Raw genomic sequence first — 72,089 nt, forward strand, 5'->3', positions numbered from 1 at the left:
TGACCTCAGATGTTCCTTTGTTTCAACTCTATGACCCTGTAAGTCTATTTATTCCTCAGGGGAAAGTTGCTGTTGGTAGGGAGAGGTGAGGGATGAAGGTAGAGGGAAGCAGGAATCAAGATGAAGAGGAGACAGTCTGGTAATCCCTGACACACACACATGATTTGCAGATAATGTAGTCACACACACAGTTGCTCTTTCTCCATTCCTTTCTTTCCTCCCTCATAAACTCCCAAAGGCCCTTCTGCTATGGTTGTGGGAGGTGCTTTGGGGGGAAAAAATCCACCACCAACTTGGTGTTTTCGGAGAACCTATAGATTTAGAAGTGGAGAAAGTGAAAAAAGATCTAAAAAGCAGGAACACCATGAAGGGACTGATTTTGGAGAGACTCTCAGCAAAGTTAATCATAATATATAACATCTTTCCTGATCAAAAATATTGTGCTTACATTTCACTTATAATTCTGCCTAGAGAGATGAATTTGAGCCAAAAGTATCTTCTTTGGAAAAGCTAAATATATTTGAGAGAGGTTTTTCTATCAGTTCTTCACACTTTAGTGTAAATTAGTGCCTACATCCTTTCCTCATAAAATCTAGCTGCACTGAAATTTTAAAAGGAAGATCTCCACCTCCCTCCCCAGAGGAGACATGGAGGAAGGGTAAGTAAAGTAAATATACTGGAGCATGGTGTACTTAAAAGAAAGCTGTTCTGAATGGAGTGCCATAGTGAGCACTTCATACAAGAAGAAGGGAAAGAGTTGAAGGTCTAAGAAAAGAAGCACTAGGATATAAGACAGGAATGCAGAAAAGGAAGTAAAAAGATGCCAAGACAAACTATGCACATTGCAAAAATTTTGCCTAGGACTGGAACAGGATCCCTCCTGCCCATAGTGCATTCCTCCTTACTCTTGTTACCAAGAACTCAAACTATTAGGACTGTGGTTCAACTATACCATGGGGTTATATAGGGTTCTAAGGTTAGCCTTGGAATTTAAATGTCATTAATTATATAGTTTTTGCAGGAATAGATGTTTTAAGTTCCAAATTATCAATGTGGAAATGAATTTTGGGAATACAACCAATTCATAAATGGATAACTTAGATAATTACTTTGTAAACATTATTTTAATGTATGGGTCAAATTCAACACCAGAAATAGTTCACAATGAGAGATTTCTAGGGCAATCATTCTTCTTTTTTTTACTTTATCCTCAATAAAAATCATAGGATCATAGTTCTAGAGTTGGAAGGACCTTGGAAAGGGAAGATATTTGGTTCAACACACTGATTTGACTGATGAGGAAACTGAGGCCTAGACAGGTTAAAGCAACTTGCTCAAGGTCACAGTGGTGATATGTGGCAGAAAAGGGATTCCCACCCAGTTCCCATGTCTCCACATTCAGCATTCCAAATTCACTGTAGACTGGGCAAGCAACGAGAAAGACAGAAATAAAGCTAGAGAAGGAAAAACGGCCAGTGAAATACTTCTTAAATATTGCTTAAATATTGACAAACATTGCTTTTATTTGTGAATGATTGGTGAAATATTGCTTTTAAAAGCATTTGAAAATCCACAGGCTTCACCAAAATAAGTCAAAATCATTAAAAATCTTGCAAACTCAAGAGTCAGTGTGGCATAAAATAACCTTGCTTTCCTTATTGTCTTTGAGATGAGAGCCTCCTTTCCTGTCAAAGGGAGGGGGAAATAATGGATAAGCTCAAAAACTCCTTCTGGTTCTAACATCCTAGGAAATGCATGTGCACTCTATCTTAACAGATCCATTACTGCAGATTGTATATTGAATAGAAAAAAAGATTGCGAAAAACTAAAATACTGATATTCCATTCCCTAGAAAAGCTTGGAATTCTGAATAGTAACCTTAACAACAACAACTAGCCTTCATATAGTGCCTTAAAGCTGGCAGAGCACTTTTCAAATATTATCTCATTTTATCCATATAGGTAGGTAACCCCCCTGACAGGTAGGTGCTATTGTAATCCCTATTTTATAGATAAGGATACTGAGGCTGACAGAGGTTAAATGATTTATTGAGGGTCACACAGCTAATAAGTATCTATGTCTGGATTTGAACTCAGGCCCCCCTGGCTCCAGGTTAGCTAGGTGGTGCAGTGAATATAATGCCCAGCTAGAGTCAGGAAGACTCATCTTCCTGAATTCAAACCTGGCCTCAAACACTTTACTAGCTGTGTGACCCTAGGCAAGTCACTTAACTGTTTGCCTCAGTTTTCCCATCTGTAAAATGAACTGGGGAAGGAAATGGCAAACCACTCCTTATCTTTGGCAAGAAAATCCCCAAATTGGAGTCAAGAAGAGTCAGATATGACTGAAATGACTGAACAACAACTATGTACAGGGGACTAGGGTTAGGGATGCAAAGAAAGGGGAAAAAAATGGGTCCTTGCTCTCAAGGAACTCACATTCCAATGGAGATAGTGAGGGAAAGGTGAGATGCTTTTGGGGAACAGTTAGTAGTCTAGTTTGCCAGAAGAAAACTAGTGTGAGAAGAGCTTAGGAAGGTAGGTTGGAATCTGATTGCAGAAGGCTTTATATGTCAGACCAAGAAGGTTCAACTTCACTTGGCAAGGTATTCATACCATGTCCCAGACGATGTGGAACTTCATAAAGACTTTTATCTCTTTATCAAGATTTCCTCACCCTGGCAGTATTTCAGCATTATGTCTCCACATCTAAGTCCTAAACGAATAATTGAAATAGGCTCTAGTATATTCAGGGAAGTGGTAAGTGTTACTGTGGAGATGTGATAATAGACCTCTCCTACACAGAAGAAAACAGGTTAAACAAGTTGCTGCTGAGAGCACACATTTATTATATCTATTATTCTTGCAATAGAATGGTAATGTTGCTATGATGCAACCACACCAGGTGACACACTAATGAGGATACCCAACCAGAGACATAGAATCTGAGCCAAATCTCTCACAAGAAAGCATCCAAAAAGCTGCATGTCCCACCCATTCAAGAGATACAGAGTATTATAGCACACAAGTGTGTCTCATTTGATCCTCACCACAACCCTGTGAGGTAGCTGCTACTATCCCCTTTTACAAATGAGGAAACTGAGACTGAGAGTGAGTAAGTGACTCACCTATGGCCACAAAACTAGTAAATTCTAAAGCAGGGTCTGAACTCAGGTTGTCCTGACTCCAAATAAGAGTAGGATAAGTCCAAGACAGCTGCATGTGGTTAACAGTCATGGGAAAACAGCATTCGCAAGCTGAATACCTGATAATGTGCAAGGAAGAAGAAGGAAATTGTGGGATGGGAGAGGAGTGGAAACCTCAGTACTACCCAGAAAACAGATCTGAGATAGTACTCTCTAATAGATCTATATGCTCAAGTAACAAGAGAGAAGACTGTGTTCCACCTGGGGGAAATTAAAAAAGATTCCTAACGGATGAGCCAATTGGCCAAATTGTTCAACAAATATTAGGAGAGATCTGACAACTACCTAGCAGTTAAGGGGATAATTTTGACTTGGACTATGCAAATAAAGCAGAGGTGAGCACAAGGCATGTGCATCAGGAATCTCACTCTCAAGCTATGCAGAGCAGAAGTCATTTGTCACTCAAAGTGACAAATGGCTAAGTCAGACAAACTACTTAAAAAACATTCAGAAGCAGCCACTTTCCAGAAGGATGGAGTCAAAAGACCCTGGATGAGCAAGTCAAAGGCTGGCACATCTTTATGAGTGGCCACAAGGGTATGCAAAGATATCCAAGGCCTTCCTTCTGCATCTTAATATGAAGGGGATGATGTGAGGAAGAAACACAAGCTTTGAAGGCTCAACAACTCTGAGAAGTCCCATGGAAATGGGAGTGAGGAATGAGGTAGGCCATTCTGTCATAGAGCAAAGATGGACAGTGATTTCCCTAAAGCAGAAGAGGAAAAATAAATAAGCATTTATGAGGTACCTACTATGTTGGACACTATGCTAAGAGCTTTACAAATAGCGCCTCCTTTGATCCTTACAACAACTCTAGGAGGGAGATGCTAAAGCACAAGTCTGATCATAACCATTTTTTGCTGTTATTTCATTGTGTCTAACTCTTCATGACCCCATTTAGGGTTTTCACGGCAAAGATACTGGAATGGTTTGCCATTTCCTTCTCCAGTTCATTTTATAGTTGAGGAAACTGAGGCACACAGGGTTAAGTGACTTGCCCAGGTTCACATAGCTGGTAAATATCCAAAGTCAGATTTGAACTGAGGAAGATAAGTCTTCCTGATTCCAGGCCCAGGGGTTCTTGTCCACCGTGCCACCCAGTGAGTGGCACCATGCCACCTACCACTCAATAAGCTCCAGTGGTTCATTGTTGCCTCTAGAATCAAACATAAACTGTTCTGTTTAGTATTTAAAGGCCTTTATAACTTGGCCTCCAACCAACTTTTCCAGGCTTGTTAAACATGATTCTCTTTCATGCAAATTAATGTCCAATCAAAATGGCATTATTACATCCTCTCTCTGCTTCTGTGCTGGCTCCACACCTGGAAATCTCTCCTTCCTTACTTCCACCTCTTAGAATTTCCAGTGTTCTTTAAGGCTCAACTCAAGCACCATTTTCTACATGAAGCCTTTCCTGATGCTACTGCCCCTCCAATGGCTACCCCCAACCTCTGCCCACCTAATTTTGTGTCTATTTTGTCTATACCTATCCACAGGCACATGTGTCTCCCCTGGATGTAGATTTTAAGTTCCTTGAGGTCAGGAACTGCTTCATTTTCGTTTTTCTATCAGCAGTACCTAGCTCAGTGTTTCACACATAGTAGGCACTTTATAAATGCTTGTTAAGTCATTGATCAATTGAGACAGTCATAACATAGCTCCCCGGATCCTTCCCTTTGTCAGCAAAGTAATGAGTGTAACTCTACTCGCACCCCAGGCGACATCTACTGTTAGGGCACTCTTTCCCCATTCCAGCATAGTGATGGGTGCTAACTTGGATCTCACAATACCAGAAAGAACACTTTGTCCAATACATTTAGCGCTTTCTTAACTATTAGAATTTCTCATGTGGCAATAGTGCATGATTTCTGCATGCTTTTCTTCCTTTCTCCAACCTTCTTTTTTTGTAAAGAATTTTTTCCTAATTTTAAGAAAGTATACATGCATAATTTTTAATGTACTGCCAAACCTGAAACTGAATTTTAAAAAATAGTCATCACTACCACTCATTTGTCATTTAAATTTTATAATGAGGTGTTTCTTTTTTATGTCATTGCTTGTCTGACTGTTAGGTCAGTTATGTCACTACAGTGAAGCATCATTTATCAAAAAGTCTGAGTACCTATGACAAAGGGGAAGGCTTCCATTGCCTCTCTGGAACACTTACTGTAACAGGATGAGTTAGAGCCGACCCCTGTCCATAGCAGGATGCCACACTGAGAGCCTGCCTAGATAACCTGGGGGCTTGTCAATAGGGTGGAACTAGATGGATTTCAGGAGGAAGGGTCTTGTCTTTGTTGGCAACGTGGCAGTTTTTTGTCCAGTTCCAGATGTCCAGTGGAGAAGACACCCATATAAGGAATAGTGTTAGGTGATAGATTCAATGTATAGGCTTAGGAATGTTCACGTAATTAAGACTATATATGCATGTGAGCTAGCTGGAATAAACGGAGCTCTCACCACCTTGTCTCCCGCCTCATTTCATTACTCACTAGATTAAGGCCTCTTGCTGGACAAGAGCCTTGGGTCGGGGTTTAGGGGTCCCCGAAATGGTCTAGGGGACCCCAACAACTTACAAAAGCATATTAAAAAGAACAGCAGGGAATAAGGAGGCATTGGATCAGTTGCACTCTACACAAGTGGAGGAAGTATATACATTAGTGAGATCCCAGATCCACCAAAATGTTGAAATATTTGTAAGTCAAACAATTTTCCAAATCAGAAATGGGATCAAAAGTTCATGTTCCTTATTAATATAAGGAACACGAGAATACATCCCATGGTTTGAACGATCTTCATCAATAGCTACAAGGTAGTCAGAAAACCACATATAGCAGCTATCATGGATCATAGTTATAGATCTGAAATGAGCTTAGGTAACATCTAGCCAAGGCCCTATCATTTTAAAAATAAGGAAAGTTAGGCTCAGAGAGGTGAACTGATTTGTCCATGGCCAGATAAGTATTGAGTGTTAGAGCTAGGATTTGAATCAAAAGTCTTCTGATTTAAAATCCAGCCTTCTTAAATCTTTATTTTTTATAAGTTTTTATCCAGAGACCTTTTGAACAGATCAAAATGTAATACTGGTCAAATGTGTTTTCCTAGCACAAGTTACAGTGTGGAAACCTTAGGTAAAACACACGGCCAAACACCATGACTTATGTAAACTATTTGTTCACAATACAAATATTTAATCCCATCAGTTGGTCTATCCTATGGACTACATAATTCATGTTTATTATACATTCAACTGTTCTTATCCTAATTGTTTTTTGACATCACTGTTTAGGTTAGAATTGATGGCACAATGTTCAAGTCAAGTTAACAAACGTACTAAGCACCTAACCATGATGCATCTTGGTCAGTAGCCAGTCAGTCAACTAACATTTATTAAGCACCTTCTGTGTACCAAGCATTATGCTAAGTAAATGAGGATAAAAAGGCAAAACAAACAAACAAAAATATAATCTTTGCTATTAGAGAGTTCACGGTCAAACAGTGGAGAGAACAAGCAAATATCATGTACAAAATAATATGCAAACAAAATATATATGTAAGGTTACATATGATAAATTGGAGGTAATCCAGAGGAAAGGCACTAGGATTAAGGAATATTGGGAAAGACTTCTTGTAGAAGGTGAAACTTCAGCTGATACCTGAAAGAAGTCAAGGAATCCAGGAAACAAAGATGAAAAAACATAGGTAGAAAAAAGAAAAAATATTATATAAAAAATTCATAATCAATTTCTTGGATGGTACATAGGATTTTCTGGAACAGATGGTATAAAACTTTGCTTCTTTTCAGCCTGACTCTCAGTTCATGACTCAGCTGTGAGTCATAATTTCTTGCATGTCTTTTTAGGTGCACTCTTTTCAAGCAGTCATCAGCATGTAATAGATGATTATAAATCAAATAATCCTGATGACATTTGCAATCTGTTCAGCCAACTTTCTCAAGAGTCCAGAAGCATAGTTTTTAAAACCTGTTTGATTATATACTTGACTGAAAGGACCTATTGCAGCCACACAGCAGCTGAAGCCAGTACCTTGGAAAGAAATCCTAAGGAACCTAAGTTCCAGAGAAAACATGCTTGACAACAGAATACTGAAAAAAGTCCAATATGTAAATCTGCTAATGTCCTCTCCAGAATCTCTAGGCATGGCCATTATACTGACTAAGTCACTGCTTGAAGCTACTCCAGCCAGCTACCCCACCTCACTTCTCCATACAGGGCTTAATTGTATTGTGAGAGGGGTGGACCGCCACTGAAATGCTATAAGCACTCATCACAGAAGAATTTTTGGAAGCCTAGCTTATGCTTAGGTTAGGAAGCAGAAGCATCAGAAGGACCCACCTACCTCTCAACACTGAGCCATGGAGCACCATTTGAAGAACAGATGTTGTAAGGCCAACTCATGGGCAAACTAGGCAGGACCTGTACTAGAGGCGATGAAACAGCTCAGTTAGAGTATACAGCATGGAGAAGGGAATACTATGAAATAAAACTGGAAAGTTAACATTGTGTCAATGCCAAACAAAGGAGTAGGCAATTGGGAACTCCTGAAGATTTCTTAGCAAAGTAACATAAGCAAATCTATGCATATATCTATTTCAGGAGCACTGAAATCACAGGAATCATAGATCATAGGTCGGGGGTTGGAAGGGACCTAAGTGGCCAACTGATCCAACCTTCTTTTACAGATAAGAGAATTGAGGTCCAGGAAGGCTAGAAGATGTATCCAAGGTCATACATGTAGAGAAAAATCAGAGTTAGGTCTGTTGTTGTTTGTCTTTCATTCTGGACAGTCAATGACATTACGAGGGTGATGTCCTATCATGCGTGTGAATTAGAATTAAGTGAGGCAGATCCTCACAGTCATCAACTTCATTCTTTCTTCCAAAGATATTGAAATCTAGTGACAAGACAAAAGTCAAGGCAACTGGTGGTGCCCAGGATGAAGTGGATGACTTTGGCCTTTCTAAATTAAAGATCCTCCCTAGGTCTCATTTTGTCTGTGGCAAGGTCCATTCAATTACTAAGGGCTAGTATTGAGACAAAAGATGGCCTAATTACCATCACAAAAATATTACTCTGGGAGGGGAATCCCCTTCAAAATTTCTGGACAAAACAAAAAATAACTGCCATTTGTTCTCATTTTAAACCATCATACCTAAACAATGAGCCTAAACTGAGGCTTGGGTTGGGGGTTATCATTGGGTATTTAGAGAAAGACAGAGTGATTTGGGTTAAAGGTTTAGTCAAGTAGCCCCATTTGAAACACAATGAGCTGGTCCATAGATTCAATAAACTGTTTTAAAACCATTATTTTTTAAAACCTATTTTTTCAGTTATATTTCAAAAAATCATAAATGAAAACTGCACAATCTTTGAACTCCAGAGCCTGTGCTTTTTTTTTCCCACAGTAACATATTACTTCCCAGTACAGAGAATAGATTAGGAAGTGAAAGAAGAAAGGAAGACCCAAAAGAAGCTCAGAGAAGAAACATATATAAAAGATTCATATAGGAAGAAAAAAGCAAGACTACACAAGAAGAGACACATGGAGGCTTCAATACCCGCTGGCACATTCATAAAATCATAGGATTGGACATCTCTAACAAGAAGTGTCCTCAGAAGTAGTCTAGTAGATTCCTCTTGATTTACAGATGATCAGTGTTCAACGTTAGTGAATAGTAAGCAAGATCCAAAGGAATAAGATAAAGGATTTCAAAAAAGTATGAACCTTGTGGGACCTATGGGAGCCTGGGACCAGTATAACAGTTCAAGATGTCTCTCCTGCCACTCTAGTACTAATTGGGAAAAGTAGCAAATTGAAGAGGAGAGGGGGCAAAAAGGAACAGGCACTAAAAATAACCTTTGCTGACCTCACCATTTTTCTTTGTACATCATGGACACGTGGCAAGCAATTTGAAAAATTGAATATTTATTTATTGAGTGTTTACTATGTGCCCAGGATGGTAGTGTGTACTCCAGAGAGACAAAGAAGTCTATGACACATTCCCTGCTCCAGAGGGGATAATAAATAGGATATAAATCAGTGAGATAAAAGCAGGAGACATAACTAGCACTTGAGAAATAATGAGGAATCAATTAAGCACTGGATGTGGGAATGATTGCATGTGCAATAAGAATTCAGAAAAAAGGAAAAATTAGGTAAGGACTGCAGTAACTGGAAAAGTTTTCATGAGGAAAGTAGGGTTTGATTTGGGCCTTGAAAGATGAGTAAAATTTGGATAAGTAAGGGAAAGTGGATAGAGCATTCCAGGCAGAAGGAACAAAACAAGTAAGTTCTCTTCTAGTACATACATCAATATTTCCTCCACACATGCAGAGCATATCCCATTCAATACATTGGCAGTCTACATGGGTTATAGTGGAGAAAAAAATCAGTAGCCGGTGTTCAGTCTTGCAATGAACATCTCAGACCTTAGAGACACAGACCTTCACTAGAGCTGTATTCAAAGCCTTTCTAGTTCACAAAGATGTGGGATAGCTGATAGATTCAGAACTCTTCGAACAACTGGATCTTAAATGTAATCCTTCATATATGATGAATACAGAGAAGCATGGGAAGACTTTCATGAACAGATGCAGAGGGAAATAAGCAAAGCCAAGAAAACAATATACACCATAGTTACAACACTGTCAATAGAAAGACTGGCCACAAAACAATTAAAATTGAATGTTGAAAAATTGCAGACAAGCATGGTTCAAAATAAGAGATATGAGAAGGCATCTCCACCTCATTTTATTGTAGAGACAAAAGTTCATGAGTGATCCATTGTACATATTTTCAGACTTTTGTTATATACTGATCTGTTTTGCTGATTTTCTTTCCTCTTCCTTTTCTTTTTCCTTTTTAAATTTTTTTGTCATTTGTATATATCTCTTGCAGGGGAGAAAAATAATAACAATAATTAAGGTGAACAGAGTGAACAATGGGATAGGGTGTGACAATGAAGCACATCCAGATGTCTGGGGTCAGTTGGCAGGTGTGGTGGGCTCAGTGGCTAATTTGCATTTGTGCAGTCACCAATCAACAGAGCTTTACATCCTTAGATCAAGATCCTTCAGAGCCTTAGATCAAGAGTTCCAAAAATGAGTGGGTTAACTTCCTTAGAGGACTAGGAGTATGGATTCTGGAAGCCCAGGGTGCAGAGATCCAGGTCTAAGATGAAAGGTACTTCTCTAGCCGGGAGAAGCAGAGCAGTGGCTGGCAGATGTTAAGAGCTTAGGTTTCACTTCTTTCAAAGGTCATTGTCTTTTGGCAATTAGACCAAATTAGACCAAAAGTTGGACATGTCAGTGGAAAGCCTTTTCTCTGGAAAGCCTGTAGTGACTGCACCTATTAAAGAATTTTGCAAATCTGGAGGTAGTCACTCCCTAAAAATCTTTCTGTTTGGTCTTTTATATTTAAGGAAAGAAACACAAAACCTAAGAAGCAGAAAGAGGCCCAGGATCCCACCTCATACTCTCCCAAAGGAACCTCTGGTCTTATCACCATTTCTGTTATAAGGGTGGAGATACCCTCCCCCAACCCTGTGGGGAATATGAAAGAGATTACATGTCATATCTTTTAAAAGGTGGAGGAAGAGAAGAAGATGACCTCCATACCCTCATGAAAAACTGAATAGAACTCTGCGGACTTCATCAACACTGCAGAAAGAGGAAGATGAGCATAACACCAAGCAAGAACAGTCCAGAATAGTAAACATCAAACCCACCTCATTGGAGGAAACTCCCACATTGGTATGCTCACAGATCTATTTGGGTATCTGAGAGATGGATGTGCTGGGCTCAAAACTGAGTAGGAATAAGACAATGACACAAAAGACACAGATCCAAATGGAGACCACAATAAAATCTTAAATAATGAATGAGTCAAAGAACAAATCATAGGAACAATTAAATGACAATGATGAAACAAAATATGGAAATGTCCAGGATGTAGCTAAAGCAGTCCTCGAGAGGAAAAAGTATATCACTAAAAACATACATTAACAAAATTGAACAAGTGAGGATAAATGAATCAAATATGCATGTTTAAAAATTGGAAGGCCTACAAGGGGAAAAAACGACAATAAGCAAAGAAGAGGATATATTGAAAACTAGAGGGGAAATAAACTAGAAACAAAAAATACCTATAGAAATGATAAGTAATACAAAAATACGGTTCTTTGAAAAAGCTAACAAAATTGATCAACCAATTAGCTAAATCACAACAGCACTGGAAGAAATACCAGAACCTGTTATGCACAGTTAAAGGTAACAGAACTAAGAATACAGATAAATAGAGCAATAACCCCCAAAATACAAAATACTCAAACTAACAGAAGACGAAATAGAGATCTCAAATAATCCATGTCAGAAAAAGAAAGAATTCCCAGTAAAGAAGCCACCAAAGAAAAATACTGGTCCTGATGGATTCATAGAATTCTATCAAACGTTTAGAGAATAATCTCATAAATTGATAAAGGACTAAGAGAGTGAACTGTACTGCATTTGGTAATTTTTATGGTGACTCTAGTTTTCTAAGCTGCTCCCTGCTGTACCTTTTTTAAGTTTTCCATCAATTACATGTTTAAAAATTTTAAATTTTGTTCTAAGTTTTGAGGTTCAAATTCTATCTTTTCCCGTCCCCCTACATGAGATGGTAAGCAATCTGACACAGGTTATTACATGTGCAATCATGTAAAACATTTCCATATTAGTCAGTTTGTACAGGAAGATAGAGAGGAAAAAAGGAAGGAAAGAAGGAAGGAAGGAAGGAAGGAAGGAAGGAAGGAAGGAAGGAAGGAAGGAAGGAAGGAAGGAAGGAAGGAAGGAAGGAAAGAAGGAAGGGAGGAGGAAGGGAGGAAGGACGGAAGGAAGGAAGGACAGGAGAAGGAAGGAAGGAAGGAAGGAAGGAAGGAAGGAAGGAAGGAAGGAAGGAAGGAAGGAAGGAAGGAAGGAAGGAAGGAAGGAAGGAATTTCTTTAAGATAGAGACCTAGCAGTGGTATTTCTGGATCAAAGGATATGAACAGTTTTATAGCCCTTTGAGCATAGTTCCAAATTGCTCTCCAGAATGATTGGATCAGTTCACAACTCCATCAAAAAATGTATTCATGTCACAGTTTTCCACATTCCCTCCAACATTTACCATCTTCCTTTTCTTTTTTGTCATATTAATCAATCTGTACATCTTTTTATTTATGTATTTTTAATACAAGTGTTTTCCTAGAAGTTCTATAAGTCTGTAAAACTTGGAGGACCACAATCTCCAAAGCTTCAGGTGTTCTAAATAGTAGCAGAAAGGCATATGGTGAGTCCAGCAAACTATAACATATTTTCCATGTTCTAGGCTGGTCAAAAAACGTATTAAAGGAAATCAAGGAAACATCTAATTGATTAAAGAGATGTCTTGAACATGTACCAAAAAAGGTGGAGGACAACAGCCTTTGTTTTTCACTAATACCCACTGTCCAAGAAATGAGCTTTGTCTGGTGCTTAGGGTCAGACCTGGAGAACTCATTATTATTTGTAAATCTGCAAGTAGTCTGCAAGGAGAGGTATAAGACATTCTAAAAACTGCCAAGATAAGCCAGCATGAAAACTGATACAAAAATCCAAATTATTCTAAGGGTTCCCTTTGGGTTAAACACCAGTATAGGAGAATTTGACAGAGTACAAAACAAAAAATTGCCAACAAGTTTCATGTGGACCAAGCAACATATAACTCACTATCACAAACTTTCTCAGGTGTGTGTGTGTGTGTGTGTGTGTGTGTGTGTGTGTGTGTGTGTAATATATATTTTAAATACAGATTTCCTCCTTAGGATTCTAGGGGCAAGGTTCACCTGTGCTCCAGATAAGGTGTGAGGGTAGGATCAAGAAGAGGATTGGTATGGGGGTAGGAGTCAGAATCCCTGTGTTACATACCTTCCTAGCTAAAAGATGTGACTAGATTGAGGGGAGCTTGGATCAGCCAAGCACACCTGTATCCTTAGGGAAACTGGCCAGACTGGCAAGCCATAGTAGGACAAGAATATGGATGGGAATGAACATTGGATCCAATCTACTCAATTAAGAATTTTAAAAAATATATCCTAAAGGATGACAACCATGATCACCCACTTATTAAATATTAAAGCCTGGATTTGTGGTGTAATGGCTACAGTGACGGCCTTGGAATCAAGATGACCTGGGTTCAAATCTCATCTCTGATACTTCTCAGGATGAAAATTGACCAATCACTTCACCTTTAAGCCTCATTTTCCTCTCTTGTTTGCTGGGATTTATATCCCTAGCACTTAGCAGTAGTAAGTACTTAATAGGTATTTTATCCATCTAAAAACAAAAAAATAAAATAAAGTCCAAAAAGCCTAAGGGAAGGCTAAGGGCCCAGCACTGTGCCCATACTCAAAGCCTACTATCACTTGGTGGTAGGTGCCAAAGTTAGTGTTCCACTGTCAGACTTTTGAGGACCCAGGATCATTTCTATGCCAAAGTCAAGCATCACAGTAGGACTTCAATAAATAACCATGTCATTGAAAGATCTGGCTTCAACCCAACTTTCTGGGCTTATCTCTTGTTACTCCCCATGATAAATTACTAGCCAGACTGGACTTCTTTCTAAACTCATTTCTTGTCCCATTTTCTGCTGTCTTCTCACGCCTGGTATCATACTATCCTTCATATTTTGAATGGAACTCTTCTCAACCCAGATCCATCTATGTCAAGAATCAGATGAGATGATGTCTCCAGATTTCCCTTACCATCCCCTCCCTTCTCCAAATGAAGGTGGTCTCTCCCCCTTCAAGTTTCTCATAGCACTTTACCTGAATGTCTCTGAACCTCTGTTTCCTCATCTGTAAAATGGTAAGAATCATATTGATATCACCTGTCATAGTGAAAATATGGATAAACTATACAGTAGTATATAAATGTGAGTTACTATTCTAATCATTATTCTATCTCATTATTCTCATATTTTAATGGAGTTCAGATGAAATAATCCTGGACAAGTTACCACCCTCCCATTTTCCCCTTCTATTCAATGTTTTATGGATTACTAAGTGAATAAAATAACTGCTGTACATTCCCCTTCCATAGGTTATCTGAAATAATCCTCAGTACAATTTCAACAGCAGGAGGACCATGAGGTTGGTACAATTCTCTTCCTATTCCTCATTATTTTTCTCTTTGACCCACTCCCTACACTTGGAAAACTTTTTGTTCCAGGGAACTTCAAGATTATGGACAATTAAGATAGCAACAATTATGAAAACCATTGTTTTTACGTATTTACAAATCACCTTCATGTCTGGCAAACCGTGGTAAGTTTGGTACATGAAAACTGTCTGTTCCCAGTACAGTTCTCCAGGATTTTGGAAGCATCCTCATGGCTGTGGCATAGGGACTTGTTATCTATTGGCCCATGAAAGAGAGCAAGCTTCTGATGTATGATGGAAGTCACCAGGTCATGACTTGCTATGTATTTAGCACAACCTAAATTTTTTCAGGCTGTAGCGATATATTATACTGTTCTTTATAATAATCATTATTTTATTACTCAAGAATTGTGTTCCATAATGTGCAAATGGCTAGGCCTACCATGACATATTAACAAGATGAAATAGTATATAATTATTAAATGACAATTATGTGGATTATGTCAAAGTTAAACACAATTTATGCATCCATACTACATGTATGCATTATATATACATAAAAAAATGTATGTCACAGTCTATAGAATAGGAAGGAACTTTTCCTATCATAATAGTATGACATAGACCAACAACTTCATTTGAAAGGTAGGGTAATTGAGGGACAGATAATATAAGTGAGTCATCCAAAGTTACATGAGTAATAAATCCAAGTCTTTTGGGAGAAATATGTATAGCCTTCCTGGACCTTCATTCGAATCTGTCTTAACAGCTATCTCTGTGTGTAATTAGCAGGACCAATCTCAATGGTAAATAATTAGTAATAATACCTATAATAAATGTAAATTAAAGTTAGTAGTTCATTTTTAAGTTGATATTTACAATATTTTAAGATGCTGAGAGGATTGAAAAACATAGAAAATTGATATAAATTACAAGACTATTATTTCCTGAGAAATAGGAAAGTAATCAAGGTATCATAGGAGAATTCTGATTAATGTAGTATTCCCCATCAGTTTTCTGGGGAAACTCTGGACACAAAAAATCACTTTAAAGCAGGTACCATTTTTGAGAAATGAGAGTGGCTCTAGGTAGGGGTATGCTGGTAAATGTTTTAACAATAGGCTCCCCAAAAACATACAACATACTTTTAAATTTATTCTGCATTATTAACATTTTCTTCATCACTTTCTTAAATGTGGACAATCAATAAAACAATAAACCAAGCTCTGATTTGTAATATTCCCCAATTTTCATGATGCAAATACTTACATTGAAAATCATGTTGAGATTCCATGAAGCAAAGCAAACAGAGGCTTGGACACAACATGCACATGGAAGAAAAAATAACAACAGAAGATTCTGTAAGTAGGGGAAGGGCTCAGTTCAGGGGACTTTAGATTAGCTAGGCTCAGTGGGCAAATAGATTCCTATGAAGTGGAAACTGGTTATCAGAAGAAATAGAATAAAAAAGCATTTAGTATTTGCCAAGCACTATCTAATTGCTGAAGATAGAAAAAGAAAGGCAGTCTCTGCTCCCACACTATAACTGGAGGAGAAAGTATATAAAAGAAAGTCCACTTAAATCAATGGAAAGGCCAAGAAATCCTAAAGATGTTGCAAAGGGAAAGATGGCAAAACACAAAGGTCGTTAGGATATATAAGAAGGTCGGATGACAGAGTCAACGGTCTGGAGGACATAAAGGCAGGGCAGGTAGATGACAAGGCTTACTGGTCCTCCTTCTCACAGGAAACCATAGAGATGGTGATTCTCATCTCATCTAGTAATGTGAGTATTCAAGAAGACCACATTAGTTGTGGGTTTTCAAGGGGGAATGGGAAAAAGGGGAGAGATAGTAAAGGCATGGAAAAGAATGAAAGAATTAGTTTATTGATAAGGGGTAAGTGAGAAAAAGGAACTTTAAGGAAAAGGAGAATATAGACATGAGACATCAAAGGCAAGTTCTTAAGAATTGGGGAACAGTAGAAGCCTATGGTAAACCAGCACTCAATAATAAGGCAGATGCTGATGTGTACAGGTCAGATTGCAATAGAAAATGACATAAATATGGAAAGGTTATAGGAGAAGTGGTAAGAGATATCCTCACCCTTCCACCCTTTCCCTACTCTACCATCACTGTTCCTCAGGTAACTTGTCAAGGGAGTAGCTACGGGTGCTCCAGAACCATGGAATTCTCCCACATTTCCTTTTCTGAGTAGTGTCTAAGTGGCTGAGGGATGAACTGAGAGCCCCTTGTTGGGACAAGGCCCTCAACTGGGATGGAGTCATGAGGTATATTTGGGGCAACATCAGATAAGAGACTAGAACTATCTATGGGGAAAGAGGGATAAGATTATATGTTTATGCTCCAACTCAAGGTCCAATGGTATAAATCATACATACTCAACCAGTAGAATGGATAGGCCATTTCCTCTTGAATCCCTCTGCCATTTTTAGGTCATCCAATTCTACTACTAGCTATTGTTGTGAACACATCATGGAGCATCACTCTCTTTAACTCACTAATGATAAAATCTGGCCTGACCACCACAATTCATTATTTTTATTTGTATCAGCAAAAGCTTAGCAGGGCAACCAACTGCTCAATCCCAACTGATGTTTGACTAAGATCTGTCAAAGTAGAGGCAGCCTCCTCCTTCCCAGTTTGCAGAGATCCACAATGAGTAACTAGAGATCCATGTATGTCCTTATAAAGTTGAATGGCTATTCTTTTCTCATGCACACATAAAGAAAAGTCATCTTCCACACAACGGAGAACCAACATACTACCTTTGTGACATCTCTTATTCATTTCCTAATTGTCAACAATTAACATACTTCTCTCCAACACTAACACAGTGCCAAGCACCCCTTCTAATTGCCTCCCTCAAACCATTTCCTGGAGAAGAAAAGATATAAAAATGATTTCAAAGTTACCATTAAATACTACCCCATAAGAGCTATTACTTCTTTTCAAAAAACCAGGTACCTCATTCCATTTCCTGTCTTCACATGTGGGTGGCCAGGTCTCCAGCATATTTCCTTTGTTCTAATTGGCTGACTTCCTACAATCTTGGCTCAGGTTATGCTGTTTTTATCAACTATTTTTTAGCCTGGCTGACCTAAACCACAGTTTTCTCTTATGGTTCAATTGGGTGTATCTGGCTCTGGTCAATCTGTACTGAATATGTCATTAAACTTTTCCTTATTATCTATTTTTTTAAAATTCTAGGAAAGTCAAGTTCTAATTCTGGTTTTTATGTAAGTGTGCAGAGCAGGGACAGGAATAAAGAAAGAAAATTAAAAAACTGATTTGGAGGAGGGGAAGAAGAATTTTCCACAGAGAGGACTGAGCTTAAGCAGGACACTCAGGGACATACCTGTTGCCATCAAGAAGAGTCACGGTACAAACCAGAGAAAACTTTGTAAGTCAGATCATCACAATCATTTTGTTTCTCCAAATAAATGACAATATGATCTCTCAACTCTAATAAGACCTTCAAGTTATTTAACCATCAGCTTAGCAAATATATGGTTCCTCCAGCTTATACTTTCTCTAGATTCGCTCAAGTCAGATTTGGTCATTTCTTCCTGTGATCTGAAGCTTTGATTATCTAGTCACCAGAATGTCTACCTTGCCCATAACCTATATACAGACTACATTTCTCCCCGCATCCCCTAGGATAAGAAGATAAGGTCACTCTTATTACCCAGCACAGTGGTAAGGAACTTGTCCATTTTTATCCTTTTTTAGGTTTTGAATAATTTTAAATTATTTCACTTGAGAACCTCTAGAGAAAGACTCTGCCCCACAGAGAACTGCTTTCAAACTAGAAGGGCGTGTCCCATAGCTTTTACCTGGGAGCAATAATGATCTTGTCAGGCATTTCAGTGAGACCAGCCCAGGATTTTGGGGTGGGGATACTGACTGGTTATACGTACCTTCAGTCCTTCCTTCTCAGGAAGGCAGAAACATCTCAAAGCCTGCATGTAAGAACATCTACCAAGATCTTTTTTTTTTTTTTAATTAGGCACCAGAAGAGGGGGGGGTGGGAAGAAAAAGAAACAGAAGTCAAAAACGTAACTACCTGAGACCTGGATGTAAGAGCTATCAGAAGCAATGGACTGGTCCCTGTACAGAACCACTGCTGTTCTGTTCATTTTAGGGGTAAGTAGATCCATTTTATAAATCGATAAAATTTGTCTGTATAGCTAATGAGACCAGTTCAGGCTACAGCCTGGACTAACAGTTCATATTAATGACTGGGAAGACTTTTATAAGTCACATTTGCAATTTTTTTTTCTTTTAAGACTACCAATGCCTCACTCAGGGGCCAGTCTTTCATTTTGCACCTCAAAATAATAACATTCCAAAGACATGTTGGATTTTGAAAATTCTTAGCACTGCCTAACATGTTAAAAGGTTAAAATTTTGAATACTGGTGTAGGTGAACCTTTTCAATTATCAAAGCACTGACTCTCTCTCTCTCTCTCTCTCTCTCTCTCTCTCTCTCTCTCTCTCTCTCTCTCTCTCACTCTTCCCTCCCCACCCCTCAACAGCCGAGGGATAATACATTGCCAAATTTTAATCAATGAAATAAAACAAGACTAATTCATTCTGTAGCCATATGTAACTACTAACTTTTGTGAAATGAAGAGGGTGGATAAGATAAACTCAGTTGTAAATCTCAAGATTCTAATTTTCCTCCTGGAACCTCAGCATGATCAGGGTATAGTCTTGATACTTGCATAAATTTTCTTGAAAGCCCAAGTGTCTCCAGAAGGAAAAAGTGATTTTGTTATATTTGATGGTTTCAATAAAAATGACAGTACAGAAAATTTATAAGTGATGAGGCATGTAAAAAAAACTGTTATAATGAAAGGGTTATTGTATAATCATCACTATGGCTTTTCTCACTAGCGGAAGGTCAGTTTGGCATAGTGGAAAGCTGTTAGACTTGGGGTCAGGAGACCTTGGTTCTAAACCTTGCTCTGTTCAGACACCCCTGTCTCTGTGACTTTCGGAAAGACACAACCTGAGTTTGCTCACCTACCTATATAAAAATAATTATAGTAATAATAATATTACTACCAGTACTACCTACCTCATAGTGTCGTTGTGAGGAAAGCACTTTGGGAACTTTAGAGCTCTCTATAAATATGACCCAATGTTATTTTATCCTGCTTCCAACACCTGTGAGCCCTGGCACAAGTCTTGGCACTTTCCTGGGCCTCAGTCTCCCCCTTCATAAAATGAAGAGGTTGAATTAGAGCCTCTGAGGTCTTTTCCAATTGTAGATTTATGATCCTCTATTCCCAAAGCCTGACATTAAAAATTGTATCCAATGGTCAGAGTATCACTTAGGACAAAAAGGCTGAATTTTTTAAAGTATATTAGGATGTGATCTAAGTTGTAGAATCATAGAATTTGAGAATTAGAAGGGACCTCAATAACCATGTAATCTAAATGTTTTCATTTATTGAAAATCAGTTTTTCTTTTTTTTTTCAAAACTTAGGATAATGGAACAGTCCTTCAAAGTTGCAAGAGAACAATAATTTTCATGGGAAGTTTTGTTTTTTAATGAAAATTCCACACTAAAAAATAAACAATACATGGTTTATCCTTTACAGAGTATTAACAATAACTTCTTGGGAATTTTGTTCATAAAGTACATAGTATTATATATACTTATTTCATATTTTGAAAAATTCATCAAAAACACTAATGTCTTTCACAGAAAGTTTAAAGTAATCCCAAAAGGCAGGTGCCAGCTAAATTATCCTTGAACTTGGCAGGAGACGGTGTCTTGGTTCATATTTGTTTCTACTTGCTTAACTTAGGTCTGGAATGCTGGTTCTGTTTAATAACAAGTTAGGTCTTTGATTCAGTGAATGGTGGTTAGCTAAAATGGAGCTGATGGATTAAACTGAACTGAAACTTGAACAAATTTAATTATGAAAGAACTTCATGAGTTGGTAGTACGTCTACTTTAAATGGATATTGTTCTAAACATTAGTCCCATTTCATTACTCTCTCACAGAACTTTTGGATTTGTTCATGGGGAAGGGGAAGGGAAATCCCTCAATCCCTCAACATCCCTCAAATTATGACAGCATTGGGGCAGCTGGTGTTACAGTGGGTTGAGTCTGGAGTCAGGAAGATCTGAGTTCAAATCTGACCTCAGACACTTACTAGCTGTGTGACCCTAGGCAACCTCTGTTTGCCTTAGTTTCCTCAAATATAAAAACGGGTAATAATAGCACCTGCCTTTCAAGGTTGTTGTGAGGATCAAATGGAAGGATCAAAATTGTAAAAAGTGCTTAGCACAATACCTGGCACATAGTAGGCTTTATATAAATGCTTATTCTTTTCCCCTTAAAGTATGCCATAGGAATGGGAAAAAATATTGGTATCAGAAATTAGCATAAAATTGTTCCTTTTCAAATGACCACGGTTCCCCCTCCAGCTCCATGTATATTCAGTTCAGTCAGTTAATTCTTATCATGGATGCAGCAAATTAAAATTTATTTTCAGTCCTTTCCACAATGAACTTTATAACTCAACTGGTAGTTTATTTTTTATTTATGCAATTTTTCTACTCAGTTGTATAATATTTTCATTCTATATGATAAAATTTCTACTCCATAATAAAATCCCCCTGCTAATTTAGTAAATCCTTCAATTTCCCCTCCCTTCCCAAAAAATCAGTTTCCCAGAATCACATGCTCTCTGCATTATTCTTATATGGAAATAGACTTTCAGGGTGTTTGTTATGTCTCAGTGAATCTGACCAGTTTTTATCTTCCATTTATGTTCAACCCAATAAAAATCAATTAAGCAGGTTGTGTCTAGAAAACTATGACAGGTGCTCAGAGATATGCAATATTTAGATAAGGCTTGATCCCTACCCTCTTAGAGTTTATAACCATGTTCTTCTTGGCAATAATTACTTTTTCTTCACAGTCTTTTCTTACATTTTCCCCAAGTACTGTATTTTAGAAAAGTTGTTTAATCCTTCCCCTTGGTGTCTTAATTTGGAAGTAAATTATTTTCCTTAACTTTTCTTTTAAACAGTTTAAAGACATTGTGATCTTATTATTTTACTCAGTTTCATTCATTTTATCACATATATGTATTTACATATATAATTATATGCACATTTGTACATATAAATATATTTTAACTAAGGAGTGAAGCTGTCAGAAATAATGAATAAATGGGCTCTTGGTCATAAGTTCAGTAGTTACTTGAAGCAGTGCTACGAATGAATGAGAACAGATAAAAAGTTAGAAAACAAGGCCTTTAAACCTATCTAACGTGGTATACATGCTTAAATTCCAAAGGTAGTCAATATGATAATTCTTCCCATAAAGTTTCCATTAACTTCATTATGAATTCTGCTCATTACTAAATGGATTTCAAGGCATTCTATCCTCCTGTATAACAGAATAAAGCAGTATAAATCTACACTGTTGTGAAGATATTCCAGAATTTGCTGAGTGATTTCGTCCCCACTTAAAAATATTTCTTATGCTTAGCAGTATCTCTGTGATGATTCCCTTTTGTGAGTCGTCACAAAGGCATGTTTTATTGTTGGCTCAGTTAATTTATAGAGCTCGAAGTATCAAATGCTGTTTCCACTCTTTGAGGAAAAAAATGGAAATCTCATAGATTAAATCAATTCTGTTATAGAGAGTTCAGAACAGCTAACTTTAGAGGCAGAGAAAAATTCACAAGAGGCAAGAAAAGTTTATTAGAGAAGTTCTAGTCAACAGACACTTGTGAAGGGCTTGCTCGGAGCAGGGAACAAAGCTAGCCGTGACAGCAGGCTACAGTCTCATGGCCAACGACTAGAGAAAACGAAAGCAAACCCAAAGGAAATGATCAAGTAGTGGTCCAATAAACCTAATCTACCCAGCTTTCATTTCGATTCTTTTCTTTCTATAAGAATTTGTATTTATTGGTAATATGGGCTTCATTTCCTGTTGACTTAGAAGTTTGTATTCTTGTACAGGGGGTTATTAAAACTTTCTGTAGATGGCTGTCAAGGTGGAGAAGGGTGTGGCACGGTAAATGTGGGAGGGTCCCAAAGGAGCCAGTTGAATTTCTGCAGACCTAATGATTTTTTTTCAATTACTTGCAAGTTTCCATATACAAATGAGCTAATTAAAATCAGGGCAGAACCTAATGTCTGGCTGCACAAAGGCAAATTTTTTCAACTTAGTAAAAAAAAGAAAATAGTTTTGACTCTGGGGGAAAAAAAGCTTCATTTCCTGGATGTCAAGCATGCTAACCCATAGAAAGTGAAGACTGTTTATCAGTTCAATTCCAGTTCAAGCTTTAGATCACATCTGACCACGCGGAAAATTATGCTCTAGCTTGAGCTCTGCTTATCTGTTTAACACCTTTTATTTTTTAATTTCTAAATTCAAATTATAAGAAGGACCAAATTTTTCAAACAACTTGGGCTATAAGGTTTACTTTTCCTGGAATATTTATTGGTATTGATATCAGAACAATCAAGAATCAGACACCTTTGGTTCCTATTGATGCCTAATTGATGTTTAAAATAAGGAAAATGGGAACTGATATCAGCAGACCACACTGTCTGAGAAATGAAAGGATCACAGCATCATACATAGCATGGATGTGGAGGTGGAAGGAACCTTGGAGGGAATCTTACTCCATCCTCATGGCTCCATTTCTAATTTAATCACTCATTTAGTGAGCATTCACTAAGTACTACTTAGGTATGGGTCATAAAAAGACAAAAATGAAAAAGCATCTGTCTTCAAAGGGCTTGTAGTCTATTGGGGGGACAATGATAAACATATAAATATAGGAAAAAAAGAAATACAAGGTAATTTTAGGGGACAAGTGCTAGCAACTGAGGTGAGATTTGGGTAACGGGGGGAAAGGGAGTAAGAAAAAGTCTTATACAGGAAATGACACCTGAGCTAAGTTCTGAAGGATTCAGGCTGTGAAGGCCTTTAAAGGCCAGACAAAGTTTATATTTGATTCTAGAGACAGAGGGAAATGCTGAAGTTTATGGAGCAACAAAGTGAAAACTTAAAATATCTGCCCGGCTACACATGTACTGCAGTGGTAGATACTATGAAAATTGTGCATGTTCAAAATGTGTTACAAAAAGTGGACATAGAATGTCGATGGGGGCACCTGTTAAAACTGTACTTCAGCACAGCTATTTCCATTTCTAGAGGGCTTATTTTGTACCTCATTCCTAACTAAAGGTTAACATGCCTTATTTTTTTAAATTTCATCAATAACGCCACCATGGAATCTTTCCAATTCAATTCAAGAAACATTTGTTAAATTCCTCTTTTATAAAATAGAAGCCGTGGTACTAGGCGTTGGAGAAGATATGAAGTTTTCCTGAGACATAACCCCTTCCATTTTGGAACTTTGAGTAAAAAGACATGACACATATACAAATAACTGTACTACAAATTGCCACTCACAAGCGAGCTGCTAAAAAAAGTTCTGTATGAGGTCCATATGTAAAAAGGACATTAAAATTTGAAGGAGTGGGAAAGGCTTCCCTGAAGAAGCAGCATTTGAGTTGGACTTCAATGGATGTTTAGGGACTCACCCCACCCAGCAGGTAGGGTGGCAAGAAGGGCTGGGGTAAAATGGTGGAGAATGGAGAGTCCTAGGCATGGGGCATGGTATCATCAAAGGCCCAGAAGCGGGACATTATAGAGCAAATTCTAAAGGGGATAACAAGCATTCCAATTTGGCTGTAGTTACGGAGGGGAATAGTATACAGTAAGTCTAGAGAAATAGAGAAGTACTGGAAATTAGTGGATGGCCTTATCTGGAGTCGTTCCAGAGCCTTCCATGGTACCTTACATATCTTAGCACTAAAATATTCTGCCATATGAGTGAACATAGTAATTACAGCAACTATGATATCATAGTTGAGGAGCATTTTAAGTGCTAGCAGAACTCTCGGCCCTGGGACAATCTGGCAGTACGCGTGACTTTTACACTGTCTTTTCCCCATGCCTAGGATGTAATCTTACCCTCCTTCTGCCCCTTAGAATTCTTTGTTTCCTTCAGAATTCTGCTCAAGAGGAGTCATCTACATGAAGCTTTTTCTGATCCCTCCCTCCACTGATTAGTCCCACTAGAGCCTCTCTTCAAAAACTCTACCTTGTATTTATATGTGGGTTCACATATTCATATATGCATTCAAGGACATATGTGTGTATACATGCATGTATATGTGTATATGTACACATATATACCTATATATACATATTCATGTGTACACCCACACACATGCTACAGAAGAAAATGGCAAACCACTCCAGTATCTTTGCCCAAAAAAACCTCAGACAAGGTCACAAAGAATCAGACATGGCTGAAACAACTGAATAACATAATATGTGTGTATATAAAATATATTCATACTTATATACATACACATATACGTGTGTGTGTTTGTGTGGAGAGACAGACAGACAGACACACTTTGTCCTTCCTGATAGATTGTAAACTTCTTGAGGGCAGGGGTTGTTTCATGATGTCTTTGTAAAACTAATAACAATAGCTAACATTTATACAATGCTTTAATATTTACAAAGAGTTTTACATGTATTATCTCACTTTGTCCTCACCATAGCCTTGTAAGGAAGGTGCTGTTATTATCAAACCCATTTTACAGATGAGGAAGCTGAAACTGACAAAAGGCTAAGTGACTTGTCCGGCCAGTAAGTACCAAAGGAACTCAGGTCTTCCTGAATCTAAGTTCAACAGTCTAACCACTGTTAGGTGGTTAGGCATCTAGCTGCCTAATGGCTAGATATATCCCCAGCACCCACCACAGTGCCTGGCACATAGTAGGTGTTCAGTAAAAGCCTATCAATTGATAACATAGAAGATAAAGATTCATATTTTTAGTGCAGGTATAACCCTAAGGGCCACTGCCAAGCCAAACAGCCAGAAAGACTGTTGTATAAGCTTAAAATTGCTCCCGCTTACATTTAACATATGACCCTTAAATGTCACTGTCCATTTTACTGTTATAATGACCATCTTTTCAGGAAGCATACCCTCGTGTTCAATCAGGCTCATCAATTTACCAACAGGAGGTAGGCCCAAGAGATTGAACATTCTGTTCTCGGAGGAAACTTTTCAGCCAAATTGCTCCCAGCATCACTGAAAGAATCCCTTAGCATACAGGTGTCTCCTCAGGGATTTCGGTAGGTCAAATGAGAGATATGCCTTTAGCATATTTACTAACACTCACTGTGTTAGTCAATGAGATAGTAAAAGTTATCTGTTTTACTTTCTCACTTAGAAACCACCTTTGCAAAACTTAGGGATGTCTGGGGTCAAAAGAAAAAGAATTGAAAACCATGACTTTTTATTTGTTAAGTGATAAACTATTTTGCACAAGCTTTAATCCAGTTTAATATTGGACAATATCCATCTAAAGATGAACCCAACATAATTTCATTAGAGCTATTACCCCATCCAGAGCAAATTCGTATAAATTAATCAGGAGAGATTCCATGGCAAAACTGCAGATCATTAATGAGATTTTTTTATAATTGTTCCTTCTTCATTACTAAACTAAAAATCACCCAATTAAAGAAAGTTTAAGGGATATAAAAATGAAAAGTGCATAATAGTAAAACACATTTCCAGTGTACTTTCCACACAAAAAACCCTTCAAGGAAAATAGTGCAAATATTATCATCTCTTTTTGCCAATGAGGAAACGGAGATGTACAGAAGCTAAGTGGCTTGTTCAACATTAAACAGCTAGTTTCAAAGACCGAGCTTAACCACAAGCCTGAACTCAGGGCAATTTTGCTGCCCAGCATCATTCTATACTTTCCAAGTCAGCAAATGGAAGAAGGCATCCGACATATGGCAGGTCCCTCTGCTAAACAGCCTCTGTAAAATTCGCTTATGAATGGAATTGACCTCAGAAGTAATTTTGCTACTAAAGACAGATAGAAAAGGAAATGCTTTGGAGAGGGAACCCCTCCCACTCCTCTGCGGGGAGGAGTGATGAAGTGAATTTGGGACAATCACAATCGCATCAAATATAATATTAAGGCTATGCAAGGCGTTTTAGATATTATCTTATCCAATTGCCTCATTATATGGTTGAGAAAACTTGCAGAGAGATGTTAAATGAGATCAAAGAACCACTTACTGACAGAGTTACGACTAGAACCCACAGTTACCTTGTCCATTGCTGTCCTTATAACACGTTGTCTTTTAGTCTGAATGGTGGATTCACGAGAATCTAATAGGCTATTGACCTTTTTTTTTTTTAGTAGAAATGAGACATTAAAGAAAAAAGAAAATGGATAGATAGAAGGAAAATAAAGAAGCATTTATTAAGTGCTTACCATGTGTTGAGTACTGTGCTAGGTCCTTTGCAAATATTATCTCATTCGAGTCTCGAAGCAGACAGAGGTTAAGTGACTTGCCCAGCTAGAAAGTATCTAAGGCCAGATTTCAACTGAGGTCTCTCTGACTCCAGATCCAGAACCTTATCCATGGCATCACTTAAAATGGAATGAAAACATTAAAGGTTACGAAGGGTGGGGAACCTGTGGCCTCAAGGCCACATGTGGCCCTCTAGGTCCTCAAGTGCAGCCCTTTGACTGAATCCAAATTTCACAGAATGAATCCCCTTAATAAAAAGATTTGTTCTGTAAGACTTGGACTCAGTCAAGAGGTCACACACAAGGACCCAGAAGACCACATGTGGCCTCGAGGCTACTGGCTCCCTACTCCTGGACCATATTCTCATGATTCGAATGTTGATTTTTTACCGTAATACTGGGTAGTGTGAGAGTCTATGTTTCAGGATGGAAAGCATCACTTTCTTTGGTGTGCTTCCAACCAAAGAATGATGACAATGTTATGGAAAAAACTGGTTACTGACCCAAAAGAGTTAGTAATATATTTAACTAAGTGAACTGTATGTGAAATTTGGCATTGCATAAGAAGACACTTTGGGGAGGAGGTTGTCTTTTTTTGGGGGTGGGGCAGAGAGGTGGTACAGGTCTGTAACTTCTTCATTGTGGGAATTTGCTGGTGTAGAAATTTCCTGTCACCAATGAAGATAGGTCAACTCCTCTCTAATTTATAGTCTCAGACAGTTGCCTGGGGACACTGAGAGGGTAAATCACTTGCCCATGGTCACACAGCTAAGATGTATCAGAAGCACGACTCAATTTCACATCTTTCTGACTAGGAGATCAGCTCTCTATCCATTGTACCCAACTGCCTCTTAGTTAGATATTTAATTTTTGTTAAATTTTATTTGTCTAGTTGTGATGTCAAAGGCTTTTCTAATCCAAATAGAATGTTCAAATGTAAATGTGTAAGCACTGAGATTTGGAATTCACACATTGAGCTTCATACTGCTTTTGTGTAGGAAGAGCTTACGGGTTCAACTTCAGTAATTTAAATGAGACTAATTTATACTGAATTTTTAGGGCATTACTGAAAATTATTCTTACATGTCTTTTACTCAAAAAGCAAATTGATTCATTGTAAATAAATAAATAAATAAATTCAGTCTTCCTCAAATTTTCTTGATTATATTCATTTAAATAACATATCATTAGATATAGGCTAGGAAATTTTATCAAATATTTAAAAGACATGATTATAATAATAGGTGATATAGCATATAAAGGCTTACAAAACTATTTTCCTGCATTATTTAATTTTGTTCTGTTCAATTTTGTATTTTATTCCCATTTTACAGAGAAGAAATTGGGACTCATATAGTTTAAGTGACTTGCCCATGATTATAAGTTTAGTAAGTGTTGTAGGTGGGATTCAATTCCAGGTGTCTCTTGATTCGAAGTTGTGTCCTTTCTACTATCTCCACACAATTTACACTATAAATATATGTGTGATCTTGTTATGCATAAAAATTTGTAGAAAAAATCCATGTGACCAAACATTAATTGTATATTATTAACAAACACATCACACAAATGACTGTAGTAACAATTTATGTTATATCTTTGAGCACATGACTATGAGCCTATGTCTACACAGCACAGACAGCAATTGAGATAACAGCTATTTAGTTGTTGATCAATACTGACACCCTAACATGAGCGTGTAGATACTGAGCTCTGTGCCTAATCCCATGATCCTTTCATGGGAATAATATGACATAGTTTCAAAAACCTGAGATGGTTAATGAGTCATCCAGCATAGTCATCCAAAAGAAACACTATCTACCCACTAGCTACTTCACTATAGAAAGGTGCACTGTAGATAAAAAGTGGATATACAGTTCTATCATTATGAAGAAATGTCTCCCCAACAGACAACTAATGTACAGTTCCACCCGCATTCCACCCCCACAGATGAGGTAAAGTAAAGGTTGAGTCAAGGCAACAGAGTCCGCAAGAAGCAATGCATCTTAAGGATGAATATGATAGCTTCTTTCCAGTGCCTCGAATGAACAGGTGTTAGGAGACCCAGGATCTAGTTTCATCTCTACCATTTTCTAGCTGTATACAACCTTGGGAACCTCTCTTAATCCAACTTTGCATCTCTTTTCCTTCCTATAAAAGGACACTAAGACCTAAACCCTCCCTAGCTAACAGGGATGTAGGAAAGTTAGATTAGATTCCATCTGTTCTATTTGAACTCTGAAGAAAAGCTCTCATGTCAGTTCCACTTAGCCCTATTTTTCACCCTTTGAATTCATAATTTTAAAAAAAAAAGGTGTATAATGTCTGTTTATACTAAAGAAAAATATAAAGACTTTAAAGGGTACCTATCATTAGTGGGGTGAATTTGGCACATTGGCAAACACATTCTTTCTTGTAGACCCTGTCCTTCAGTACTACATGTGCTATTCCAATGATATCTTAGTGATCTAAAGGATTCTGTAAGGATTCAAGGAACAGTTTGCTCCTGTCACAATCTGGTCTAGAGCATAAAGAATCTGCCAGGAGATGATGCCACTCTATTTCTCTTAGAAACAGGAAGTGACCTAATTGACTTGAACAACAGTCAACCTTGATGGTGAATACCATTCATTTGTACCATAGGTCAAAGAATTTCTGATAGGAAAACATGTCATCTCTTAAACCAAAGTGCTCATTTTATTAGCCATGAAGTGCAATTCCATTTAAATGTGTTTTTGAATTATGAATTATCTTTAACATTTAAAAATATGTTAGCTAATGTGGAAATTTGTTTTGCATGACTTAGTATTCATAATCGGTTTTGTATTTCTTGTCTTCTCAACTGGTGGGGAGAGATGGAGAATATGGAGAGAGAAAATTTGGAACTGAAAAATAAAATGAAATTGAAGGAAAAATCAATCAATAAATGTAGAGGTTTGCTATATAGTGTCATATAAAAATGTTAAAAATGTATCAAATGAATTCACTTGGAATAGCTTGGATTATTTTTAATCCCACACTAAACTGTAATTTTTCCATTCCACTGGTCACCTTTAAATACATACTAATATTTGTGATAAAAGTTTTTATTACTTACTATCACAATCATCTCCCTATTAGACTTCCTGCCAAATTGCAGTCCTCTGAAATTGCAGAAAACTATTTGGAAAGATGATTTAAAAACTAAATGCTTAATCTATTTAGATTTCTTTAAATTGCTATATTTGTGTTCATTATTTCCCAAGTGGACTTCAAAGCCAAACTTAGCACTTCATATGGGTTATTGACCAAAAAAAAAAATTTGCCATTAGAGAAGCTAATCATTCTAATGCAACAATCAACTGGCTGCAGGAAATAACTAAGAAAGTCTGGGGGAAAAGCAGATATTGGTAGAGAAGGGAAAATGGTTAAGATTGGGTCTTATTTTTGCTCTATGCATTGCATAAGTTTAGAGTTCAAGGTAAGTGAAACTAAGGATAAGTTGTAGTAACATAATCTGCTGAACTGGAGTAATTGCCTCATGTAAGGGAAAGGCCAAGAAGAACTTGCCCAACCAGGGCAGCATTTTCCTGTATTTCTTTAATCACCTTTCCTTTCTGGTTCTTAATTCACTTAAAATGTCTGCTTTCTCCTATTTCTCAGAGCCTGTATATTTAGTAAAGTTCACTACACTTAGTGAAAAGAGCAAGTATCAGAAATAAACTAAAAGAAACCATTAAAATGTGAAAAATTCAGCTGTTGAATTCAAAAAGGACATAATTTGTATTGGCCAATATTCCTATTTGCTTGTAACATCAGAATATCAAACAGTATCTAATTGTATAGCAAGGAGTAGAAAAGACATGGAGGGATAAAAAGAAGTAAAAGGCTCAACGTAAGGAGAATTGAAAGTGAAGATATGTATCCTTAAACTAGTTAATCAAAAATAATTATTTATTTATTTGGTTTGTTTTCTAGGTGGTGGTGGAGATTAACAGTGAATTTCGAATTCAGGTAAAACATAATTTTTTAAATTAAGCAAAATTGAAAATAATTCAATTTTAAAATTTTAAAATTTTTAAAATTTTAAAATTCAATTTATATGTAAGTCAAATTTACTTAATCATTAGAACAAGTATAACAAAAGTGAACAGTGCATCAAAGGGGCATAATCAATTTGGCATTATGCTCTTTCTGACATTAAAGCTAATACTGCAGTACCTAAGGAATGTATGTATACTCTGAATAAAAATGAGTGCATGAAGACAAAATTATAGAAACTATGACTCTTTTCACCCAAGGTAAGAGACTATAACACCCAAAATGGCACCATAAAATGGCATTCCATCAGAAGACAAAAGCGGGAATGGATCAAGTTTGCAGCAGCTTGTCGAGAAGGTGAAGATAACTCAAAAAGAAATCCAATCGCTAAAGTAAGTGGAAGTTCTGGTAATAGGATAAATACTGGGAAGCTTAGTTGACCAGTCTTGGAAATTATTGAAGTGAGGCCCCTTTAAAGATTTCATGAACCCAGTTCACTGAAAGGCATAAAAGAAATATCACATATGATATGTGATCATTCAGATCATCCACTGGAAAATTAGGATAGCTTTAAAAATCCAGTTGGAGATTTGAAAAATTACTTCATATGGGCAGAAGTCTGTTGTTAAATAATGTTACTACTGAAATTAATATTAATGGTCCATCTATTTAATAAACATTTAAATTATGACAGTCTTAAAATGTGTTAGAAGTGAATTCAGGGAGTTTTTTGGCTTTCTTGTCACAATACCATTCCTTTATCCCTTCTTTCCTGTCACTTTCTCTTCCTGTCACTTTCTCCCTATAAATAATGAGCACTTTTTTATCGCTAGTCCCAATATATCTTGTCTTTTGTTCAACCTGCAATTGTTCCTAGGCATAGAGGATGAAGATAGACTTTTGTTTAGCCTCTTTGCATTCTCAAGAACTAGGAGAAGAGTCACAAAACCTTTTCTCCTTCTGATTGGAATTGACCATTTCAAAATCTATAGAAAGTTGCCTTCTGTGAGCATGAGTCAGTCCAGGATAGTGGGAAGGATGACCCAGACTTGATGGCTGTAGTGTGTATTGATATGTTTGAGTAATGATTTACCTCATCCTTTTATGACACTGTTGGTCATCATTGCAATGTTTGCTATCATGAACCATCTGGGAGACAATAGTTTTTATTGTTTTTGTCATTTATTGATTTCAATTGTGCTTGACTCTTCCTAATCCCATGGTGAGGGTAGTTTTTTGGCAAAGATTTTCCGTTTCTTTCTCCAGCTCACTTTTACAGATGAGAAACTGAGACAAACAGGGTTAAATGACTGGCTCAGGATTATATAGCTAGAAAGTGCCTAAGGAAGGATTTTAATTCATAAAAAGAAATCTTTCTGATTCCAAGTCCAGTGCTCCATCCACTGCACCACCTAGCTACTCCTATATTTCTAATTACTTATAATTTTTTGCCAAGTGACTAGAAGGAAATTATATTCAATAATTTTCAAGAAAGATGGCACTGGGATACTAAAGGCAGAATTGTTCATTCTATTTGCTATCATGTTTTCTTCTGTCTCTTACTATAGATTCATTCAGACTGTGCCAAGGACCAACAAGTCACATATCGTATCTCTGGAGTGGGAATTGACCAGCCCCCTTATGGAGTCTTCATTATTAACCCCAAAACGGGTGAAATCAATATAACATCAATAGTTGATAGAGAGGTCAATCCGTATTTCAAAGTGAGTACTTTGTTTATATGTAAAACCAACTCTCTGTTCATTATTTATGGGAAATCTTAAGCTCAGATTGAGGAATGGAGCAGCTTTAGTTAATCAATTAGTGGGTATTTATTGTCAACTTTCTACTATTTTTCTTGATTCCCTGGATGATTCATTCAGCAAGCATCCTAGGTGAGGCCCAAAGACAGCTGGAAGATTGTTGAGAGTAGAAGATGGTTTCCTCCCTTATCAAAACAGTCACTAAGAAACAATAGCTCACGTTACATAATAAAGGACTTTAAGGTTTATAGAAATCATCTCATTTGATCTTCACAACAACCCTGTGAGGTATCATTATGCCCCTTTTACAGATGAAGAAACTTAGGCTCAGAGAAGTTAAATACCCATAATCACACTGTTAGCAAGTAGATACCTTCTAAACAAACAAATTCAACATTTTCTTTACCCTAAACCTGCAGTCTCAAGGCCACTTGAAGCCTTTTGACTGAGTCCAAGTTTTACCGAACAAATCCTTTTATTAAGGAGATTGTTCTATGAAGTTTGTGTTCTATCGAAGGGCCACACTTGAGGACCTAGAGAGTCACATGTGGCCTTGAGGCCACAGGTTCACCATCCCTGCCGGCCTAAACCCTAAGCAAAGTATGACTAGAGGTTTAGTTAAAGACTTGAAGGGGAAGATGAAAAGGGGGAAAAGAGGGCTTATCCCTCTAGCTTTTAAATGCAGTTGAAGATATTGAGAGAGAGAGAAAGAGAGAGAGTTTTCATCTGATATCTACAACTGTTTGGAGAATCTTTTTAGATTCAGTATGACATGTGTCTTCCTGTTTTCCTAGATCTACTGCCGCGCTCTGAATGCACATGGTCAAGATTTGGAAAATGTTCTAGAGCTCAGGGTCAAAGTTCTGGATATAAATGATAATCCTCCAATATTTTCAATGACTGAATTTGCGGGAAGTGTAGAAGAAAATAGTTATGCAAGTAAGTAAATTCCACTTTGAAATATCCTCCAAATCAGTCTTTATTATTCATAGAAATAACAGGTACTATCATGCTAAGGAAGAATTACCTTACATTGAGCCTCAAGCTGCCTCAGCAACTCCAGAATGTTGTTTCCAGTTTTGTTCTCTGGGGCTAAACTGGATGAATCTAATCCCTCTTCCATTCAACAATCCATCAGTAGTTAAAGTAGCTTAACCATCTAATTCAACCCCCTCATCCTCTGGCACAGCCATTGCCCTGGTGAGGGCCCTCACCACCTCCCTCCTAGACTGTGGCAGTAGTATGCTGGTGGGTCTCCCTACCTCAACTCTCTCCTCACACCAGTCCAACCCTCACTCAGCTGTCAAATTGGTCTTCCGAAACCATAGGTCTGACCATGTCAATCATTTCCAGTGCCTCCCTATTACCCTCAGGAAAAAGTATAAAACCTCCTGTTTGGCTTTTACATCCTGACATAACCTGGTCCATTTGTATATTTTCAGTTTTCTTAAACCTGACTTCCCCCCATGTACTCTTTGATCCAGTGACACTGGTCTCCTCCACTATTCTGCACATGCTACACTCAGTCTCTCAATTCTGAGCGATTGTGCTGGCTATCCCCATGCCTGGAATTCTTTCCCTCCTCACCTCTACCTCCTGGGTTTCTTAGGCTTCCATCAGTTATCAGCTAAAATTCAACCTAATACATTAAGCCTTTCCAGATGCCCGTCAATTCTAGTGCCTTCCTCTGTTAATTACATCATTGGTCTGCTTCAAAAACAAAGGACAAGCAACAATGATCTCCAATTTATTCTGAATATATCTGTTTTCTACAAGTCTCCCCCATTAGATTGTGAATTCCTTGAGAGTAGGAATTGTCCTTTCCCTTTCTTTGTATTTCTAGCATTTATCACAGGACCTGGCATATAAGCCATGTTTAAGAAATGTTTGTTTACTGACTTCAGTACTTCAAAAAATTCAAGGTTACATACAAGTGCATGACCAAATCACAACTCTGTCCCACCTTTAGAGATATTCTTCATGAATTTCTTCATGTAAAAGCACCTAGTGATGAGCCTTCTTCTAATTAACTGGTCTGAACCTAACTAGTCTGGTTTTCAGACAATATATACAGTCCATCTCCAAGCTCATACTCAAGCCTTCTAGCTCACTTATACTCTACAAACATAGCCTTCAAGGACCCAAGTTTATCTCCAAATTACTATAATGTATCACTGGGGCAACTAGGTGGTGCAGTGGATAGAGCGCTGGGTCTGGAGTCAGAAAGATTCATCTTCCTGAGTTCTTATTTGGCCCCAGACACTCATTAGCTATGTGATGCTGGGCAAATCACTTAATCCTGTTTGCCTCAACTTCCTCATCTGTAAATGAGCTAGAGAAGGAAATGGCAAACCACTCCAGGATCTTTACCAAGAAAACTCCTAATGAGGTCACAAAGAGTTGAACATGACCAAAATGCTTGAACAGCAACCATTGGTTTAAGATTGTAACTGGCAATGTAAACGATTACCATGCTTTCCTTCCATACCTCCAACATAATCCTTCTACCATTAAAAAAGGCAAAAAAAAAGAGACAGAATCAGAAGAAAAACAGTGGCATCTTTCTTTTATTTCAAAGTTATCAAAACTAAATTGATCCAAGATGTGATAAGCAAAGAGGTAAAGGGAAGGATTGCTGCTAAGAAAGGGTAGGCAACTTTATTAGCCAATCATCATCATAATAGCTAGCATTTATATAGCACTTTAAGGCTGGCAGACAACTTTACAAATACTATCATTTGGTCCTCACAACAACCCTAGGAAGTAGGTGCTGTTATTAGCCCCATTTTACAGATGAAGGAACTGAGGCAAATAGAAGTTAAGTGACTCACCCAAGCCATACAGCTAACAAAAGTCTGAAGCAGATTTGAACTCAGGTCTCCCTGACTCCATCTCCAGGGCTCTATCCACTTTGCCATCTAGCTGACTAAAACATAGACATATAGCCAGAATTGAAAAGGCACTGTTTACTTTATGCTAATAAGCATATCTGCTATGTGAATGCTAAAGAAAATCCTTACCTGAGAAGTAAACTTCTAACTGTAACACAGTAGAAGCTTAAACTTTGTAACAATGAACTCTCTTACCTTCTAGACACTCTCGTGATGGTGATAAATGCTACTGATGCTGATGAACCAAATAACCTGAATTCAAAAATTGCCTTCAAGATCGTCAGCCAGGACCCTCCAGATTCACCAATGTTTATTCTGAACAGATACTCTGGAGAACTTCGAACCATGAATCCTTTTCTGGACCGAGAGGTAAAGCTGTTGTTGCTGCTGCTCTTGGTAGTGTTAGAATGGTTAATACTAACAGATTTTATTCAAAGAGGCACAAATAGGAGGAAGATAAAATACATTGCTAGAAATTGAAATGTTAGGATTTATATAGTGTCTACCATGTATACAAATATTGATGCTCACAATGATCCTGGGAGGTAGATGTTATTATTATCCCCATTTACAATTGATAAAATTGAGCCAAACAGAAGTTAAATGGCTTGCCCAAGGTCACACAACTAGTGTTTGTCTTAGGCAAGTTTTGAACCCTGATGTCCCAGTCTATTTCTCTATCCACTGTACCATCTAAGCCAGCACACCACCTTCACATCAGTAGTATCCTTACATTTAATGTATCCCTTTTAAAAGAAGAAAAGATATCAACTAGATTTTTAATTTTTCACTAACCACTAGTGCAGCTGTCCAGAGAGTGTGCCTCAGTGCAAAGACCACAGGATTGAAATTTAGAGGACCTGGATTCAAATAGAGCCTTAACCTAGGCAATCTTGGAAAACTTATTTGATCTTCCCAGGCTTCGGTTTCCTCAAGTGTATAATAAGATATTCAGAATAGATGTTGCTAAGGTCCTTTCCAATTTAAGAAAATTGAACTTTTGGGGAGGGACAAGGTCAAAAAAGAGAATAGAAAAAATGGGAGGTAGGATAGCATGGAGGGAAATATAGTTAGTCTTTCACAACATGACTGTTATGGAAGTCTTTTGCATAACTACACATGTATAATCTATATGGAATTGCTTGCCTCCTGGGATGGGTGGGAAGGGAGGAAGGGAGAGCAGTTGGAACTCAAAGTTTTAAAAACGAATGTTAAAAATTATTTTTGCAAGCATCTGAGAAATTGGAAATACAGGTAATGGGGTATAGAAATCTATCTTGCCCTACAAATAAATAGAGGAGATGGGGAAAAGGGAAGGGAGGGGTGTGATAGAACAGAGGGCAGATTGGGGGAAGGGGTAATCAGAATGCAAGGTGTCCTGGGGCGGGGGGAGGGGAGAGATAGGGAGAGAATTTGGAATTTAAAATCTTGTGGAAATGAATGTTGAAAACTAAAAATAAATTTAACAAAAAGCACAAAAACAAAAACAAAAAAATAAAGTAGTTCATTGTTTCAGCTTAAAAAAAGAAAACTTGATTTTTGAATAATATTATAATAATAAAGAATCTTAGGGTAAAGTAAGTAGGTAGTTACTTGAATGATTAAAAAAAAAAAAGTTAGCACTTTTAAATAAGGAACCATAGTGCTCCTAAAGCATGAATTAAAGAATCTGAAAACTGGAAAGAATTTTAAACCCCCACCACCACCCCTAATGAATCCCATTATCTTGTTACCAAGAAAATGGAGACTCAGAGAGAATAAGTGACTAATCTGAAGTCACATAGATGGTTAACAGGGCCAGGACTAGAATGAAGGAGTGAATGAATGAATGAACAAACCAGCCAACCAACCAAAAAGCATACTACATGCAGATCACTGTATAAGAGCTAAAGATACTAAATGAAAAAACAAGACATTCCCTGCACTCCAGGAGCTCATAGTCTAATGGGGAGATAACCCATAAAGGAAGTTTCAGTAACAAGTCAGATGGAAGCCTTCTGGCTATAGAACCAAGGCAGATGGTAATGTATCTTGTTTAATGTCGTTTACACTGACAAATGGGAAGTTAGGTGGTAGAACGCATAGAGTGCCAGGTCTACAGTCAGGAAGACTCATCATTCTGAGTTCAAATCTGGACTCAGACACTAGCTGCAGGACCCTGTTTGCCTCAGTTTCCTCATCTATAAAATGAGCTAAAGAAGGAAATGGCAAACCATTCCAGTATCTTTGCCAAGAAAATCCCAAGTAGGGTCATGAAGTATTAGACAAGACTGAAACAACTGAATAGCAACAAAAAACCAATAATAAAACCATTTCTTTCTCTGATTTTAAACCATTTCATAGTGCCACAAGTCAGACTTCAAAGACTTGGGGAGTAAATTAGAAGAAAAGAAGTGAAAACAACAACTGTAGATACGTTTTTCTGTAAGTTTGAGTAAGAAAGGAAGCAAATAGAGACTAACAGCTTAAGGGACACTTTTTTTTGTTGGAGAAGAGTGTGAAAAAAGAAGTCTAGGCGTTTTTGAGATGAAAAGAATGGTGATGGAGGAGATGAAGAAGAAATTTAGATTGAATGACTTCAATTTGTTTTGATACAGTAAGAGACAAAGTCCTCAACTGAGGAGGAATGAAGAGACATGGGAAGAGCTTCAATAGGCAAAGGAAAGTTTGGGCTAGCTTCTATGAGAAGAGAGATAGGGAATCAGGTAGGAATAAAGGAATTGCCTTGCTGCAGTGAAAGCCCAGGTGAAGTTAGGTAACATGGTTATGGGATTTCCTCCAGTTCCATTCAGCAGCTCCTGAGAAGGAATATAAGGAGGTATAAAGTGGGATCAGTCCAGGATTGAGGTCTGGCAGGAGAAGAATGGTACTAGGTCAAGGGGGCAAGGACAATGACGGTTCAAAAGAACAATACAGCATAGAGCTGAAATGACTATTAGGTTAAGGTTGAAGGGGAAGAAGTAAATTAGGATTGAGAGTAATGACCTGATAAAATACTGAAAGGTAAAAGGAATGGGTCAGTCAGTCAACAAACATTTCTTAAGTGCCTACTATATGCCAGGCACTGTGCTAAGCTCTGAGGAGACAAAGAAAGACAAAAGATAGTCCTTACTCTCAAGGAGCTCACAGTCCAATGAGAGCAAAGAAAGGTATAGGAGGCATAGAAGATAGGGGGAAGTAGAATGATAGGAGGTTATGATCAGATGGGAGAATGTCAGTTTCTAATTAGAGAAGTAGAATACTTGTGAGTAATGGTGAGGTCCACATCTGTTTGGCTTACTTGGAGTTAAGGAGGAGGTCAAGGAACATAAGGAGGTAGGGAAAATAGGAGGTTAGAAAGTTGAGGGATCCTCTTCATGAACAGTAAAGTTCCCTAGTATAAGGAGAGGAGTTGGAGAGGTCAGAAAGGTGGTGTGCCAGGTGCTCAACTTCTTGAGAAAAGAGAGTGACTTGGAAGTCAATATATTACAACTGCCATCATTTATATTGAGTAAAAAAGTTTAATTGTGTGGAATTCAAAAGAGGAAAGTGTATGGAATGAAGAAGGCATGAGAAGATCCTCAAAGTGATCATGGGAAGCAAGGAATATTCTGAGTTCCCCTCCAAAACCAGTCATATTGAACAGGGAGGGAAAGTAGTCTTCTCCACAGGTACAGCCAGTGCTAGAGAAGAAAGTTATGCAAAGGCACAAAGGAGGGAGACAAAATACCAAATTCACCATGAACAAGTAATGTAAATTGCTTAAGTAGAATAAACCTAGAAAGGTAGCCTATAGTCAGACAGAGAAGGGATTTAAATGCCAACCTGTAACGCCTTCATTTTATTCTAAAAGAAACAGAAAATCTCTTTTAGAATAATTCTAGAGGAAAACAAAAATTCTCAAAAATAGGAGTGATGTGGTCACACTTGTGTTTTAAGAAAATTGCTTTAGCAACTATGTGCAGAATGGCTTGGAGAGGGGAAAGATTGAAAAAGAGGTAGTGGGGACATGCGACAAATAATCTCTACATTAGACGGTACTTATGCATGATAATAAAAAATGGCTTTTATTAAAGAGCTTTATAGTTTATAATAACTTCACATAATTATCTGCTTTATTCTTCACAATAGTTCTGTGGGGTAGGAAACATCCATTTGACTCCACAATTACCCAAGAGTTACTCAAGTAGACATAAAGCCAAGTATTCTGTCTCTAAACTCCACCTTCTTTCCCACCGAGCCACATAACTTCATTCAAAGAATTCACCTGGCAATTATTAAATACCCACTACATAAAAAGTGCTATTTTGTGTAAAGATCTTTCATCCCATGCCCCACTGTGGTTCCTTTTTCCTTCTATTGTCCACTTTTGATTTTCTACAAAGCTTATTACCTTATCAACCAGAAAAAGCAGTGTTTCTGAATAGCACTTCTGGGAAAAGTGCCAATGGAGGTAGAAGTTCAATCCGCAATACTAACTGATGTGTGTTGGGAGGAAGAACTCCAAATCTGCATATTTGGGTTGTTAATTATCTATGTTTTAACTGCCAGTCTCAGGAATAATAGATTATTCTTTCTACATCCTCTACTTGGAGGATTATTGTTTTAATACGTTACTAGGGTAATACTTATACAAAGCTTTGACTATTTTGTTTTATTTTGTTTCTTAGAAATATTCTATGTATAGTCTTGTTATAAGAGGCTCTGATCGGGATGGAGGTGCAGATGGGCTATCAGCACAGAGTGACTGCAAAATCACAATTTTAGATGTCAATGATAATTTTCCAAGACTCGAATTCCCCGGTGTAAGTATTTCTCACAGACTCTACCAACAAAGTGAAAAGAGCATCTTTTAGGTTCTTGCATAATAATCCTATATAGCAATGTAAATTTTCTTTGGTGGGGACAAAAATTCATAAAGTTGGATTCTATACTTGCACATCTATAATGGAGTAGCTCATGACAAATGGATTTATGGAAGACAAGGAGTGATGCTTACATTGTAGATAACAAATAAATATAATACTTTTCTAAACAATTTGTAGTTATAAATGTTCCTTGAATTTCTAATTTATTTCTTCCTGTATAGAAACTAATGCTGTATTATTTTTCAAAAATAAATCTTCACCCATATCTTTCAGTATACAATAAATATCCAAGAAAACATGGTTAGCCAGGAAGTGACTCGGTTCAAAGTAATTGACTTGGATCAAGAGGGAACAGCTAATTGGTTGGCACTCTTCTTCTTTATATCGGGAAATGAAGGAGGCTGGTTCGAAATAGTAACAGATGAAATGACTAATGAGGGAATTTTCCGCGTTATCAAGGTACAGTACAAGTACAATGACTATTCTGCTTAAGACCTTTTTCAAAATAATGACTCATGTTTACATAATTTCACAGTTTAAAAATACTTTACTTACATTATTTTAGTTGATCCTCACAACAGTTCTGAGACAGGAAGAACCACATTTTAATCCTCATTTTACAAAGGAGGTTAGTAAGGCACACAGAAGCTAAAATACCTACCCAAGGTCACATAGCTAGTGAGTGACAAAGTTAGGATTCAAATATAGGTCTTCTGACTTAAAAGTTTAGTGTTCTTAATACTTTGTTAGGTCTATAACAAAGCACCACCTTCACACCTCATCCTAAAGTCAAGTTAATAAGCAAAAAATATTGTACATTGAAATGAATTTTTGTGGAAAATTAATTTTGAGTTGCTTTGGGGGTTTTTTTCAATTTAGTCAAGACTTTATTTTGCTTCTCTTTCTACAAGTATTCTACCCTACAAAAATTATGAAACTGTGCATCAGTACTAATTAGGAACACATGTGAAAACAAAATCCAAGCAGAAATCAACATTCTGTTTCATTTTTGAGGTTTTTACCTTGAAGTTTTTTGGTATATTGTGATGCCACAACAATAGTAGACTTGTGCATACCATTTTAAGATCTGCCAATTGCTTCACATAAATGATTTCGTTTAATAATTACACATATTCTTTTTAAAACTATATTTAACTAGAACTTAACCTTTCCTTTTGGGACATTTTGCAGTCTGTGGGTCACCATTATTTAAGCCATCTATTCCTTTCTACATATGCCTTAGCTAATTCTTCACCCAACATAATGTTGTTGGAGCCACTAGTATATCTCTGACAACCAGTTCTAGTTTTTTTCAACCCATGAATTCCTTATATGAAGGCAATGTGTCATAGAGGATAAAATGCTGGACTTCAAGCCAAGAAGACCTGGATTCAGATTCTGCTTTTGCCACTTTCTATGTCACATGATGAAGTCATTTCAGCTTCAATTCCTCATCTGTAAAATGGGAATGATAATACTTTCTGTAACTACCTCACAAGGGCAGCTAGGTGGCACAGTGGGTAGAGTGACAGAAGGACCCGTGTTCAAATCCAGCCTCACACAGTTACTAGCTATGTGACTCTGGGCAAGTCACTTAGCCCTGCTCACCTCAGTTTCCTCAAGTATAAAATGAGCTGGAGAAGGAAATGGCAAACCGCTCCATTGTCTCTGCCAAGAAGACCTCAGATGTGGTTACAAAGGGTCAAACACAACTAATGGACTAAACAACAATAAAAAACTACTTCACAGGGTTGTTGTGAGATTAATAAAATCAAAGATTTAGAGTTAGAAAGGTTCTCAGAGGTCATCTAATCTAATCCCCTCATTTTACAAATGAGGAAACTGTGACCCAGAGAAAGTAAGTGACTTGTCTGAGATCACACAGGGAGTAAATAGCGGAGATGAGATTTGAACTCAGGTGCCTTGCCTCCCAAAATCAGCATTCTTTCCACTGGAGCATTTTGAGCTAAATGAGATGATGTATTCAAAATGCTTTCCAAACTTTAAAGTATCCCTTTCAAAATGTTTCCCAGTAGAGTTAACATTCCCTATTGGCTAGGATATTAAGATAGAAGTTGAAAGACCTGATACTGAATTACCACATAAGGGTAGCAAGTTGTTCATGCCTCTCTATGCCCCAATTTCTCCATCTATTAAATGAAAACAACTTTTCCTTCTATTGCTTGTAAGCAATTGCTATTTCCAGCTCCTTAGGTCATAGGTTCACAAATAAAGAGCTGAAAGGAACTTCAGAGGCCATATAATCCAACCTCCCTCCCACTCCACCCCACCCCCATTTTACAGATAAGGAAACTCAAGCCTGAGGGAAAGTTAAAGTGTCTTGTCCAAGGTCACACAAATAGTAAGCAATAAGGAGCAAAATTTGAACTCTGGTCCTTTGACTCCACAGCCAATAATCTTTCCATTGTTCTACTGTGGATGCACTACTATTTTAAAATCCAAAGAGTTATAATCAAGATAATCTCTGAATTTTACATTTGAAACCATTCAATAAAGTCAAAGACTAGACATTTTGACTTCACAGAAATAAAGCAACATGCAATTTAGTGTTCGACTGAAACTCCAGTGGGATATGAAACAGGAAGATTTGGGACATGTAGAGATCATGTTTTGTGCTCATGTGTTGTCTTTTGTTAATGAAGAAGGCTACTAAACATTAAACTACTTCTAAGGTCTTTCGTTGTTGTGGGCCATAGTCAACTGGAAACAGATCAAATAACTAGGAGATTCTTTTAGCTTCCAACAGCAGCTGGTTCTAATTAAGATCATCTCTCTTCCATCTTCTTCACCTCCAGTTTGGAACCTTAGCTAAATTCCAGATTGGTGCTGTTTATAAACAAATCCTCTGAAAATTCATGAAAGATGCCAAATGTCATGAACATCAATTTTTTGTGTGTTTTTTTAAAAGACTAAGTCTCCTAGCTTGCCCAGTCCAAAAGTATAAAAGCTACTCACAGACCCAGTAGTCCTACTCTCATTGGCACAGGAGCTTTGACCTGATCTGTTTCCAACCTGGGCCTGGGTTCTCCCCTCTTTAAACATCCTGATGGTGCCCTGATCTCCAGAGATCATATTGATGTCACCCTGAGCTCAAGAGACACAACTGTTTCTGCTTTCCTGCAGCACAGATTACAAATATGCACCACCATGTCTGTTGGGTGAACATGATTTTGTAACTTTCTAAAAAGTATCTACCTGTGTGTGCTATTGCTCTCAAATAATTCTCAATTTTTAAAATGAGATTATGGCAAAGAAATATTTATTGCTCTGTGAATATAGACACATATTACTATAAATATATCTGTATTTAAGTGGAGAAAGAAAAAAATACAAATTTTTGGCAACTAGTCTCAAGTATTTCTGCTCTCTTTGCGTCTCCAAAACCCAAAACAGTGCTCGGAACCTAGTAGGTACTCAAAAAGTCCCTACTTGATTGTATCTGCTTGATTGTTTGACTCTTTCTAGGTTGGAATTTTGTTTTTTGTTAGATTAAGCAACCAACTGGTTTTTATTAGGTACCTACTCTGTACCAGGCACTATGCAAAGAAAGGCAAAATATAATTTCAGTTCTTAAGAAGTTTACAGTCTAAGGGGGCAGACAACATGCAAGCTGTTATGTACAAACAAGGTAAATACAAGGTAAAAGGCAGATAATCTCAGAAGGAAGGCACGAAGACTAATGAATACTGGGGAAATCTTATTGTAGAAGGTGGGACTTTTACTGAGACCTCAAGGGATCCAGAGAACCTAGAAGGAGGTGATGAGGAAGAAGAGTGTTCCAGGAATGGGGAACAACTAGGGAACATACCTGGAATTAAGAGATGGAGTGTCATTTGAATGCAGCAAGGAAGCCAGGGTCATTATATCACATAAGATGTAGTAAGGGGTAAGCTTGTAAGATATAAGCAGAATGGGAAAGTAAGAAGGGACCAGGTAAAGGATCAATTTAAAGGTGAAATATAGGATCTTATATTTTATTCTGGAAGTGATAAGGAACCACTGGTGCTTACTGAATGGGGCAGGGAGTGAGGCATGGATGACATGGTCAGAGCAGTGCATTAGGATGATCAATTTGATAGAGAGACTTGAGAAAAGAAATCAATCAGCAGGCTATTGCAATGGTCCTGTCATGAGGAGATAAGAGCCTTTAAAGGGCGGTGGCAATGTCAGGGGAAAGAAAGAAGAATATATGAGAGATTGTTAGATTGACAATAGTTTTCTTTTTACATTCTAGCCTCTTAATTATGAAGAAATGCAGAACATGCAGCTTAGCATTGGTGTTAGAAATCAAGCTGAATTTCACCATTCAGTTATTTCTCAATATAAAATAGAAGCAACTGTCATCACAGTGAATGTTGAAAATGTGATAGAAGGATCAGTATTTGCACCAGCTTCTAAAACTTACATCATAACTAAAACCATGGGGAAAAATTCTGTTGTTGGGTCAATGGTAGCAACGGATCTGGACACAGGAGGACCTTCAAAAACAGTCAGGTAAGATGTCCAATGATAAACATTCATTTCTTAATAAAATGCATTTTTTTCAAATTGTTAACAATATTGTGGAATTCTTCAAAATACAGATATATAATGGGAACGAATCCTGGTGGTGTGCTAGCTGTTAATGAAAGAACTGGCCAGCTCACCCTGAATAATGTAATAACCAGAGAACTATATCAACGCCTCCATGGACAGTATGAAGGAACTCTTCTATCCATAGATGGTAAGATAGCATTTTTCTAAAATTTTATAACATAAAAGTTGACTAATACAATCATATTCATAGTGAAATAACAAAACACTCATCATTTCTCTTTTATTGAAATAATCTCTCCCTTTAATGGGAGAGATTTACTGTTCTAGTATCAATGTACAGACAAATATAAAAGAAACTGGAAACTTTCGTGGAAATCAAATAATCAGTAAGCCTTTATTAACACCTACTATGCTAAGTGCTGGAAATATATGTACAGAGCATGATGAACTTCATCATGATGTCGAAAAAAAGACAAGCTAGTAGAGCCATATGCTTTGGATGACAACTGCATTTTACATGTGACATTCCTTTAATATCTCACCATTTCAGATAATCTCCAAAGAACTTGTACTGGTACCATTATTCTTGATCTCAGTGGCCTGGACTATGGTAATGGTGGAGGAGGCACCGGTGGAGGAGACACTGGTGGAGGAGGCGGAGGAGGCACCGGTGGAGGAGACAAAGATGGAGATGGCGGCAACGGTGGGCAAGGTGGAGGAACTTCCACTACCCGTGAGGATACCACCACCAACAGTAATGGAGATACTTACACTGCGATTCCTGGCATATCTACGCCTTATGGTGGTGGAGAGGAGTCGGTGGGAGATAATGTACATTTTGGCCCTGCAGGCATTGGTCTGCTTATCATGGGATTCCTGGTACTTGGGTGTAAGTACTTCATTTCTTTATCTAGTGTCTCTAGAGGGGAAAAAGAGGAGGAGGTGTTTTCTGTTTCTCTACTAAACTTGGTCTCATAATTTCCTTACCATCTATTAAGATTTGAAATCTATGCCACTGCCAATGTGGACAGAAAAATAAATAAGATAGGATTCCAGATTACAAGAAATTAGAGACTAATAGGAGAGAAAAGATATAGGCAAATAGCAAAGAATGTAAAGTATAGTGCAAAAGTATAAGATGGATAAAACAAGGTATAATCATTCAAAGAAAGAAGTAATTGCTTCTTGTTTGAGTATCCAAGAAAGTTTCATAAACAGGTGGCATTTGAACCAGCCCTTGAATTTTTGTTAAATATTTGATTGGGAGAGGGGCTAATTTCATGGAAGAAGATTGTGTAATTAACAAAAGTGAGCTTTGAATTTATTCCTGTGCCATATTATCATGAATTAGCAAGAGTTCAGTGAATAAAGAGATTAGTGAAGAACTTGATCTAGGTCTTAATGGATAATTAGGATTTCAATGAGAGGAAGAGAAAAGAGTCATCTTTTGAGGAGAGAGAAGTAGTATGTACAAAAGCATGAAGGTAGGAATGATTGTGGCATATTTGAAAGCCATTGAAAAGACTGGACTAACTGAAATGGAGACTAGGTTTTAAAGAGGAAGGGGACACAAGGAGGAAGACACATAGGTAGGTAGCAAGTTATCATAGACCTTGAAGCCCAAGGTTTTGGACTTGATGAGACCAACTAAAGGGAATCAGCTGAAGTCCTAAAGAAGGGTATGAATTGAAGACAGGAGCGGTCTGTCTGTGACCACTCTGTACTGTACTATAACTGACTGCAGTCAGCGACAGAAGCTTAAGTTGATTTTCAGCGTGAGATATTTTAAAGTTGTTTTTTCTCATCTTTTATAGCAATTTCAGAACAAAATGTGTTGAGCATGGTTATCTCAATTAATTAAATATATATATAAATAGTATAATAAATATATGTATTTAAAAACTATTTCCATGTAAACATACATCTATTGCTACTTGCAATCAATTTCTACTTCTCTTTGCCAGTGGTCCCATTTTTGTTGATAGCGTGTGACTGTGGGGGTGCCAGCGGTGTAGGAGGAGGCTTTGAGCCTGTTCCAGAGTGTTCAGAAGGTGCCATTCATACCTGGGCAGTGGAGGGACCCCAGCCTGATGTAAGTATTGATCTTGTAAAAATGTCCTTTGCAATTCAGCTGAAACCTGAATTCTAAACAAATTAATTAAGAAGTCAGAAATGCAACAGTCCACATTTATTAAAATCCAGTGGGCACGAACTTTCCTTTTAAGTTCTGACAAGGGATAAAAATAGGAGTAAGAGAAAAAAGGCAAAAGAAATAACCCATTGTTTCAAGAAACTAATAACGCCATTGGAGAGATGGAACATGCCCAAACTGGAAAATTATTTAAGACCTAACATTTTAATGCAAACAAAATTAATATAGATGAAATGCCATAAGCCAAGTAAAGGAATTATTCAAATGGGACTAAATTAATCAGAAAAAAAACTTCCTAAATAAAGACAAAGAATAGTAGATCTCAAAGCTTCTTATGTATTTTAATAAAATACATATATATGAGAGTATAGTATAAAAAGAACTGGCCCCCACATCAGGAAGACCTGAGTTCAACACTGCCTCTGTGTGATATATAATGGTTGTATGATCTTGGCAAGTCATTTATCCTTTTCAGTGGATCAGATAGCTCTCTAAGACTCTAAGACTTTGAAGCTGCATGGGCAGGGCCCACCTGCATTGGTAGAGGGAGTTTCCACCCTGGAAGTTCCTGACATCAAATGAAGTTGCAAATCTAATCACAAAAAAAAAAAGCATACCTTAGAAAATCAAGGGAAATAGAGGATGGGGGGAAACAAAGAATATGAAATATATAATGGAAAGGGACTTTTATTTGTTTGTTGCCAACGGGAAGAAATAATGGTTTCCTTTCTTTAGGATATAAACAACATCTGTGTGCCAGTTATACCAGTGATAGATGCTGGTGGAAATATGAATGAATGTATTGACACTGCTGGTAAGTGGGATACAAATTTATTTCCTATTACATACTTAAAATGGTGAGAAAAAATTCACATACATATATACATATATGTATGTGTGTATATATAGATGCATATATGTATATATGTAAGATTATCAAGGGCAAATCACACTTTCATTTAAAAATTTTATTAGTCTTTACTTTGAAGATTTCTAATTTGTACATAGCAGGTTTTTGGAAAAGCTATTTCTAATCATATTCTTTCATGCCTCCATGGCTCTGTGATCTCAGCCTTGGGGCTTCAGGCATATGCTGGTAAACATGGAATGACTGGCTGGGGTTGGAGGAGGAGCCGTGCAGTATATGCACAAAACAAACATAAGTTTAATCTGCATTCTTAACATTGTCTCCAACACTTTCCCATTATACTTCCAGGAGAGCCAATCTATAAAACAATAAATCAAGTCCTGATTTCTAGCATTTGTTGATTTCCAAAGTACAAATGCTAACAATGAAAATTTTAAAATCTGCTTCCATGAACTGGTTTGAGCTGCTTACAACACATTCCTGGGTTACTCCTTCCAATGGTGAAGATCATACCTCATCCTTGCCTTCTCGTCCTGTGTCCTCACTTAAATCCTCTTTAGGCACCCATCCAGAATTCTGGAGGTATTCTTTTATTCTCCATTCTTGGCTTTGAATGGAATTACCAGTGGAGAATGCAAGTCATCTATCAGATATCCCATATTTCCACTCCTTGAACAAGCCAGCTTCTTTTCTTCTCCTACATGGCCCTGTATGTATGGCCATGTATGAGAAGAAACACCAATTCCATTGCTTCTCCTGTGAAAATCTAGATTGGTAATGTACTGTAGCCTACTCATGCCTACCATACCCCATACATCGCTCTTTGGATGACCCATAATGTTAATTTTTTGAAAACTACGGTACTTATGGCTCATAGTTAACATTTTGAAATCATAACCATAGAGTATAACTAGATGGCACAATGGATAGAGTGCTAGATGTGGAAACAGGAAAACCTGAGATCAAATCCTGATTTGGACATTTATTCGCTAGCCAAGTCACTTAACTGCTCTCATCCTTCCTTTCCTCATTTGTAAAATTGGGGAAATTAGAGCACCTACTTCACACAGTTGTTATAAGAATCAGCTGTGACAACATATATAAAGTGTTTTGCAAACCTTAAAGTAGTGCTATGTAAATCTTATTATTATTATTGGGATGAGGAGTATAGACCTTTATAGATGATCTGATTGGTGTTAATTTCTTTGAGATGGGCAAGAGCATAATATGTCAAGTGCTATGTAAATCTTATTATTATTATTGGGATGAGGAGTATAGACCTTTATAGATGATCTGATTGGTGTTAATTTCTTTGAGATGGGCAAGAGCATAATATGTCAATGATGGTCAGGACATTAGAGTTATTTTTTTTTAATTTCACATTAATTAAAGTTTAGCTTTAATTAAGTGCAACAGTGCTCATTTGCAGGACTTGAACATTCATCCTTTCATCATGATACCACTAAATATATCATCAGCTTGAGAAATATGGTTCCTTTCAACATCAATAGAAATGTTGATCTCAAAGTTGCTAACCATATCCAATTATTGAAAAATAAATATAGATGATTGAACATCATGGAGACATTTCAACCAGTTCAATTAAACTGGGATGTACAACAGACATTTCTGCTTCACATGATATGGAAGACAGGGAATTGTTTCTTGGGGAGTCTTTAAATATAGGTTTGTCTTAAGGCAAGAGAGCAGACAAGATCTTGGAATACATCCAAAGAATCCCATGTATTACAATTTGAATATATTTATATCTTATATGTTCTTATTAGAGATATGGATTGCCTTATTATCATTCACTATAAACATAAAAACCTTTCAGATATATTCAAATAATCATACCATTTTTTTTCAAGCTAAATAATTATGGTTTCTTTCATTCTTCTCCGACCATGTAATTTTTTTATATTTAATTCTCCACCAAACTCAGAACCTTAACAGAATTTTCTTTCTGTGGTGGCAAAGAATTAAAATTGAGGGAATGCCTATCAATTGGGGGATGGCTTTCCTCATCCATCTAATTCTGGTACCCCTTCCATTCAGCTCTGAACAAGTTGTGGTATGTAATTGTGATGGAATACTATTGTGCTAAAAGAAATGAAGAGCAGAAAACTTTCAGAAAAAGCTGTAAAAATGTGCATGTGTGAAAATAAAGTAAGAAAAGTGTACACAGTTACAACAATATTGTATGATGATCAACTGTGAATAGCTTAGCTATTCTCAGCAATACAATGAGCTGAGACAATTCTGAAGGATTTATAATGAAAAATGCAGTGCACCTTCAGAGAAAGAATTGATGGAGTCTCATTGAAGGTCAAAGCAAATCCTCCCTCCTTTGTTTCAGCCCTGCTCCCCACCCTTCTATTATCCCCTTCCCCTGCTACTTTTCTGTAGAGTAAGATAGATGTCTATACCCAACTGAGTGTGTGTGTTATTCCCTCTTTAAGTCAGTTCTTTCGAGAAAAGGGCTCAAACATTGCCTACCACTCCTCCCATCTTCCCCTCCACTGAAAAAGTTCTCTTGAATCTCTTTTATGTGACATAATTCATTCCATTCTACTTCTTCCTTCCTCCCGCTCCAAGCATATCCCTCTTTCTTATCCCTTAATTTTATTTTCTTAGATGTTATCCCATCATAGTCAACTCATACCCATTCCCCTCTGTCTTTGTATACTGCTTCTAACTGCCCTAATAATGATAAATTCTTAGGAGTTATAAGTATCATCTTCCCATATGATACTGTAAATAGGTTAATCTTAATGAATCCTTTATGATTTCTCTTTCCTTTTTACTTTTTTTTATGTTTCTCTTATCATATTTGAAAGTCAAATTTTCTATTCCACTCTGGGTTTTTTTTTCAGGATGCTTGAAAGTCATTTGCCCAGTTGTAATTTTTAAGGAATTATTCTCTTCAGTCAGCTTTTGTACCTCCTTTTCCATTTGGTGAATTCTACTTTCTAAGAAGTTTTTTCTGAGGAGAATTTTTGGACAATTCTGATTTTTTTTTGGACAATTTGAACAATTCTGCTTTTCAGAAGACCTTTTCTTTAGTGGACTTTTATGCCGCTTTTATCATTTGGCCTATTCTTTTAAAGTGTTATTTTCTTTAGAATTTTTTTGTGCCTTCTTTATCAAGTTGTTGACTACTTTTTGTGATTTTCTTTGTGTCACTCATTTTTTCCCCAACTTTTGCTCTACCTCTCTGAGTTTTAAAATCCTTTTTGAGCTCTTCCAGGAATTCCCTTGGGGCCTGAGATCAATTCACATTTCTCTTTGAGGCTTTGAATGTAGCTGTTTTGACCTTGTTATCTTCTGAGTTTCTGTTTTGATCTTCCTGTCACCATAGTAACTTTCCATAATATGGTTCTTTTCTTCTTGTTTGCTCATTTTTTCCAGCCTCTTTCTTGACTTTTAACTTTATAGTAAATTTGAGCTCTGTTCCTGGGGTGGAGGGAGCACTGACTTCAGATTTTTTGTGTTGCTTTTTTCAGACCCAATTCTAGGTTTCTGCAAGCCCTCAGTTCTTCCAAGATGGCATGATCCAAGGAGAGGTGTAGTCACTTCTCTCCTGGCCTGGGTCCTGGTCTATGAGTGACTATAAACACTCTTTTCCACTCTGGAACTGTGACCAAGACCTGTACCCTGCAGCTACATGCTAATTCTCCTTCTACTTGCCTTGGGACTTCCCCCTGGAACAACACATGGGCAATGTTTCTGTTTGACTATTTTGCTACTGGGTTCCCCATCATTGGAAGAATTCAAACAGAAAATGAAGGATTTCTCTCATCTAAAGGATTCTCATTTGGGCATGAGTTAGACTAGCTGGTCTATGAGGCCACTCTCAACTCTGAGCTTCTGTGATTCTGATTCTGTAAGAGCTATGTATTTTACTCTTTTGCACATGACAATTCTTTCTTCTTCTAACTTCTTTCTTTGTTTTTAAATGCTCATGAATGTGTTGTGCCTGTCTAGATAAGCAAAGTATTTTGTAAGTTTCTGTGGAGTCTTAAACATTTAAATGAATCTTTTTAGGAGTTTATACAAATGAATATGGAGAAAGAGAAATGAGAGACCTAGGAGAAGGAGGAATGGGAACATCAAGGTTTGAACTATCAAATGGAGTGAAAACATCTGCAGTCCCTGAAGTCTGTACTGGACATTTTGGAACATTAAGAAGGAATTCCATGAGAGAATGTAGAGAAGGAGGCCTGAATATGAACTTCATGGAAAGTTACTTCTGCCAGGTAATGAACATAATAGCAACTTCTGTATTATTTATGATGCTATCAGTCTAAACATACAAATAATATTTCAATAATATATGATTTCCTATTCTATTCAGCTCTGATATTACTATACAACCTTATGAGATGGAGAAGTGAATAACATGGGTATGGGGGGTGACATTAGGATAGCTAGATTCCCTGCATTGTGTTCTCAAATTTCCCAGGGTATACCCAGCCACTCAGTGGGAAACCATAGAAGAATGCCAAAGCCTAGAGGGATGTCATTTGGCTTGGCCATCTCCAAACAGAAGAATATTTACATAGCAATGATTTCACATCATCAAATTCTTATGCCTTTTGGAAGTGTATCAATCAATTAATCAATGAACAAACATTTGCTAAGCACTTAATACATACTAGGCACTGTGCTAAGCTCTGGAGAGACAGAGGCAAAAAACAAAACAGCGCTTTTAAGAGGCTTGAATCTATCAGAAAATACATATGTGCATACATAAGTATTTACAAATAAACACAAGGTAGTTTCAACTCTAGATAGTCATGGAGAAGGGGTTCCAGAATTAGATGGATGAGGAAAGACTTCATGAAGAAAGTGATACTTAAACTGTCTTGAAAGAAATGAGGAATTCTATGAGACAGGGGTGAGAAGGGCATATATTATAGGCAAGAAGAACAACCAGTGAAAATGCACGGAGGTGGGTGAAGAACAGAGAGTGAAGGCCTATTTGTCAGAAATGTAGAATGTAGGAAGAGGAGTTATATAGTAAGGCTGTAAAAATAGGTTAAATCCAGGTTATGAAGGGCTTTAAAAACCAAACAGTGGAGTTTATATATTTGAACCTACGGGCAATTGGGAGCCACCTCAGTTCAGTGAGTGGAGCAGTGATATGATCAGAGCTGCACTTTGGCAGCTGGAAGGGATCATGGGATGAATATAGACTTGAAGCAAGAAGATGCATTAGGAGATCATTACAATCTTCCAAGTGAAAGGTGATGTAAGTCTGAACTGGGATGTTGGCTCTTTGAATAGTGAGAAGGGATAGATGCAAAACGCTGTGAACGTAGAAATGATAAGACTTGACTGCTGGTTGAACATGTGGGGTGAAGTTTGGTAAAAGAATAGATCTGAGAGGAAAAGTAATAAGTTTCTGATTTAAATATGTTGAATTTGAAATGTCTACAAGACAGGCACTTTTAAATGTACAATAGCTGGTGATGTACAAAATGGAGCTTGAGAGACTTGGGCTGGATATGCAGATATTGGAGTCACCTACATAGAGATAGTAATTAAACTCATGGAAGCTAATGAAGTGAGAGAACATAGGGAGAAAAAGAGGAGAGGGGCCAGAGCAGAGCCTTGGGGTACATCTAGAGTTAAGTCCAATGATGCAAATGATGAGCTAGCAAAAAGCAGTAAGGAGAAGTAGCAAAACCAGGGGAAAGCAATGTCATTACAACCCAGGAAACAGATAGAATGCCTATAAAGAGAAAGGGATCAAGAGTGTTAAATTGCAGAGAGATCAGAAATGACAAAGATTAGAGAAAAGTCCACCAGACTAGAAAATGAGGAGATGATTTGTAATTGGGGCAGGGTAAATGCTTCAGTTTGGTCAGGAGATCAAATGTGAGACTGCAAAGGAAGAGGTGAAAGCAAAGAAATAGAGGTAGCATCTACAGACAGATTTTTGTAGGAGTATGACTGAGAAAGAGAAAAGAAACATAAGATGACAGTTTGAAAGGATGGCAGGATTTGGGAAGGATTTTTTAAGGATATATAAGACTTGGCAATTTTAAAGTAATTGCAAAATAGGGAGATAGTGAATATTAGAGAGAAAAAGAATGATGGAAGGGACAGTCAGTTGAAGAAGACAGGAAGAAAATATGATCAAAGTGACATGTTGAAAAGTTGGCCTTAGAAGACAAAAAAAGAAACTATCTCATTATCAGAGAGTAAAGGAGAGAATGGGGGAATGATGTGAAGAGATTTTAAGATAAAGAGAAATTGAAAAGAGGTAACACAAAAAAAATGATTTCAATTTTCACACGAAAGTATGAGGTCCTCAACTGAGAGGGTAGAGGAAGGGCTAAGTATGGGAAACTTGAGGAGTAGAGAGGATTTGGAATGGTCTCTATGGTGACTGGGATAGGGAATTCATTAGAGAGGAATAAAAGTATTGCCCTGCTGCAGTGAGTGCCCAATTATAACAAGGAAACAAACTCTTTTATGTGCCAGGCACTGTGGTAAGCCTTTTACAAATGTTATCTCACTTGATCCTCACAATAACCCTGGAAATTAAGAACTATTATTACCCCTACTTTATAGTTGAGGAAACTGAGGCAGAGTGGTTAGATGATTTACCCGAAGTCACAAAACTGGTAAGTATCTAAAGCCAGATTTGAGCTCAGGTCTTTCTGATTGCAGATCAGCATTCTACCCACTGCACTACCTGGCTCTTTCTATTAAGATTTGTATTGGTGTTGTTAGCTGCTAAATATGGTGTTTTGCTAGCTACTATGCAACACATATAGATTTGATTCCTCATCCTACTAATATATAGAACAATACTATAAATGACACATAAGAGAGACCAAGTGTTTTTTGCCTGTGGGCTCTTTCACTTAGCAGAGGGTCTATGGGTCTCTTAATTCATCACATGAAGAAGTTCATCAACCACAGTCAAATTCTTCCAATCTTTCTGGAACCAATATTTTGAATAAATTTTCTTAACTTCTTGATATAATTCCACCTGAAGGTTATCCACAGACCAATCAAGGTGAGTTCCATCCTCCTCTTTCAGGGGAGGCATCATACATGGAGATGCACAATGAGCAACATAAGCTTTAAGTACCTTCTTCCAAACTTTCAGAGAACTGTGGCAAGTATCTACAAGAAGAATGGTTACGTACTCTATATTATTGTTGTACATTCTGTCTAAATTGAGCTTTATAAAATTGAACATTAGAGTAGATCCATAAGGTTAAGTCACTCATTTCTCACAGACTATGGTAAGTACACCATCGATATTAGGTACCAGCAAATGAGTGATTACAAATGATTGACAACCAAAGTGTTGGGAGTAACTTCCTTATGTATTATTTTTTCAATCTTTGGTGCAATAGAAAGGACTTAGGATTTGAAGTCAAAGGTTTTATCCCCTATCTATCTCCATCTTCATGACCTTGGACTACTCACTTAAATCTTCAGGCCTCAGTTTCTCCCTCTGTAAAATGAAAGAGTTAGACTCAATGACCTCCAAGGTTCTTTCTAAGTTCTGAATCCATGATCCTTCAATATCCCCTCATCAGATATGTTTTTATGAATCCCAGAACTATACTTTGCCTATATTTATTGTGTTTGATTATGGATTTTAGTTATTTATGTAGATGCTAAATATCTGCTGCTAGGCTGCATACTCTTTAAAGGTGGAGATTAGGTCAAGTTCTACCTTTGAATCAACCGGAGTACAATGCTTTGCATGTAACATATTACTTTTAAAATAAGTGAGATGGGGGAGGAGAAGGAAAAAGGCCTAGAAGGAGAAACAGAAAAAAGACATCTCAAAAATTAGACATCTGATAGATTTTTTTAAAAAATGTTCTTATTCATAGTTTCTTTTATTAAGAAATTAATAAAGTCAAAAAGAAAAGGTACTGTTTAAAGTATTAAAATGTATGCACAACTTTTTAATTTTTTTATAAATTTAGAAAGCATTTGCCTATGCTGATGAAGATGAAAGTAGACCATCAAATGATTGCTTACTTATCTATGATATTGAAGGGGTCGGCTCTTCTGCTGGCTCCATTGGCTGCTGCAGTTTCATTGGAGAAGACGAGGATGACAGCTACTTAGACGCTTTGGGGCCAAAATTTAAGAAACTGGCAGATATTAGCCTGGGAAAAGAGATTGATCCCTATCCAGATTTTGATCATGCTTGGCCACCAGAGACCACCGAACCCAGTTGTCCTCCCCAGGGAAACGATATTTCTATTGGACACCCACCAAAATCTCCACATTTTGGCACCACCACAGTTGTTTCTGAGAGCACCTATCCCTCCGGGCCTGGCATTCAACATCCTATGGCTATACCTGATCCTCTGAGCTACGGAAATGTTACAGTGACTGAGTCATATACCACCTCTGGGTCCCTGCAGCCCCCAGCACATATTCATGATCCTCGGCATGGCTCAAATGTTGTGGTAACAGAGAGGGTGGTAGGACCCATCTCTGGCTCAGATCTCCAGGGAATGTTAGATCTAACTGATTTCAGAGAAGGGTCAAATGTTGTAGTGACAGAAAGGGTAATTGCACCAAATTCAAGACTTCCTACCTCCTTGAGTATCCCTGACCCCAGAGATACATCAAATGTGGTAGTGACCGAAAGAGTAATTAGACCAACTTCTGGCCTGATGGGCAATCTAAGTATTCATCCTGAATTATCCAATGCCCATAATGTAGTTGTTACAGAGAGAGTTGTTTCTGGCTCTGGGGTAACTGGAATCAGTGGTGGTGGTGTTAGTGGTGTGGTTGGCAGCAATGTGAGCAGAGGTGCTGTTACCATGAGTGGGGGAGGTGTTAACATGAGTGGAGGTGGAATAGGTTTGAGTGGATCTGGCATAAGTGGGAGTGGCATTGAGATGAGCAGCCTGGGAGGTGGCTTGAGTAGCATCGGTATGAACAGCAGTGGCCTGAGTGGCAGTTCTACACTTGGCCATGTGAGGAATTCTGATCATTTTAACCAAACCGTTGGATCAGCCTCTCCTAGTACAACTCGAAGCCGGATCACAAAATACAGTACCATACAATATTCTAAGCAATGAATGTATTTGAACTTTCCTCTGTGGCCATAGTGACCAAAATTTAGCTATTTCACCTTGCACCAAAATAGCATATCAGGGTTATTTATGATGTACATCTAGACTCTAAAATTATAGTAAAGTATAATGGGGTGACCCTAAAGAACCATAACATGAGAAAAAGATCCGGTGACACTGTTATCAGGAAAACCTCTCCGGGTACAATTCAGTCATTTCTTCTATTAGTGCTAATGAACAGATGAAAGTGGAATAAAGACATGAGGTAGATATTGCATTTATCTATGTGTGGCTTGGGGTACATTCCAAGTTGGGAGTAAAGTAGGCCCATAGTCATAGGACGTCATCTTCTTTGTGCTTGGGGATTTTATTGGTTAGCTTGCTCTAGACTAAACTGCCTGTCATATTGCTCTGGTAAAAGGGCATGTGTACCATGTTCATGCATTTGGGAAGAATTTGAATTGTGTACAAAGTACTATTTTGCTTTCATAGATAATATATATATATATATATATATATGGAAAAAATATACCATATACTTGAGTAAAAGTTAACCACTGCATGATTCTTTTGGATTTTATTGGATATTTATTTTAAGGATCCCCTAAATCTCCCCATCTCAATGGTAAAAAGAGCTTTAATTAGAAAATGGGCCCTGTGGAAAGAAAAACTGTATAAAAAGTGACAATAGGAAGAGGATGTTTCAGAGCAAACTTGCCTACATTGCTGGAATGTAGGACAAAGAGGAGTCTACAAGAGACCCTGAGACTTAGGATAATCTCTTCCAAGGTCCTCAGAGCCATCAGAGGTCTAAGAACCAAAGAAAGCCTTACATTTCCTGGCTGGTGGTGAGGAGTGAGAATGGGCATGACTTCCTCTGTAAGCTCTGACTACATGAAGGCTATTCATGTTACAGAGTAATAGAACCCCAATACTCCAGATGTACATCTTTATTTAATTCCTTCTCCATCCACCGTTGTATGTGATTAGGACAGAAACAATAAATAAACAAATCTGCACATGCAGATTGAAAGAAGTCACAGTTGCTATTGCTACTCTAAGCTAAATCACCTCTGTAATCAGTGACTTTGTACTACATTCTCCCTTAACTATCATTTTCAACAAGCATTATTCATGCAGATCCAACTGCATGGTCTCATGTAAACATACCACAATATAGTTAGCAGGGCTGAGAAAAAATAGAATGCTCACAAACACATCTTCTTGGGGGTAGGGGAGTAATATAGGAATACCCAAGGGGACCCAGTTTGATACATGGAAAATATTAAATGGGGAACAATTAGAAAGGAACTTTTCTGTACAGCATTTGCTTATAATGTTGGTGGCTTTAATGGAGCTTCAGGTCTTTCTCTGCCTTCTGCTCTCTGCCTTTTTGAAGGGTTTGACTACGAACTTAAATTGTTGTCCTTTTTGTGTTAGCAAAAACATAATAGCACTGAACAAATCCATTTCCCTAACCCCCAACCTGGAATATTTTATTGTCAATCTCATTACTCAGACCTTGCTGGTTTGACTTTCAGTCACTTCTTGGCATATCTTACACACTCCATTTTTTAGTTATTTTCCAGATGTTGACATGTGCTAGTTGTATCCAGATACAAAGCAAAGGTCAGCAATGTCTTGTTTTTGTTGAATTGTTTACGTATGGTTGCTATATACTTTGTTATGTAGTCAAAATTTCTGAAGTCTAAAGAATAAAAAACCAAAATTAATATTCTGTGCATTGTGAAATGTAATTTTAAGAAATGCATCATACTCCTTATGATATAAGAAAGATATGTTTTTCTTCAAATGTTTATATATTTTGGTATTGTTCCCGTGAAATAAAATTGAGTGTGCTAAATTTTTTAAAAGTTATTTGCACCCCACTTGTAAATAAAATTCTTCATTTAGCTTTTTTTTTCCTAACACACAGAATAAACAAGATGTCATGTTTATTCATTCTTTAAAAGTACCAAGAATGACATCAAAAGTGAAAAGGATGAAATCACCACCAATGAAGAAGAAATTAAGCTATCACTAGGAAATATCTTGCCCAACTATATGCTAATAATTCTGACAACCTAAGTGAAACTGATGAATATTTATAAAAATATAAATTACCGAGATTAACAGATCAGGAAACCGAATGCCTAAATGACCCCATTATAGAAAAAGAAATTGAACAAGTCATTAATGAACATCATAAGAAAAAATCCCCAGGACCAGAAAGGTTTACAAGTGAATTCTACCAAACATTTAATGAACAATTAATTTCAATACTATATAAACTATTTGGAAAAATAGGCAAAAAAAAATCCTACTGAACTCCTTTTATGATACAAATATGGTGCTGATACCCAAACCAGGAAAAGCTAAAACAGAAAGAAAATTATAGACCAATTTCCCTAATGAATATCAATGGAAAAATTTTGGACAAAAAAGTAGCAGGGCAATTAGAGCGATATATCACAAGGATTACGCACTATGACCAGGTGGGTTTATACCAGGAATACAGGGTTGGTTCAGTATCAGGAAAACTATCAACATAATTGATCATATCAATAACAAACCCAACAGAAATCACATTATTATCTCAATAGATGCTGAAAAAGCTTTTGACAACATGCAGCACCCATTCCTATCAAAAACAATAGAGACTATAAGGAATAAAGGGAGTGTTCCTCAAAATGATAAGCAGTATCTATCTAAAACCATCAGCAGGCATTATCTGTGATGTGGATAAGCTAGAAGCCTTCCCAAAAGAGATCAAAGGGGAAGCAAGGATGCCCACTGTCACCACTATTATTCACTATAGTACTAGAAAATGTTATAGCTATAGCAATTAGAGAAGAAAATGAAATTGAAAGAATTAGGATAGTAAATGAAGAAACAAAACTATCACTGTGCAGATGATATGATGGTACATTTAAATAACCATAAAGAATCAACTACAAAATACTTGAAGTACTTAACGACTTTTGCAAAGTTGCAGGATATAACATAAACCCACATAAATCATCAGCATTTCTTCATATGACCAACAAAGCCTAGAAGCAAGAGACAGAAAGATAAATTCCATTTAAAAAAACTGTAAACAAGATAAAATACTTGGGAGTCTACCTGTCAAGACAAACTTGGGCACTATAGGAACACAATTACACAATACTTTTTACCTAATAAAAGCCAGATCTAAATTGGAAAAATACCAATTGCCCATAGATAGGCCAAATCAATATAGTAAAAATATAATATATATAATAAAATATAATATATAATAATAAAATATAATTACATATAATAAACAATAAAAATAAAATATATGTAACATACATAAAATATAATTTTAAAAATCCTGCCTAAACTACTTTACTTTATTCAGTGCCATACCAATCAAACTATCAAAAATTATTTAATAGAGCTAGAAGAATAGCAAATTCATCTGGAAGAACAAATTGTCAAGGGAATTAATGAAAAAAGTACAAAGGAAGGTGGTCTAGCAATACCAGATCTCAAACTATACTATAAAACAGTAATTATCAAAACTATCCGGTACTGGCTATGAAGTAGAGTGGTGGATCAGTGGAATAGATCAGGTACACAAGACACAGTAGTCAATGACCATAGTAACCTAGTGTTTGATTAACCCAAAGACCCCAGCCTTTGAGATAAGAACTCACTATTTGACAAAAACTGCTGGAAAACTGCAAAACAATAGGATACTAACTGGGTATAAACCAACATCTCACACCATATACCAAGGTAAGGTCAAAATGGGTACATGATCTAGACATAAAGGGTGATACAATAAGTAAATTAGAAAAACAAGTAATAGTCTACCTGTCTGATCTATGGGAAAGCAAAGAATTCATGACCAAACAAGGAATAGAGAGAGCATTCCAAAATGTAAAATTATGTTAAAATAAAAGGCATTTTTATAATCAAAACCAACGCAACCAAAATTAGAAGGAAAGCAGAAAGCTAGGAAACAATATTGACAGCAAGGGTCTCTAATGAAGGCCTCGTTTCTCAAATATATAGAGAGAGAACTGAATCAAATTTATAATATAAGCCATTCTCTAATTGATAAATAGAGGATCTGAAGAGGCAATTTTCATATGAAGAAATCAGATCTAACTATGGGCCTGTTTAGGAGTGCTCTAAATCATTTTGATAAGAGAAATGAAAATTAAAACAACTCTGAGGTACCACTTCACACTTATCAAATTGGCTAATGTGACAAAAAGTGATGAATGTTGGAGGACACTAATACACTGTTGGGGGAGTTATAAACTGATCCAACTATTCTGGAGAGCAATTTGGAAGTATGCCCAAAGGGATAAGAAACCGGGCATACCCTTTGATCCAGCAATACCACTACTAGGTCTATATCCCAAAAAGATCATAAAAAAGGAAAAAGGGCCTACATGTGCACAAATATTTATAGCAGCCCTTTTCATGGTGGCAAAATATTGGAAACTGAGGGAATGCCCAACAGTTGGGGAATACAAGCTGTGATATGTGAATGTAACGGAATATTATTGTGCAATAAGAAATGATGAACAGGTAGATTATAGAACAACCTAGAAAGGCTTATAAAAACTGATGCAAACTGAAATGAGCAGAACCAGAAAAATATCGTACAAGGTATCAGCAACATTATATGATGATCACCTATGAATGACTTAGCTCTTCTCAGCAACACAATGATCCCAGTCAAGACAAAGGACTCAAGAAGGAAAATGTTACCCACATTCATATAAAGAGCTAGTGGACTGTGGATAAAGATTGAAGCATATTTTTTCACATTGTTCTTTTAGAGAATTTTTTTCCTTGTGATCTGTTTCTTCTTTCACAACTGTGACTAATATGGAAATGTTTTTCATGATAGCACATGTATAACCTATATCAAGTTATCTCTCATTTTGGGGGACTTAGAAAAATATGAAAAGATGTGGACTTACAAAGGAAGATGTTATCCACCTTCAGAGAAAAAGCACAAACATGTATAGTACAGTCTTACATAGATGCTAAGAATGTATATGTGCATATGTGTGTATGATTATAGATATTGAGGTATATGTATATTGTAACAGTAAGCACCCCAACATACATGATGGAGCTGCTATCACAGGTTCTTAGATCTGCATTCAAATGGGAAAGCATCTTTCAAGGGATTAACAATCACTTTAATTAAGCACATGTATCATTCATCTGGTTCAGAGGAGTTAGCAACCTGAATTTCAAAGAAAATGCAAAGAAATCAAAAAGTCAACAGACATGGCTTCCTCTGCCTGACTATAATTCAACAGACAGGTCCAACTGTCTGACCATAGTTACCAGAGAGGGAAGCACCAACATCTGGGTTTTCAAAGTCGGGGGCTCCTTAAAGCAGCTTCCCAGAGTCTTCATCTGGTACTCAAACCTTCTTACAAAAACTAAGCCCCAAAGTAAAACCTTGCCCTCAGAGTATTTATACACTTTTAGAGCCAGAGGACATAACCCTCTGACCCTCTGCCTCAATAGATAAAACAAAGGTACTTGGGACCCTCCTACAAAACAGCTCCCCTAATCAAGCTTCCCACAATGGGCAAGCCCATCAATGGGTGGGAAAGATCTTCTTTAATCACATTATTCAATCAGAGGCACTTTTAGTAAAACAAAAACAGCAAAAAATCCTAATTTGATTAACATTACATATATATATGTAAGTATATGTATGTATGTCTTTATGTATGAATGTTTGTGTGTATATGTATATACAGAAAGAGTGTATATATTTGTGTGCATGTATGTGTGCATACATATATACATACAAACCTGTATGTGTGTACACATATAATACATACATGTATGTGTATACATATTTACATATATATCCACACTTAATTGTAGCCTTCTTGGGGGGAAGGGGGGAAGGAAGGGGGGAAAAGAAAGTAAAAAATGCACAGCAGAGAACAAAAATAAAACCTACAAGGAAGGAAAGAAAAGATGGACAGCAGTGAACAAAATGTGTAATATTTATCACATAGGCTTTCTTGAAATGGAAATTTATTGCTTTATATTTTGAATCCGCTCATGTTCTGCTGTGCACATGGCAATGTTCTTTTTTTCTTTTCTTATTTTGTACTAAAGTTTAAAAAATTTTTTTTAAAAAAACCAAAATATTTAGCTAAGTACTTATGAGAGGCAATGTGGTAAGTTTGACAGAGAGCCCCCCTCTTAAAGACTGAAGGAACAGTTCTAGTCCTGGCTCCATGACCCTGGACAAGTCCTCTTTCTCCCCTATCAACTCTCTAAGGCTTTTAAGTTGCAAAGGAAGTACTAGTCTGGCTTGGTAGAAAGAGTTGCCTCCCTTGGGAATTACCCACAACAATGAAATCTCATAGGTCCTATCCAAAGTAAGCTAATAAAGGAAGTATTTAGATACTTGGCAGGATCAGTTATTAGCTTCCATATTCCCTCCAGTGATACAGAGTAAAAGCTATCCATGCCTGCCCAGTCTATAATTGTGACTCATCTATGGCCTCCTATCAACCCTCTAAGAAGAACCATCCAACAGGCCAGTGGCCTTCCACTAGAGTTCAAATCTCTTGACATTTTATGGACAATAATGGAAAACACAGACTGTTTTTCTGTTATCTCTTGGTCCCCCTACATTATTGGTCCACCTTCTTTTCCAGGCTAAGCTTTATTAAGCTAATCATTATTTTTTTGGCCTAATATTCTCTACTATAGTAGATGCTCAGTATTTGTTCAGTTTAATGGATTTGATACCAATTTAATTACTTTTCCTAGCTAAGTTTCATTGTCCTAGAATATGTCAGTATATCTAGTGAGATATATTACAATCTGACTCTATGCCTCAGATTATTTAATTTATATATGAACTAAGTTTCAAACTATTTAAGCTATTATATTTTACTTTTAGGTATTTCTCAAATGAATTTAAGACAATAAATGATCAGGTTGTGCAACTGTTGTTTCTTTCCACTACATGATTATTCATCAATTTCAATCTTCTAACTATTTATTTTAATTTTTTTTCCACTGAATACTCACTGTTTCACTCTTCTTTAAGTACATAGGGGATTTTTAAAACTCTCAACATTTTTCAATCTTCAACACAAAGTTTAATTTGGCACATTTGTGTGTTTCCTCACAACTATAATTTGGTTGTAATTTTAAAAGTTGGTTTGTAATTTGGTTTCCAAAGAGTTTATATTTACAGCAATAAAAATAAATTACCACTATGGATCTCTTGGTTTTTCTTATGATTTATGGATTCATAGGCTATCAGAGTTGGAAAGAACCCTTATTGATCACTATCTTCATTTCCTATGAGTATCTCCACTCTACTTCAGCCTCCTATGGTAATAGACTCTATCCTCATTCCTTAATCTATTGTTTATCCATGTCACCAATGCCACAGTGTTCTCTAGTCTCAGAAACTTCCACTCATTGTTCCTGGTTCTGCCCTCGAGAGTCAAGTACAGTCTTTTTTTTTCTTAAGACTATCCTTCAAATACTCTTATCTCTCCTGAATCTTTCTTCCAGGAAAAATAGCCTCATTTCCATCAATCAACTCTCATATGGCATAATCTTAAATCCCCTCACCAATTTAGATTCTTCTCTCTTTTGGATATTCTCCATTTTATCAATGTTCTTCCTGAAATATTGTACCCAGAATTGAACAAAATACTCCAGATGTGATTTGACCAGGTCAAGGACGATGACATTATCATGTCTCTTGATGCAGATGCTATACACTGTTGACCCACAGGGTAATGAATAATTGTGTAATAGTCATAGGGGGGTTGTGATATTTTTTCTAATTATGACCCACTTATAAAAAGTTGTATAAAAGAGATCATCTAGGAAATGTGTGAATAAAAAAGTATGTGGGGAAGCCATGGATGAAAATGAGGGATATTGGAGGTAAAACTCAAGTGTTGCACTGCTGGACATAAAATGGAAATCTCAAGGAGAACTCTCAGACTTTGTATACAGATCTTTAGAAAGGATCTATAGGAAATTATCCTTATATTTATCTTACTAGTTTCTATGCAGTGTTCTAGCCTATTCAGGTTATTTTTTTATCCTGACTCTATTATCTAATGTCTTGGTAGTTATCTCTCACAATTTTATGTTATTTTTCAGTTCTATATTTATCCTGACTCTATTATCTAATGTCTTGGTAGTTATCTCTCACAATTTTATGTTATTTTTCAGTTCTATAAGTATGCCATCTGTTCCTTTTAGACAGTCGGTGCCTTAGCAGTTAGAATCCTGGCCCTAGTGTGCAGTAGATCTGAGTTCAAATCCAACCTCAGACATTTACCAGCTATGTGACCCCAAGCAAATCACTTAACCTCTTTTTGCCTCAGTTTCATCATCTGTAATATGAGGATAATTATAACCCCTACTTCACAGCGTCCTTCTGAGGATCACTTGAGATAATATTTATATGACAGGGGTATTATCAACCCAATATTCTCAACACATCTTCTCTTTTTGGGGTGGGGTACCCAAAATTGTTGAGGACGTAGACTAACAATCAGGGATTTGTCAAGTATTTCAAAGGAATTTCCTACCCCCAAATGAGAGAATTGTCTGGGGCAGGGGATCTCAAATGAGGGAATTAATGCTAGCTTTAATTAAATGTAGCTGTAATAGCCTCAGACTACAGGATCTCAGGGAATGCCGAGGACTAAAACAGCTTTATCCTTTCCTTGCAAGGGAAGACATTTCCTAGCAGATATACTTCCAGCAGATAGAGGCAGAAAGCAACAGATGGCCTGCAAGGGATGGCACAACCAAGGACCAGCAGGTGGTAGCAGAGAGTAGCTAACACCAGAGCAGTAGAAATGCAATGATTCAGTGCTTAGTGGAGAGCATCCGACACCCAGCAGAGAGTGTCTCCACCCAGTAAAGATGATGTGTGTCCAGTGGAGAGTTTAGATACACAGTCTAGCAGAGAGAAGCAGAAAACCACACAGTGATGCCATCCAAGAACATTGAAGGCTCTGTGATGTCAGATATGTAAAATGCCATTTGTTTCCTGGTTTTGGAAAATTTGAAAAGCATCTGTTCTTCTCCAGACCTGAAGCATTTCTTTCTTCCTCCAAGATCTGTCAAAGATCACTATTGTCATGACTCCCATGCCAAGACCACCCTTCTCCTTTTACTATCAGGAGACACCCAATTTTCCAGAACTAAGGCCCAGCAAGCAAGCTATGCCTTGAGCCTGGCATTACAACAATCCTTTGTGCTCACCCTGTGAATGAACCCTGCCATAGCAAAATCCCAGAACTGTTTCACACCAGCACCAGGTGGTCCCTCAGCTCCGACAAGTACCTGCAGAAACTATCTTCCGATCATGAAGAACTGTCTCATTTCTGTTACCCCTCACTGTAAGGGCTCCAGTTTACTGTGTAACATTGCTATAATGTATTAAGATTTGGCCTCACTAAATGGGTCTCTTTCCAGAGGAGGCTCTGGCACCTGCGTCTAGTCTCCCCCCTCCAACAGAATAAGGAAAGCTTTTTATTTTTGGATCACTGTTGGCAATTTGATCTTATTTTGTTTATTTTACTCCTTGGAGTTAACTGTAGTTGTGATGACCTGTGTGAGCTCTTTGGTATTTTTAGAGTTTAGAGTGGTTGCATAACCTCTGTGACTTTTTGGTCATTTGTTTTCAGATGTGACACTATCAGCAACCTTGACATGCTACCTGACATGCTCAGCAACTATAACTACCAGTTCTTTCACTAACCTGAAATACAGTTCATCTGGACCTATTGGCTTAAACTCATCAAGAGCAACTAGGTGTTTTTTGTTTGGGGTTTTTCTTTGTTGATTTTTACTGTCTCCAGAGAAAATCAAGACTATATCTCTGTGATCTCACTCATCTCCTTTTCTCAACACCTCTAATTCCCTCTACATCAGGAGTTCTAAAGCTCAGGGCCATTAACATATTTTTTTAAAAAAACTGATAATTGTTTCAATATAACTGATTTCCCTTGTAATTTTTAAAAATTTTATGTATTTAAACACATTATTCTAAGAAGGAGTCCATAGACCACCAAATTTTCAAAGAGGCCATGGGTGGATTATAGCATTATTCCAGTTATGACCTACCTACAAGAAGTAATGTAAAAAAGATTAAGAACCCTTGGTCTGCATTTTCATCCATTCTGTCTTTCTTTGTACCAGCACAGAATGAAATAACTCTTCTCTTCTCAAAGGTTAACTCTTCCATGTATATCTGGATATTATTCCCTTGCATCTCCTTCAGGAACTTGTCCCATTGACCATTCTTTCTCTCCTTGATCTTCAGTTTCTCACCATCTACTAGTTCCTTCTTCACTGCTTACAAATGTTCTCAGGTCTCTCTAGCCTTTAAAAAAATAGTAAAACTTTTCTTGACTCTACTGTTCCCTCAAGCTATTATCTTATATTTCTCTTCCTGTTCACTGCTAAATTCTTGCAAGAGTAATTTACCCTTATTGACCCCATTTCTCATCCCCTATTCACTCCTCAGCACCTTAATCTATGTCTTCTGATAACTGTAAACTAGATTTCTAGTTAATTGTCATGTCTCTCAAGTGCTCTATACTATATAGTTTTGTGAGGCTTTTTTCTGGGTATTCACCCTCTGCCTTTATAAAAAGGCAAAGTTCTGTGATTTGGAAGTTCTTGATTCTGTTGACTATTTTTTCTTCAAATATAATCTTTCTTTTCTTGACTTCTCTAAGATTTTCTACCAGTCTGATCATTCCTTAAGCTCCCTTGCTGAGTCAACATTTGCCTCACAATCATTCTGCATAGATTTTCGTCATGGTTTATTCTAGGGCCCTTCTATTTACCATCTCTTCTAGGGTGATCTCACTCATTCCCTTGCATGCAAGTACCACCTTTACTCAGTTGACTCCCAAATCTATATATTCAGTCCTAGTCAATTCTGAACTGCAGTACCTGCTGTCCAAAGGATACATCTACCTAGATATTCTATCAGCACCTAAAACTCAACACGCAAAAAATGAAATTCATCTTCCCCAGTTAATATACCCTTCTACCAAACTTCCTTATTTCTGTAGAAACCACCACCATCCTCTCAATTTCCAGAAGCTTAGAAATATCTTCTGTTTTTCTTTCTCTTTCATCCCCAATATCCATTTAGATTATGAGTTTAGTTAATTTTACTTCTATAATCCCTCTTACATTCATCTTCTTTCTACTCAGTCACCCCTCCAGTCAGGTATTTATCACCTGGACTATCCTAACACTCTCCTCATTGGTCTTCTTGGATCAAGTGTCTCCACAGTCTGTCCAAAATGATGTCAAAATAATCATCCTATCATAAGAATACCAGCACAACTCTAACCTTCTTTAAAAATTTTACTGGTCTCTATTACATCTAGGAAAAAAATGCAAACTCTTTAGGATGAAGTTTAAGTTCCTTCACAATCTAGTCCAAACCTATGGCCAATGTAGAAATTTGGCTTGCTTGACTATTCATATTTTTATAAGAGTTTTGGCTTTCTTTATTCTTCTTCAGAGAGGGGGAGAGGGAAGGAGAGAAAATGAAGTTTTCTTAACTGGGGAAAAATAGCAAATTAAAACAATCTGTTCCCAATCTATCTTTCTCATTTAATTTCTACATCACACATTCCAGCCAAAGTGAACTATTAGCTGTTTATCCTTTCTTATTTCCACATATTCACACAGACCCCATTTCCACTTCACCCCTCCAGCCTACAGTGCACTCCCTCCTCATTTTTCCTTCTAAGATTTCTTGCCAACTTTCAAAGTTTGGCTTAAGTTCTACCTCTTCCATGTAGCCTTCCCTTTCTGGCAATTCAAAGTGTAGAGCACATAATGCCTCTATTCTAACTCATATATATTTTAAAATCTAATCAGGGTGACATGAGATATACACAGGAAAGTTAAATAATACAATGAAGAACAAGCAATCTCTAATTTATGAGCATATTCAGTTGTCAAGGTCCATTGAGTTCTTGGGACCAGAAAGCTTAGTCCAATAGAAACATCACTATTCCTAGTAATCAGACTCCCAGGCTAGTTCATAGAAGCCTGCATGTACTAGAAGCACATGGCTAACAGCACTCTAGTCTAGCCTCTATGTACTGCAGGGCTTCCATGGGAAACAGCCTTCAGTGCTTCAACTGGGTAGGAGCTCATCCTCAAAAACCAGCCTAGGCAACAGGAATGAGAACACCCCCCTCCTCTGAACCTCACCTTCTCCTAAGCAATGACAGTAAGATTTCCTCCAAACTACTGGTGGTGACTACTATGACCTGGAACAGGAGTTGCATCATGATGAAGTAAGGAGTCAAAGGATTAGGAATCATAGGGAGCCAGGAACATCTGTTACTATATCCCAAGGAGATGCTTCACCTGTTGCCCCATTTCCTATTTTCCTCAGGTCCCAGATATTGACCCACCTGTTTCCACTGCCTCTATCTACTTCTTCATAGGTTCGTAGATTTAGAACAGAAAGGGATCTTATAAATTAGTCCAATCCTCTTGTTTTACAAATAAGGAGGCTGAGGCCCAGAGATGCTAAATGACTTGTTCATGGTCACATTGGTGGTAAGTGGCAAAATCTACTAACCAAGTTGTCTGTCCTTTCTGTGGTAAACTTCTGAGGAATAAGTGAACTCTCACAGCTTCATCCCTATCCTTTGGTCCCTGCAGCAAGCTCTTAGTCCCTTGAAGTTTTCTTAAAAAAAAAAGTTCTCTACTTTACTGAAAGTTCCATGAACTTTATAACTTTCCCCAATAATTTATAACTTTCCCCAATACCTGGTACAGTGTTCTACACAGAGTAGAGGCTTAATACATATTTAATTGAACTGGATTTTATTTCTAGTAATCATGGGGGATATATTAGGGTAAAATAACAAAGAAAAAAGTTTTAAAATTTCAAGAAGGCTCAAAATCTCATAATCAAAATTTTCCCCAAATTTTTTTGGAATGAAAATGCAACTATTGCTTGATCTTTATTAGTATATCCTCTCTCCATAACCATATTTTTAATTTCATAACACTTCCTTTCTTTGTGATTTTTTACTCCCTGCAAGGCCAGTAAATGCTATACAAGTTCAGAGAAGGAATACATTTTGATGGCAAACATTATTGAGGAGATGGGACTTTGGCTATGTCTTGAAGACCAGATAGAATTTGGAGAGAACTAGGGAAGATGGGAAAATATTCCAATGGAGGAAACAGTATAGTCAAAGACACAACAGTAAGAATGAACATAGAATGTTTACAGGACCCATCTGTCCATAATGAAAGCTTCAAATGAGTGGACAGAGAAGGATAAAATTCAATCAGTAATTTGAGTATATTATAAAAGTCCTTGAAAGACATTCTGAAGTGTCTGGACTTTACTGTTAGATAATGAGAAGCCACTGAAGTCTTCTAAAAAGTGACTGATAAAAAGTATGCTTTTTAAAGATTCATCTCAGCAGCACTATACATAACGAACTGGATTTGGATGAGAACATAGGTATGGAGACCAGTTAGAAAAGAGTTGTCTCAATTGGGATGTGAAGTGATAAGGCCTTGAACTAAGTTGGCAGCAGTGGAAGTGGAAGAAAAGAGAAAGGTATGAGAGATAATCAAAAAACAAAACAAGACAAAATGATCATACGGATGTGAGGGATAAAAAAGACAAGGGAACCGCAAAGTTTCTATAATGGGAAACTAAAGAAAGGTAATACCATTCAATCAATAAGCACTTTTTAAAAACCTACCACATGCCAGTGAAGGGTTGCTTATGTGCCTGTGCTTGGACCCCAATTCTAAAATCACATTTCTCTCTAAAAGTCACATTTCTTCCTAGCCTCAAAACACTATCCCAGGCAGTTTCTCTGCAGCCCAAGGACACAGCCTGCCCCAGCAAAACTTTTATCTCTTTTCCTGATACAGTAGCCAGCTGTACCTATAGCATTTATTAGTCTGAACTAGCTGTGTACTGGCTAAACTGGCAGTGTACTAAATGAAATGACCAATCCTATGTATCCTACACTTAGACAGACATTTACTCCCTTACATTTATCTTGCCTAACAAGATGTTGATGAGAGCAGCCCAGTATTCCTTGGTCAGTCCTGACCCTTAGTTGACTTAGTGACTTTTTCGGCCTAAAACCACACCTCCAGGTAACCCTCCCTTTGGGTTATTTCCCAATGCACTCTGGGTAAAATACTTGTGCAGTAGATACTAAAAGTGCATGTTCTTTTAAGAACTAACCACTCCTTAAGCACTCCCTAATCCTACCCTGAATCATCTAGTTAGCATATTTGGCATATGTTTTACTATAGAATATCCTATATAAACTTTAGCTGTACTCCATTAAAATCACAGGTTCCCTAAGAACCCTTGCCCACTGAAAAGTGTAATAAATCTTTACCTTGACCTCAAGAATGCTTGAATCCTCAAATTCATTCCAGGCAACCTGCTCTGTACTCTGGTCTTTGCAGGGATCTCACTGCCCCCCTTTCAACCCTCATCACCAGCCTCTGGGCACAAGGAATGCAGATACAAAAGTGAAAAAGTTCTTCCCTGAAGGAGATTATGTTCCAGTTGAGAAGGAGAAAGATGTTGATGTTATAGTTGGGAGTGAAATAAGATAATGGTCATTTCTGGAGGTGCTGAATATATTGATGTAGAAATGTCTAGTAGACAGAAATAAGACAGACAATAGCTCAAGACTAGAGACACAGACCTGAAAGTTATCCATGTTGTGAAGCCAAGTGAATCGACAAGTGAAGCCAAGGAAATGCACATGTTCTCTTAAGAACAGAGAATTAAGGGGGAAAATAACAGGGACCAGAGACTGAGTCCAAGAGGAATACTGCTCTAGTTAGAAGGATGATGGAATGGTTAAAGGAGCTGGAAACTCCTCTGACCACCAACTTCTTCATCTGCAAAGCAAAAGAGTTATATCTGATGATCCTTAAAATCCCTGCAGTCTCAAAATTCTATGATTCCTCGCCAAAGTAGTTTGATATTGTAGAAGACAATAGGGAAAAGTTTTAACAAGGAGAGAGTAATCAAAAACTTCAGAGATATCAAAAAGAACA

General features: G+C 37.2%; 1 protein-coding gene across 1 annotated transcript; it reads left to right on the top strand.

Moving 5' to 3' along the window:
* Positions 1-18,309: 18,309 nt before the first annotated feature.
* DSG1 (desmoglein 1) lies at positions 18,310-58,708 on the top strand. The gene is made up of 15 exons (XM_072604474.1): positions 18,310-18,545; positions 30,764-30,799; positions 31,087-31,218; positions 32,395-32,550; positions 33,384-33,528; positions 35,683-35,849; positions 40,130-40,264; positions 40,601-40,786; positions 44,583-44,842; positions 44,932-45,071; positions 45,435-45,773; positions 46,849-46,976; positions 47,772-47,850; positions 51,952-52,163; positions 55,869-58,708. The coding sequence occupies exons 1-15, from the start codon at positions 18,498-18,500 to the stop codon at positions 56,979-56,981; spliced, it is 3,276 nt and encodes a 1,091-aa protein (XP_072460575.1). The 5' UTR covers positions 18,310-18,497; the 3' UTR covers positions 56,982-58,708.
* The last annotated feature ends 13,381 nt before the right edge of the window (positions 58,709-72,089 follow it).

Source organism: Notamacropus eugenii, chromosome 4, assembly GCF_028372415.1.
Source record: "Notamacropus eugenii isolate mMacEug1 chromosome 4, mMacEug1.pri_v2, whole genome shotgun sequence".
In the NCBI taxonomy this organism is placed as follows: Eukaryota; Metazoa; Chordata; class Mammalia; order Diprotodontia; family Macropodidae; genus Notamacropus; species Notamacropus eugenii.

Coding starts and splice junctions, on each gene's coding strand:
- DSG1 (XM_072604474.1), top strand. CDS start 18,498: ATGGACTGGTCCCTGTACAGAACCACTGCTGTTCTGTTCATTTTAGGG. Junction 18,546..30,763: donor CTGTTCTGTTCATTTTAGGG/GTAAGTAGATCC, acceptor TTTGTTTTCTAG/GTGGTGGTGGAGATTAACAG. Junction 47,851..51,951: donor TGAATGTATTGACACTGCTG/GTAAGTGGGATA, acceptor GAATCTTTTTAG/GAGTTTATACAAATGAATAT.